The following is a 72,089-nucleotide window of genomic DNA, read 5'->3' on the forward strand; positions in this document are numbered from 1 at the left end:
ACATTTCATATGCATGCATTGTTAGATTAGAGCTTTCTACTGGGCTAGTGTAGCTCAAACCTTACATTAATTTTCAGGTACTAACCCAAGGCAGTAGCTTCATGTTTGGAGTGCTTGGATGTGGATATTCTTTTGAAAGTTAACTCGAAGAAGTTACTTAGTCATCTTTGTAAATCACTTTTTGGGAGATGTATTTGTAACTTCATTTGATATTACTTTTACTTAAGAATATCGTAAACGCCAACTCTTGAACAATTGATACTTTGTTGGTTTTGGGGCCGTTGAGCTGATGATGTATTATTTGGAAATCCTTTGGACTTGGAAGTAAAATTGTGGAAATGGAAATGTCGAACTATTTTGGGGTATTGTACGGACTAATGTGAGGTTTTGTTTATGGAAATTTATTTATTATTATGTTGAAAATCGAGAGCGTGACACCATTAATCTAGTTGTATCGCAATTTGAACCCTCGAAAGAGAAGAAGTAACCAATCTTAACCGTTAATTTAGCACGCCACAAAGCTCGGGCCTTGGACTTGCTGACAACTCTGACTATTTAGGATCCAACCACACCATTCATAGTCAGTCACACTTGAAGGAAACACAATCATCTTTTGGCTATATTTAATTGGATGTAAAATATTTTTGGTTTTTGAAAAATCCGGAAAATGAATATTTTGGGAAAATTCAAAAAAGTCTTCAAAAAAGGCGCAAGAGGCCTCAAACTCATCCAGAGTTGGTGAATAGGAAAAAAACTTTCTCAACAGGAATGCATCAAGAAAATTGCCCTTCCGTATAGATTGTCGTGGCATGAACTTTTTCAATAGATTCCTAGCTAACTCCTCTTCCTATTGATCTTTATAATTAGTTCCAGCTTAGTTTTGTTGAGAGTTCTCTTTCTGAACCAGATCCATTTTAAGACAGTCTCGTGAAATGCTCATCCTGCATGTGCTTTCGGGGCCCCTTTACCACTTTCTGTGTAAATGACCAACAGCCGTAAATCGTGTAAGTTATTTTACAAGCTCGTCTCTGTTGGACTGGTTTCTTGAATTCTCTTTGCTCTCGCGTGGCCACGTGAAAACATTTGCAACAAAACTATAAATAACCGTTCACACAATTGAAAACAAAAAAAAAAAAAAAAGAATGATATCAAACCATTAAAAGGTACTGATATAATTTTTAACAGTTCTAACCACGTTGAATTCCGAGTTTGGTAGTTTCTCTGGCAAGCCATGAGGTTGCAATTGGCCTACTTTGCTATTTGAAAGTTGTGCTCGGGGCGCGACATAATGCGCCTGAGCCGCATAACTGTTTTGAAGCCAGGGGTGCATTGTCCTGCGCCTAAGATGCATATGAGAATACTAAAATGCACATTACGCGTAAATTGCCCTCACTTTCTACCACAACCACCACTGCACCACCTCCACTACCGTCACCTAACAGACATTACCAGTGTAACCCTAACCCTCTCCAATGATCACTTCACTATATACGTAAGTCCAAATGTGAACACCCTCCCAGATACAAACTGAACAACCCAGATCTATTCTACATTGGAACTAGGTGCTAGTTCAACTGGTGTTTGCAGCGATGGTGCGGGATGTTGCGGCGATGGTGACGATTAGCTAGCAATGGTGCCGGTGTTCTTCCTCGGCGGTCTCTTGACCACCAGATCGTCTTCTTCATTCTCTCCAGAGGCGGCGTGGTCGGCATGGTCTCTTGGCGTCCAATCATGTCGATTGTTAGGGTATGATTTTGTTGGGGTTTGTTTTGTCCCTATGTTTCTCCCCTACGGGATTCTTCCTCACCCACCGTTTAGGGGTGTCATCGTTTTTTTTTGGTTTTGGTGTTGGTGTGTGTGAGTTGGGTTAGAGCATCAGCAGTGGAATAAGAAAATGTGAATAATCAAAACATGCCACATCAGATTTTGATTATCCATTTAGAGGTTGCTAAAGTTAACAACGAATCCCACATTGGTTATTTTTTGCCCAGAATCAAAACCAATGGGCCCTCCAAACTTTTTCCCTTCATTTCACGCATATTTTCTAAAAAAAAGGTTTTTGAAGGGAAAAAAAATAGTTTATGTTAGAAACAGTTCAAAAAAAAAAAATTTCGAAACAAAAAATAGTTTTTCAAAAAACACACACTTTGTTCACTTAAAAACTATAAATGCAATTTTGAGAAATTTCCAAAGAATTGTAATTACACAAATAATTTTGAAATTTTAAAAACTATAAATACAGTTTTTAAAAACAGATTTTGTGCAAAAAATAGTTTTCTATAAAAGAATTTTGAACACAATTTTTTGAAAAACACACTTTATTTACTTACAGTTTTTAAAATTTTTGAAAAAATATGGTCTCGGCATTCTGGCAAAGACCAAGTGTAGTATCTGTTCTTATTAGTTTAATATCTGATATGTGGGCCATCGGTTCACCCTTTATTAAATTAATAATTATTTGAGGAGAGGGCCCACTACTATAGCTTACTACTGGGATCTCTAACACGTTGCCTTGGTGTTGCACTATCGCCTTGGCTTGCCGCACCCCAACCAAACCAAGTTCAAATGTTTCTGCTACTTCGGGTCTAGAACCAAATTCGTTGGCTTGACATATGCAGATCTGTGTAATTGAGAAGTACTAGTATTTTGTCAACTAATTAATTACGGGGTTAGTCTCTTTCCCTATTAAGTGGATCATCAATCAGTTGATATAGTTTAAACTCCTTCAAATTAATGTCTTACGCTCCCGCTCTCAATTCTTATACTGTACTTCCGCACTCAATCCTCGCATTCTGATCAATTCATAATTTTAAAATCTACTATATGAGATCCTTGGTGAAGTAATTCGGTTGGAGATCGATCGAAGTTGTTCAATAAGTCCACATCTTCAGGGATGGAACTCTTGGAATACCTTCCTATACTGGCTTCTTGTGCCTCTCTTATGCTCGAACAACCCTTGGAGTCACTTCTTATGGGCTTCTCATGCCTCTCTTATGCTTTAAAAATCGTTATAATGTTTGACGGATTATCTTTTTTTAGTTTCGCTCCAATTCGGACTAGAAAACTCAATTAAAAAAACAAATTAAAAATATTTGCTGCATCACATTTATGTTGTGCCCAGGCGCATTCTATTTTCTCTCACTCTCTAGGGCGCCTCAAGCGAATTTCAACTGCACATTGGGAGCATTCAGTTTTTTTCTGTTGATGTAATTTCATTCCTGCATATAACATCCAGTGGCCCATAGATTTCCCGAATTTTACGGTGCGATTGATTTCAAGAAAAGAAATCCATGAATTGATCAATAGGCTTCAACGCTGCTCCACCTCGCCTACTCTCCGTACTTCTTCAACTTTATGCCACCTTTCAGCAACAGCTTGAACTTTACTAAGTGTTGTAGCTAGCCAGTATCTTTAGGTTCCAAATATAAGAGCCATTTTGATACATATTTCCCTCATTTTTTGGTTCCCCTGAACTCTACAGGCTGCCAATAGCGCTCCCAAAATCCTACCACATGGAAAAGTCACTATTTTCAGAATCATACCAAATGCCCATTCCATGACCGGCCCAACAAATCCTCATTGAGCTTCCCATTCTGAATATCCATTTCATGGCATAAACGACTATACAGCCTGCACCTAGATGGCCAGAGTGGCTACAAGCAAATAATAAGCTCAAGAAGGTCATACTATTTGGCTACATTCCTTCTTCCGCCATTTGACGACAAAATTACAAGGTTTCAAAACCTAGCCCATGGTCATATTATATCAGCTCTCCAGCAATAAGACCAGATATAATAGCACTCCAAGTAATGCGGTTCTCCATGTCCCCAAACTTTGCATAAAAATCCAACAATGAAGTTTGGAAAACACTGTGATGAAGTCCAATTTCAATAGCAAAATCAGACATTTTGCCTTGAAAAAGATTAACATTCTTCCCAGAAGCTGAGATACGCAAAGTCAATGTCAACTTCCACAATATACTGCCTTTAAATGTACCAAGAAATCAAGATATTGTCAACTTGCATTTTAATTGAATAGGCGTTTTAGTTAGTTAACTGATTTTCTTGTAACGAAAGCATAACCAACAAAGAATGCCGCCATTGATGAGAAATAATTTGATGATGAGTAATTTTACATTCCATATGAAATTCTCAGGGAAGTTATTTGATTGGAGATCGATTTAAGTTGTTCAATGAAATCTTCGTGGATGGAACTCTTGGAAACCCTTCACACTGGCTTCTTGTGCGTCTCTTTGGCTTGAAAAATCCTTACACTAATTAATGTTTAAAGGCTGGCCTTTTATAGTCTCCAGCCAACCCAGACTAAAACGAACCAGTCAAAAAAAATTTCCATCACATGCGCCTCGGGCATATTTGAATTGCGCCAAGGGCATGTATCTTAATTAATTTGCACTCTTTTCGTAAGGGACATTTAAGTCGAGCCCCGGCTGGGCTCACCCAGAATTTCATCTTAATTAATTTGCACTCTTTTCGTAAGGGACATTTAAGTCGAGCCCCGGCTGGGCTCACCCAGAATTTCTTCTTTTTTGTAATGTGTATCGGCGCAATTGAATTGCTCTCTGGGCACATCCTATTTTTTTTCCCTTTCTGTAATGCGCGTCAGGCGCATATGAACTGCGTCTTGGGAGCATTCAGTATATTTTTGTTTTTTGATGTACTCCAATGAACTACTGAAATAGACATTCAGTTTTTCATAAAACAGCCAAGAGGCATACCAATGCACCAACATTTCACATAGAAATCCGTCATTCTGATTCAAAACACATTTATAGTTGTTGCCAAACAATGTATCGTTCAGATTGATGCTTACAAAAAAAAAATACCAATTGCAAGCAAGAATATTGCTCGGTTCAATGTGGGGAAAGAGAAACTATATGTACAACTCCCAATTATGGTTGGATCCCGCCATCTTTTAGTACTTTAAAAACACTATTTATTGATATATAATGGGTCTTGATCCAATTTAAAATGAGAAACGTACACGTGTTTTACCGGAACGAATCATATTTTGACCCATCGAGGGTAAAATGGTCACTTCATTAGATATACAAATGATTTTTTATCCAAAATACTTGGGATAGAAAGTAAATTGGACAAGCTTTCTAATGGTTCAAACCTTGCAAAAATTGGAGTTTGGAAGTGTCCGGGGCAATTCCGCAAAGTTTAACATGTTATGCAGCATTACAATGCGCCTCTGGCGAAATCCTTCGCGACCAGGCGCAATACAATGCTCCCCGGGCGCATCATGAACATTGCAAACAAGTCCGACTTTGCGGACTTGCCCCAGACACTCCCGAACTCCAATTTTCTAGTGGATTGAACCGTTAGAAGGCTTGTCCAATCTAATTTCCTACCAAATTGGTTCCAATGAAATTTAATTTTTACATCAAAATACATGACCATTTTACCCTCAATAGGTCGAAAAAACAAATTCTTTCAATAAAACTCTTGTATCGTTTTTATTTTAAATCGGATTATGACCAATTGTGTAATGATAAATAAGGTTTTAACAGTATTAAAAGATGATGGAAAACACCAATTAAAATAACGAAATTATATTTTTCAAAAGTCGGTGGAAGGGAGACCGATTCAACGATCATTGGAGCGACAAAGGCTAAAGTTCGTTTTCATGCCCATTTACACATTCTGAGTTCCGTTTGACGCACACATCCCTAGTTCTATGGTACTCGTTCATTGGGCTCTCCACACTTCCTTAAATAATCAAAAACCATTTCATCATCACGATTCACCCAAGGCGAAATTTGTGGTTAGGGTAAGAAATAATCAAAGGGAGTCGAGCTCAAAGGAGTGCTCCTCTAGAGTGTCTTTTTTTTTTTTTTTTTGTAATGTTATTGCATTTGATCCAATAATAGTTAAGTTTTCTCTGAATTCGTGTGTGAGTGTTTGATTTTGATCCTGGACGTGCTACACAAGTCCACTCAATGATCTTTAGTACAAGTTTGTTTTGGTAAGTTACTTTTCATTGAGAAAAAAACAAACTGAATTACATGGACCAAGGGGATATTGGATACCCTTGAGAGTCCAACACAAAAACCTGCCATGTACTTGACAAGGCCCAATCCAAAATAGAAAGAAGAGAGGAATTATAGGGATTAAAAGCAGAACAAAGGGAACTCCAAGGGTAGCAAAGACATCCTGAAGCTAGAACTAACTCAATCACATTCTAAGCTATACAGAGCTGCATATTGAACTCATTATTGGGCAATTTAGAGGGCAAATTTAGATATCTAAAGGGCTAATTTAAGGGGGGGGGGGATTTTTATCCCAAGCAATCTGATACTCAATAGATTCTGCAATTACAATCTAATTGGTGGACACAAGGACTCACTAGGTGCTCAGAGGCTTCAAACAACCGAGTCAAACTAACGGCACAAATCAAGCAGAATATGTGTAAAAGCAGCAAAACCCAGTTTGTTACTTTGGGGTTTGTTTCCCACATCAACTAATTAGAAAAATGAGGAGAGAAAACTTGACTATAAAATAGGTAGCCCAAGAGAAGAGAAGACATACTTTTCTCGGCCTTCTGGCAAAAGATCAAGTGTAGTATCTATTATATGGGCCATCGGTTCCCTTTTGATTAAATTAATACTTTTTTGAGGGGAGGGTCCACTACGTACAGTAGCTTACTACTGGGGCCTCTAATGCATTGCCTTGGTGTTGCACTATTGCTTTGGCTTGGAGCACCCCAACCAAACCAAGTTCAAATGTTTCTGCTACTTCGGGCCTAGAACCAAATTAGTTGGCTAAACATATGCGGATCTGTATAATTGAGAAGTGCTAGTTTTTTGTCACTGTTTAATTACAGGGTTAGTCTCTTTACCTATTAAGCGGATCATCAATCAGCCGATCTAGTTTTAAATCCTTCAAATTAATGTCTTACACTCCCGCTCTCAAGTCTTACACTGTACTTGCACACTCAATCCTCACACTCTCAATTCGTAATTTTACAATCTACTATATGAGATTGTTGGTGAAGTAATTTGGATGGAGATAGATCCAAGCTATTCAATAAGTCCATATCTTCATGGATGGAACTCTTGGAATCCCTTCTTATACTGGCTTCTTGTGCCTCTCTTATGCTTGAACAACCCTTGGAGTCACTTCGTACAGGCTTCTTGTGCCTCTCTTATGCTTCAAAAATCGTTATAATGTTTGAAGGGTGCCTTTTTTTAGTCTCGCTCCATTTCAGGCAGAAAAACACAGTTAAAAAAATAAATTAAAAATATTTGCTGCATCACATGTGGCATTTAAGTTGCGCCCGAGCGCATTCACATTTTCTATCCTTTTGTAATGTGCCTCAGGCGCAATTGAATCACGCCCCGGGCGGATTCTATTTTCTCTCATTCTGTAGGGCGCCTCACGCCAATTTCAACTGCACGTTGGGAGCATTAAGTTTTTTTCTGTTGAAGCAATTTGACTCCTTCATATAACATCCAGTGGCTCATAGATTTCAAGAATTTGAAGGTGTGATTGATTTCCATAAACAAACCCATGGATTGTTCATTAGGCTTCAACGCAGCTCCACCTTGGCTACTCTCTGTACTTCTTCAACTCTATGCCACCTTTCAGCAACAGCTTGAACTTTACTAAGTGTCGTAGCTAGCCAGCATTTTTACGTTCCAAATATAAGAGCCATTTTGCAACATATTCCCCTCATTTTTTGGTTCCCATGAACTCTATAAGCTGCCAATAGCGCTCCCAAAATCCTACCACATGGAGAAGTCACTAGTTTTAGAATCATACCAAATGCCCATTCCATGACCGACCCAACAAATCCTCGTTGAGCTTCCCATTTTGAATCTCCATTTCATGGCATAAACGACTCTACAGCCTTCAAGCAAATAATAAGCTCAAGAAGGTCATACTATTCGTCTGCATTCTTTCTTCCGCCACTTGACAACAAAATTGCAGGGCTTCAAAACCTAGCCCATGGTCTTATTATATCAGCTCTCCATCAATAAGACCCGATATAATAGCACTCCAAGTAATGTTGTTCTCCATGTCCCCAAACTTTGCATAAAAATCCAACAATGAAGTTTGGAAAACACTGTGAGGAAGTCCATTTTCAATCGCAAAATCAGACATTTTGCCTTGAAAAAGATTAACATTCTTCCCAGAAGCTGGGATATTACACAAGGTCAATGTACTCCCAGTCCCACTGCTAGGCCTTACTTCACCTTACAGTTTGTTAAAATAATTGTTAACTTCCACAATATCATGTCTTGAATTGTACCAAGAAATCAAGATATTGTCAACTTGCATTTTAATTGAGAATAGGCCTTTTAGCTAGTTAGCTGATTTTCTTGTAAAGAAAGCATAACCAACAAAGAATGCCGCCATTGATGAGAAATAATTTGATGATGAGTAATTTTACATTCCATATAAAATTCTCAGTGAAGTGAGTCAATTGGAGATCGATTTAATTTGTTCAATGAAATCTTCATGGATGGAACTCTAGAAAACCCTTAGCACTGGCTTCTTGTGCGTCTCTTTTGCTTGAAAAATCCTTACACTAATTAATTTTTAAAGGCTGGACTTTTATTGTCACCAGCCAACCAAGACTGAAACGAGCCAATCAAATAAAATTTGCATCACATGCGCCTCGAGCGTATTTGAATTGCGCCAAGGGCATGCATCCTGATTAATTTGCACTCTTTTCGTAAGGCACATTTAAGTCGCGTCCCGGCTGGGCACACCCAGAATTTCTTCTATTTTGTAATGTGTCTCAGGCGCAATTGAATTGCTCCCTAGGCACATCCTATTTTTTCCCTTTCTGTAATGCAGGCGCATATGAATTGCGCCTTGGGAGCATTCAATACGTTTTTCTTTTTTGATGTACTCAATGAACTACTGAAATAGACGTTCAGTTTTTCATAAAACAGCCAAGAGGCATACCAATGCACCAACATTTCAAGTAGAAATCCATCATTCTGATTCAAGACACATTTATAGTTGTTGCCAAACAATGTATCATTCAGATTGATACTTCCCAAAAAAATACCAATTGCAAGCAAGAATATCGCTCGGTTAAATGTGGGGAAAGAGAAACTATCTGTTCAACTCCCATTTATTGTTGGATCACGCCATCTTTTAGTACTTTAAAAATACTACTTATTCATATATAATGGGTCTTGATCCAATTTAAAATGAGAAACATACACGCATTCTGCCGGAACGAATCATATTTTAACCCATCAAGGGTTAAATGGTCACTTCATTAGATATACAAATGATTTTTTTATCCAAACTACTTGGGATAAAAATTAAATTGGACAACCTTTCTAACGGTTCAAGCCACGAGAAAATTTGAGTTCGGAAGCATCCGGGATAAGTCCGCAAAGTTTAACATGTTATGTAGCATTACATTGCGCCTCAGGCGCACTCCTTTGCGCCCGGGCGCATTCTGAACATTGCAAACAAGTCCGACTCTGCGGACTTGCCCAAGACACTCCCGAGCTCCAATTTGCCCATGGATTGAACCATTAGAAGGCTTGTCCATTTTATTTTCCTACCAAATTGGTTCTAGTGAAAAATAATTTAAACATCAAAATACATGATCATTTTACCCTCAATTGGTCGAAAAACAAATTCTTTCAATAAAACGCTCGTATCGTTTTTATTTTAAATCTGATTAAGACCAATTATTTAATCATAAATAAAGTTTTAACTTTATTAAAAGATGATGGAAACGACCAATAAAAATAATGAAATTTTATTTATAAAAAGTTGGTCGAAGGGAGACCGATTCAAAGATCATTGTAACGACAAAGGCTAAAGTTCGTTTTCACGCCCATTTACACATTCCAAGTTATGTTTGACACACACATCCCTAGTTCTATGGTACTCGTTCATTCTCTAAGAGTGTCCACAAGGTTTATTGGGCTCTCCACACTTCATTAAATAATCAAAAACCGTTTCATCATCAGGATTCTCCCAAGGCGAGATTTGTGGTGAGGGTGAGAGATAACCAGAGGGAGTCGAGATCAAAGGAGTGCTCCTCTGGAGAGTCTTTTTTTTTGTTAAAGCATAAGAGAGACATAAGAAGCCCGTACAAAGTGATTCCAAGAGTTGTTCAAGCATAAGAGAGGCACGAGAAGCCAGTATCTATAGGAAGGGATTCAATCCAACAGATTCGTAGATTAAACTTCCATACCTTCACATAAAAAGAAAAGAAAAGAAAACACGTGGAGAAGGAATTTCACAATTCACACAACACAGTACTTCAAACCTTACAAGTGTGTGTGTGTGTGAGAGAGAGAGAGAGGGAGAGTTTTTTTTGAAAGGCAGAGAGGGAGAGAGTTTCAATTGAAAAAAGTTGGCCAGTTTGTGGCTGGGAGTTTTAGTACAAAAGCGTGACTGATGAACACGATTACAAAAAGGTTTGCGGCCACGAGTAATTCAACGTGGCCAAGTGTACTTCAACGCAACCAAAAAGCATGTAAAACAGAAGAAAATGTAATTCGACGTGGCCAAGTGCAATTCGACGCGTCCACGAGTGACTCGAAGCGGCCAAATGTAATTCAACGCGTCCAAGAAGCATGTAAAACACAAGAGAATGTAATTTGACGCGGCCAAGCATAATTAGAAGCAGTCATGAGTAATTCAAAGCGGCCAAGAAGCATGTAAAACACAAGAGAATGTATTTCGACACGGCCAATTGTAATTCAACACGGCCATGGTAATTCGAAGCGGCCAAGTGTAATTCAACGTGGCTAAGAAGCATGTAAAACACAAGAGAATCATGCGTAGTAATCATGTTTTCAATAACATGCGGCCACGAGTAATTAGATGCAGCCAAGAGTAATTGTTTTCGGCCAAGTGTAATTCTCTGCGGTCAAGGAGCATGTAAAACACAATAGAATTGTGTGTAGTAATCACACATTCAATAATTTGAGGCCATAAGTAATTGTTTGTGGCCAAGTGTAATTCTTTCATCTTCTTCTTCTTCCCTAGATGACCAAAACCAGAAAGAATCAACGCAACGAAGAAAGATTATTGCAGCTGCAAAAAATTTTGCAGGAAGAAAATTGTCGTTCAGTTCTGGGCAAAACCCAACTTCTTCTTTCAAAATCACACGACGTAAGCTCTCCTTCTTTATTGCACTTAACATTATTATTATTATATATCACATCGATTAAAGTTCTCTTCTTCCCTTGTTTTTAATTCATTTGGACAATGCAAGAAAACAAGACAAGTTTGAATCTTTCTGTTTGCATACGGGTACCAGCAAGGACAGAATCATGATTTCGTAAACGCAGGGGCCGAAATAGGAACAACAAGAAAGATGCCACCGTCTAGTTCGTGGGCAAATATCTAACACCATAAGTCTATGTTCTGGCAGTAGCTAGACACTCTCCAGGGATAATCTTGCAATCTTCGCATTTCAAATGTTGAGTGTCTCTAACAAAAAGTAATCTATCTAACTTCTTCTAGACCTGCTCTTAACGATAATTACTAGGTGTTCCTCTCTCTTCTTAGAAAAAGCGTTCACAACTATAAGATCAAAAGCACTGTGATCCAAAATACTTCTACTAGATTCATTTTGGTCACCAAACCCAAAACCACCATAGACTTTCTCATACTCTTGCCTATTAACTCCTACAGGACCATTGGAATCGCCACGTATGAACAACTTCTCTCCCATAGCTAGGTACCCCTTGCGCCATGTGAATTATTAATACTATTAAAATTTGTATGTGTGTGTATGTGGGGGGCAACCTTTGATTCCGTTTCTGGGTAACAGGATATGAATATTGCATTGTTGGTTTCGCTTCCTTTGTTTGGTATTTGGATTAACAGCTTGGTGGATCTTTGATTTAGTGAACAAAATAGAGGGAAATATCTGCTGGGTGTCTGGATCAGGGTGGTGTTGATCATAAAAGTGATACAGAGCTAAAAGAACTAAAGATGTACCATTTCCTTATTCCACATTGTGTTTTTGCTTGACAGGCACAAATTTTATATATGTATTGAAGAAAGTACAATAATGTGAGAAAGGATATGGGATTAGAGTGGATGCGTAGACCGAATTAAAGACAACATTGAGAGAGAAAGTGCAACGACTTCAGATAAGCTAGAGGAACCTCAGGCTGAGAAGGTATGCCCTCTCGATCAACTTTGTTGTAAACCCTCACAGTTCATCCAGAATTTTGTTCTTTGCACTTGAAGCAATGCCTTCGGCAAATTGCCATACCTATCCTACTGGAAATTGGATGGAGGAGAAAATTTAATAGCTTTTGATGTTCTAGGAGGATGGAGAATTTGTCTACTTCGCCTTTGGGTTTTATTTTGCTGCAGATCTCATTGGTTAGGAAGGTGAGGTGGGCTACTTTGATCATCTCGGAGACGTCTATGACTCTATCCTATTCAGACCAGCCTTTCTTTTGTCTTCTGCTGCTTCCCATACCAGAGCACACGCTGATTCTTTGTGACTCACACAAATTTTGCTTATTGGAGCAGATAAAGAGAGAACATCCCAAAGAATTGAATCCATATTTGAAGAATAATGGATCTGGTTATCCAGAAGTCAAAGACGGGAAAAAGGCTGGGGGTGACCAACATATGTCTTCTTCTGTTGTTGGAGACGGGGGTGCCGGCTGGAGATTAAAAGCCCTATATCATGCTCAAGAGCAGGCGGCCCGAGAAGGATGGAATTTTAAGGAGGTAAGATCTTGTATATTTTGGACTTAAATATCTAAGCATTTACCAATTTTATGCCATCCATTTAAATTGTATAGGTTGTGGAAGAGCGGTGGGGATCAATGGGTCAACTAACGGTTTCTGTGGCATCTCGTACAACTGCTTCATCTCGTGCTCACCTCCATGCCATAAACAATAGAAAGAGGGGCTTAACGGGGGAACACCAAACAATTGTGGAGAATCACAATGAAAAGATACCTGGCAAGGTACTTAGATCTTAATGAAGTTATGCTGCTAAAAACTTTTACATATACATTGGCCAAGTGTGTCTCATTTTGTTTAGCATAGTCATCTAATCTTGGTTCTTTTTTCAAGTAAGTTGATATTCTTTGTTTTACTTTTTGGGGATACAAGGATATTGTCTTCTTTTTAACTTGCATATTGTAATTTATATCTAGAATACTGGTGTAGATAACCTGCGGGATGTATCTTGTTGTCGTTCAGAGATGAAAGTGCCTAAACTTCATGATTCTTTATCTTGGGGCAAGCAGAAGGATTTCGGCCTTATCTCTAGTGCATTGTCAAGCTTAAATGAGTTTGCAAATGATGGAAGCTCTATGAATGAAGTTACTCGTCAGAAGGATGATGAACCTGAAGGTTCTGTTGTCTCTCCAAACAGAGAGAAAAAAGTAGAGTCAGAGTCAATACCTAGTGCATCTTTTACGGTTGTTAACGAGGGATATTTTTTTTTTTTTTTGGATCAACTTTAACGAGGGATTGAGTGTAGGCATGTCAATGGACCGGATCCGATCCGGATCCGATCTGAAAAATCCGATCCGATCCGGATCCGAATCCGATAATGTCAATCCGAAATCCGATAATCCGAATCCGGTAATTCAAATACAGATCGGATCGGATCGAATTAAATCCGTTATCAATCCGAATCCGAACTTTATTTTTTTTAATTTTTAAAATTTAAAAAAAAAACAGTAAATTTTTAATTTTGAAAAAAAAATGTTTAAGAAGTTGTATTTTTATTTTTACTTTTTATTTTAATTTTTTTCGGAAAATATTTTTTTTTGAAAAAAAATTTTTTTTTTTTTTGCTAAAATTTTGAAGTAAAAAAAGTTTTCGGATCGGATTCGGATCGGATCCTAAGTTTTCGGATCCGGATTACCACTATCGGATTCGAGTCTTATCGGATCCGGATCGGATTTTGGATCTTTTCGGATCCGGATCAGATTCGGATCTGTCGGATCCGGATTCGGATCTGTCGGATCCGGATTCGGATCTGTCGGATCCGGATTGGATCCGGCCCATTAATAGGCCTTTGAGTGCAAACCAATTGGCTGCAAAAGCTTGCAACTTCAATTGAATGGAAAGCATGAAGAAGCTGAAAAACTTATGGTGAGACAAAATAGTTCTTTTACCTTTTTCAGTAGTTATTTCTAGTACCCGGTATCCGGCCCCAATGAACTGACTAATGTGGGGAATCAATCCCACCATCCACTCGCGGTGACCCAATTAAAGCAAGGGCAAAGCTCCGTATGTTCGGGCCCAACACAGCAATTGATAGCATGCATTAACATTTTTTCAATTCCACAGTCTCTTTCTGTGCGTGTATGTGCGTCTATGTTTTTCTTCTACTTGTCTTTTTCTTTTCCCTTTAGGGGATAGTGGAATTAGGCTTATAATATGCTATGGGCTTTGACTTTTGAGTGTTGTAGGGGAGCCATGTTGCTTTATTTTCGGGTGTTATAGAGTCGATATTAGGTTTTTATCTCTTTTCAAGTTTGCACATGTTAACAGCCCTTTATCAAGTTTTAAACACTAGAAGAGACTAAAGTATATGATTCAAGAGCTGACTTTCTTGCTCTTCACAACTGCTAACTGGTGCATTACTGCTCGCATTGGGAGTGTTTTACTCGATCGTTGAGCTGCATCGATTGTTTTAGGTGTGAATTTGTGAGGCAGTATTGTTGTAGTAGCTATCCCAGCAAAAGAACTGCTGCTTGAAATCCAGACTGTGTCCAATGGAATCAAACTTACGTTAATTATGTTCTAGCAATGAAGCACAGACTCTTCTCTGCCGTTGTTACAGTTTCTGACGTGTGTTATAGACTAGCTAGTAAATACTTATTATATCATAGAAGGGAATTTATAAAGTTAAACGGTAACGAGCTTCATTTTCTTAAGTCACACAAAACCTCCGCCCCAACCACTCTAGGTCCTACTTTGTTTGGCCATGATTCCCAAATGAGAGTTCCTTTGCACTTCCCTCGGACATGATGATAAAAATCAAAGTAGATGCACAACTAATCATCCGCCTCATCAAGAATTCGTATTGTCATTTTCATCGTGTCTCATGTGTATGTGTATCCCAAAACTGTAATCAACCCTGAGTTACAAAGTGGAATGGCCGGGTAAACATAAAAGTCTCCCAAACAATGTATCATTCAGATTGATGCTTCCAAAAAATTACCAATCGCAAGCAAGAATATCGCTTGGTTCAATGTGGGAAAAGAGAAACTATATGTTCAACAACCATTTATGGTTGGATCCTGCCATCTTTTAGTACTTTGAAAATACTATTTATTGATATATAATGGGTCTTGATCCAATTTAAAATGAGAAACATACACGCATTTTGCAGGAACGAATCATATTTTGACCCATCGAGGATAAAATGGTCACTTCATTAGATATACAAATTATTTTTTATCCAAACTACTTGGGATAGAAAGGAAATTGGACAAGTTTTCTAACGGTTCAAACCACGAGAAAATTGGAGTTCGGGAGTGTCCGGGGCAGGTCCGCAAAGTTTAACATGTTATGCAGCATTACAATGCGCCTCAGGCGCACTCCTTTGCGCCCAGGCGCATTACTTTGTGGCTCGACACGGACACGCCCGGAATCTGATTCGAGCGTGGTTAGAACCGTTGGAAACCTTGTTAAATCTTATTTCTTACCGAAGTTTTTATCGAAAATCATTTCTACATCAAAGGATATTTACCATTTTACCCTTAGTGGGTCGAAAAACAAATTAGTTCGGTAAAAAGCTCGAATCATAATCATTTGAAATCGGATCAAGATCAATTATGAACGAATAGATAGGGTTTTCAAACTACTAAAATATGATGAAAAGGAAAATTAGAGTTAAAGAAGTATGATTTTATGGAAAGTTGGTTAAAAGAAGACCGATTCAAATATCATTAGACCACTAAAGCTAAACATGTTTGCGCGAGCTCTACACATTCTAAGTTTCATTACTAACACACATTCCGAATTCTAGAATATTCCTTCATTCTGTAAGAGTTAATAAATCTTATAGGGCTTTCCACACACTCTCGAATTAGCAAAATTCAATTGTCTACACCACCAACACAATTAATCGACTACTATGACAACCACACCGCTACCACTACCACCACTGCCATTTGACTACCCTCACTAAAACTTGTGATTATTGATCATTGGAGAGAGGCAGGGTTACGCTGGTAGTGTATGTTAGGTGACAGTGGTGGAGGTGGTGCAGTGGCGGTAGCGGTAGTAATTGTTCAGTTACGCGGCTAAGGCGCATTGTGTCGCGCCCCGGGCGCAACTTTCAAATAGCAAAGTAAGTCCCGTACTCCACGGTTTGCTATACTAACTCCCGAACTTTGATTTGACCGTGGTTAGAACCATTTAAAAGTTTGTTGAGTCTACTTTCTAACTCAAGTAGTTATGATTCAAAATTATTTACACATTTAAGCATACAATGATTTTACCTTCAAGGAGTTCAAGAAATTAAATACTTTTTAGAAATTCTAATCATTGAAGGGCAAAAAGATGGAAAGAAGACAAGAGAGGAACGAAAGGGAGAATTATCACAAGCACGAACAGAGCAATGGAGCGATCAATGCATGGAAATGGCCCGATAAGTCCGGGAGAAATGTCAGAGAGCATGACAGAACTTAGAAGCACTGGTTTCAAAGGATTCCCAACAGCCCGAAGGCTATGAAGCTCAAGCTGAATCATCTCCAACTTGGTGGTGAGATGACGACGACGGAGGTGGTAGGGGTGTGGTGGTGGTAGAGTAGTGATTGTTGGTGGTGGCAGTGATAAGAGGGTGGAGGTTGACAGGTTAAAATTGTGGTCGTGGGTGTTGTTGAAGGAGTACTTTTTGTGTCATATGCGCCTGAGGCGCCATTTTTTTGCGCCCCACTCGGATATGGGAATCACTCATCAAAGGCGCATCAGGCGCAATCATGGTGCGCCCTGGGCGCATTAGTGTGTTTTTAACCGTCTGAATGCGCCTACATGCAAATAGGCTGCGCTCCGGGCGCGCATAGTTTGATTGCTAATTAGATCATTTTTCGTGTGCATTTAGCATTTCTTGAGACTTCTAATGCTCCAAAAAAATGTCAAAATTTGTGCAATCGACTTGGCAACTTGCAATCATGAGAACCACTTGAGATATTACTTGTAGCAATAGACATCAAAATACTGGAAAGAGACGCAACAAATGTATGTTGGATTGCCTAAATGTGTATGTTTTCGCTCTATACATTTGGATTGACTACATCTGTACATTTTTACTCTTATTAAGAACAACCGCACTTCTCATATATTCCACCAATGCACCAAGGACGACATATTAAATGGTTTTGAGTACCAAATGTGGTCAGTTGCACTATTAATTGCTCAAACAATTCTCTATCCATGAGGCTCCTTTCAGGGTGAATCAACTATGTTACTGCACAAGTCTTTCGATTTGATGATTCAACTCAACAATGACGCACCATGTCCACAAGCCTTAGCAGTGTGCCAAATAATTTGATGGAATTGGAAAATGGATTTTGATTTTGGCTCTCCACTTTTGTACGCAGACGCTTCCTTTTTAACGTGAACTTACTAGTAGCTTCATCAACAAAGTGAAGCGTCTGCATACTAAAGTGGAGTGCCAAAATCAATTTCCTTGAAAAACTGACATAGCCCATCTTAATTTACCATACTGGATCGTTTTGGATGTAATCAAAGCACAATACCTCTTTTCTAGGCGTAGTCTATTTTACTTTTCCATTGCAATCACAACTATGTTTTAGATAGGGTCTAACTATTTGCAACTGTGAATTTACTGTATGTAACCTGTTTTAAAATAAATCACTTTCAGACAAAAATGCTCTTAAAAATGGATAAAAATACCCTTAAGATTACTAAGCACAACCCACCCATCTTCCTCCCTCCCTCTCACGTTTCCACCATAACCACCATCGGTTCCTCCCTCCCTCCCAGTTTCCACCATAACCACCGGTTCCAAGCTCCACATCCCATCTAAACTTGGCCACACTATATCAAACCTAGTTCAAGAGAGGGAGATGGAGACGGAGACGGAGAGAGAATGGGTTGTTCGACATCGTCTGCGTTTATTTGGAACTACAATGAGAAGGGGTTGTTCGACGTCCACCATTGACAGCTCCTGTCACCTCCAACTTAGAACTGAAATGAAGATCAATTTCCCTCAATTTCTGATAGCGCCTGTGTTCAATTGAACCAAAAGGTTAAAGATCCAACAAAACTAAAACAAAGAACATTGAAATTTTTTTGAACATCAATTTCTAATATTGATTATAGTTTCGGATTCAAAAATTTGAAACCCATAAGCTTTTTTAGGTTTTAAAACTCGAACGTGACATTTTTTGAATTTTCAAGTATGAATTGTTCATCGCACATGCAAAAAATGCGTTTTTACAAAAAAAGAAAAAAATATATAACGCATCTTGAAGATGCGTTATAAAGGTTTCAAGTTTTAAAACTCGAAAGTGTCATATATTCTCGGATTTTAAAGTATGAAATCATTTCTGAACCCATTCAGATATCAAAACCCGAATATGTCTAAGATTTTCAGGTATTAGAATCCGAATTTTGTAAATATTTTCGAGTTTTAAAACTTGAAATTTTCTAAATTTTTCGGCTTTCTGTATCTGAACATGTCAAGATTTTTTTTGAAGGAGGTGGTGTTGGTGATGGTGGGACGCAATTGATGGTGGTGGTGCGGCATTTATGAAGGTGGTGGTGGTGACATGGTGCGGTGGTGGTGACATGGTGCGGTGGTGGTATTGGCCCGTTGGTGGTGTGGTTGTACCGGTGGTAGTGAACGTAGAAGAATGGGGAAGAAGAAAGTTAGGGAAAATTATTAGGTTTTGGTGTTGTGTGGTGTGGTGGTGGTGGTGGTGGTGGTGGTGGTGGTGAGAGGTGGTGGAGAAGAGAGAACGGTGAGACAGAGAAGGGGGAAGGGGAGGAGATGGCTGGTGGGGAGGGAAGGGGAATTTGGGGAGTTCATGGATATTTGTTAGGTTGTATATAGTAAATTGTTATAAGATTTATGGGTTTGGTTTAGCACAGCCTACATACAGTAAATTCGCAGTTCAAAAGCTCAAGTGAACTGAAAATTGTCTCAACACGCACTCTCTCTCTGCACTTTTTTTTCTTTCTAAATTTCCTACTCAACCATAATTTCTTCAATTGAGATTGATTGCAGCGAAGACTTGTTGGTACAAGTTCGCCATATATAGCAGATGAAAGAGGATAAATAGAGATGCTTCAAGTCACGTTACATTGTCGCTATCCCTAAGACGATATTCGTCCACCGGGTTACGCACTAGTCTCAAACTGTTGTCTAACTACGTTATGCACTAACGAAGAAAGACTCAAATACCTTCGAATTTTGCGAGCCCACCAAGAATAAATGTAAGAGATAATTCAAGAGAGAAATAAACATCAGAATTGTTCTTATCAACAAGTTTAGAAATGTGTAGACACCTTATTTTGGGACCCAGATAAATTCGCTAAACCGGTGTTCCAAATGTCTCACCGATGATGAAAGCAAGCCTTAAGCAAGCAAAATGAAGTACTTGTTGTAGCAGGCCGAACATGAGTTCGCTACTTAACGACCGAGCCCGTGCCTTGCCGAGCACGCATCTTCAGCACGGCTCCCGTCCCTGTTCTGCGTCAGCCATTTCCTTGACCACGGACTCGTCGTCGGATCGTCTCGTTGACGGCCACCTTCCACGGCAAGTCACCTGTGACTGTCCTCTCCTGTCGATCTGACGCCCGATCGACGAAGGCGTGTTCGGCCACCCGCAGGACGAGGCCACTGCCGACCACGGCTTGCCGCTGGTTTTGCATATTTTTCCACGTGTAAAGACGGTTATAACAAGCAATGATCATGAGCGCACATGGGTGTGCCAGCTCAGCCCTAAAAACAATTACCAGATCTATTTGGTGACGTCATGATGACACTGCCTGACCTGTGCAAGGCACGTGTTAGTGCTTGGAGAGCAAGTGAAGAGATTCTATAAATACCTAGCAGTGAAAACCCTAGAGAGGTACATGCTACTACATACTCTCTGATAATCTTCTGCCTACTCTCTCTACACATTACTCATCCTCACGCCGGAGGGCCTTGCCGGGACAACCCCCGGCCTGGTCTTTAGTCGTGCGCTCATCGTGCAGGCTGCGTGGAGAAGGCTAGGAGACCACTGAACCAACGAAAGAAGGACTCGAGCCGGAAGAGAGGGGCCACACAATTGGTGAACCCGACGTGAATCCTTCTCAGCCTCTGATCCAAACGGCTTAAACTCTTTTCCAAACCACATTCCTCTTAAAAAGACGGTCAAAAACTCAAACAGCGATGGGCGGAGATCCACAAAACGTTTCCGTTTCGGGGGCCAAAGACACCAGTGGAAATGCAATCCTCCCACCGTTTTCAGAAAGGCACATGTCCATCTCACTCCCCCCAGATTCTGGGCTTTCTCCGGCCGCAGACGACGTAACAACGGCCTACATCCGCCTTCTGCAACGACGAGACGACGAAAGGGACAACGAACTTGCAGCGCTAAGAGCGAAAGTGGCCCAGATGAAGCAACATATGCAGGACGCAACCCCAGCCGCCTCCAGATCTACCGGAGGCGGACGACGGAAGCAAAGAAATTCTCCTCCTCCTCCTCCTCTTCCGCCGCCCCGAGACCACCCCAACGAAGCGGGCCACCGCGTCTCTGTCAAAGACCGCCTTGGGTTTACGCCAGAAAAAGGGGACGCCAGAGAAATCATCCTCTACAAACGACCTACAACGTCTGGTACACACCACTCGAGATCCCACCACGAGCGAACCCGCACAAGGGACACCGAATCATTCACGAGCACGTACTCGACTGGTCGCGCGGAGTTCTCTCGCACAACGGCCTCACGCCGAAGCCGAGACTCCGTCGAAACCAGGCGCCACGTCTCTGAACGCCTCGGTGGGATACCACCAGAAAACTTGGATAATGAGAACGATGTTCGGTGTAATGGCAAAGGCTTACGGATCGAAGGGGCGGAGAATGGGAACAGAACCTATTGCAACAAAGAGAAGTCCGTCGACCGCCCCCGAAGGGAAACAACGGATCTGCGGGACAAGCTTCGCAACCGAGTACACGAGAAAACATCAGAAAGAGAGAAGCACCCAAAGAGGCCACGCACGGACGAGCTAGGCAAACCACCGCGTCCTAGATTTAAACGGCAACTAAAGGACCTTGGTATCTCACCATTCAGCTCCCAAATCATCCACACCATCGCCGAACCCAATTTCCACCTACCAAAATTCACGAAGTTTGACCCAAGCAGCTGCGAAGCTTACACTCACCTCATTCACTTTCGCCAAACCATCGAGCTGTGCACTACGAAGGATGAAATCAAATGCAAAGCATTCCCATCCAGCCTTGGCTCTCTTGGACTCCAGTGGTTCAATAAATTGCCCGCTGGATCCATACGGAACCTGGCTGACCTCGAACGCGCCTTCAACACCCGCTTTATCACAAGTAACAGGACAGCCAAGGAGCCTGAATCCTTATCCCAGATGAGGAAGCTCCCAAATGAAACACTAAGACAATACGCCGAGCGTTATTGGCAGCTGTTCAACGAAATTCCAGGAATCGATGAATATTGGGCTGCGCGTACTTTCAAAAACGGTCTCGAAACCGGCAGCAAGATCCTAGACGAACTCGCCATCCGCCCACCACACGGCATGGGAGAATTAATGCGCGTCGTGGAGAGATTCTGTGCTCTTGAAGAGTTTTATGCGGACCGTGCGGCCCAGGGCATCCCAAGCTTGACAGCATCCTTCACCTCGGCCACAGCCCAACCGCCGGCACCAGCAATCATCCAGCACCCCCAAGCCAAGAAGCAGGTGCACAACATCAAAGAAGGGAAAAAACGCCAGCCAAAAGAGCATGACTACGTGGCCGAAACCACCCACTTCAAGGAACCCATTTGGTCTTTTCTGAAAGAGATAATGAGGCAACCATGGTTCGAGTGGCCGACGGGCAAGCTCGGCACAGACAATGGCCAAGCTGATCAGAACCCAAGAAAGAAGTGCTCGTATCACAATGAGCTCGGCCACTACACGACGGCATGCGCCCCCTACAAGGCACTGTTGGAACGTTTGGTGACTCAAGGCCATCTCGATCAATACATTGACCGCTCAAAAACGCCCACCCGGCAGACAAATCCCAACCCCAATGAACAGCGCCCACTAATACACGTTATCCACGGTCCAGTGTCAAAGGAATTTGAATCAACTCTTCAGGCCGACCTTAGCCGCGCATCAACTTCCAAGCAGGTACTCGCAGTAGGACCTGGATCCAAACGTCCACGAACAGAAGAGTTGCCCAAATGGACGATTACTTTTACCGAGCGCGATCTTGAACGTGTGCAAACACCACACTCCGACGCTCTCGTCGTAACCGTCCAAATTGGAGTGCATGACGTCAAACGCATTCTTGTCGATCAAGGAAGTTCAGCAGAGGTCATGTACTACGACCTTTTCAAAAAGCTGGACCTACCTGAGTCTGCCCTACAACCTACCGACGTACCCCTCATCGGCTTCAACGGTGCACCCGTCTGGCCGCTGGGCCGAATCTTCCTCCCAGTCGTCGTCGGCTCAAAAACTCTGACCGTCGAATTCATCGTCGTCAACGCACCAAGCCCATACAACGCCATCCTTGGCCGAACCTGGCTCCACGGAATGCAAGCCATTGCTTCTACCTACCACCAGGTCGTCCGCTTCATCGGCGCCACAGGACGATAGGAAGATTTGCGAGGCGACCAAGTGGCGTCCAAAAAGTGCTATGTCTCTGCCGTCCACAACTCCGCCAAAGCCAAACAAGTACAATGGGTTGAAGTCCCCGACATGGCAGTAACCGACGACGTCGGCCAAAAAGCAGAAGACAAAGCAGAGGAAGACCTCGTCCAGATGCCGATCAACAAGGATGGCTCCCGATTCTTCCTCATCAGCTCTTCCATCAGCGAGGCTGACCGCGAAGAAATGTTTCAATACCTCAAGAAAAATATCGAAGTTTTAGCTTGGACCCCCAACGAAATGCCGGGGGTCGACCCGAAATTCATCAGTCACTCCCTCAACATCAAGAAGGACGCTAAACCTGTCATCCAGAAGGCACGGCGATCTGCAGCCGAACACGCCGACGCCGTCGTCGAAGAAGTCAAACGTCTGCTGGAGGCCAACGCCATCCAAGAAGTACAATACCCGACATGGCTGTCCAACACTGTGGTTGTCAAAAAGAAAAACGGCAAATGGCGAGTTTGTGTGGATTATACCAATCTCAACGACGCTTGTCCAAAGGATTGGTTCCCACTACCAAAAATTGATCAACTTGTGGATGCAACGGCAGGACATGCTCGGCTTAGCTTTCTGGACGCCTACCGTGGCTACCACCAAATTGCCATGGACCCCGACGATATGGAGAAAACTACTTTCATCACGCCGTATGGAATCTTTTGCTACCGCGTCATGCCCTTTGGACTCAAGAATTCCGGGGCAACATTCAACAGAGCAATATTCAAGATGTTGGAAGAACAAATCGGCCACACTGTGGAGGCTTACATTGACGACCTAGTCATCAAAAGCAAGAAGGAATCCAACCACCTGCGAGACTTGGCCGAAGTTTTTGACATCCTCAAGCTACACAAGCTACGGCTAAATCCTGAGAAGTGCGCGTTCGGGGTAAGCGCTGGGAAATTTCTCGGACACCTGGTCACTCGAAGAGGTATCGAGGCCGATCCCAACCAAATCAAAGCTGTTCAAAATTTGTGCCCACCCAGAACGATCAAGGAAGTTCAAAGGCTCACTGGGATGGCAGCGGCTCTCAACCGATTCATCAGCAAATCCTCAGACAAATGCCACGCATTCTTCCACGCCCTGAAGGGCAAAAGCCGACGCAGCTTTGAATGGACCCCGGACTGTGACTCAGCCTTTGCCGAACTTAAAGACTACTTGAAATCGGCCCCGCTGTTGGTAAAACCCAAAGAGTTCGAAACCCTTTATCTCTATCTCGCCGTGTCCGCCCACGCAACCAGCTCTGCACTTGTACGGCGGGAAGGCGCCGATGACAAGCCCATCTATTTCACAAGCAAGACGCTCCTTCCAGCTCAAACCCGTTACCTACCGCTTGAAAAGTTAGCCCTTGCTCTCGTCTCAGCGGCCAGGAAGCTCCTGCCCTACTTCCAATCACACTCAATCGTCGTCCTAACAGAACACCCCCTCAAAGCTCTCTTTCGAAAAGCGGATCTGTCTAACAGGGTTTCCAAGTGGGCAGTTGAGTTAGCAAACTTTGATATCCGTTTTGAACCACGAACGGCAATCAAAGGACAGGTTCTTGCAGATTTCATTGCTGAGCTTACTCCAGCAGACACTGAACTCCTCAATATACCCATCCCAACACAAAGCATCGCCGAGCATCAATTGTCACCAGCTCCTTGGCACCCTTTCCAAGGCAACATATGGCGTCTGCATGTCGACGGAGCGTCAAACAGCAACGGAGCAGGGGCTGGGGTCGTCCTAGTCTCCCCCTGTGGAACACTACACGAAAGTGCCATCAGCATCGACTTCCCCGCCACCAATAACGAAGCCGAATATGAAGCGCTCCTAGCTGGCCTACGCTCTGCCATTGCCATGGATGTCTCCAACCTTGTCGTTTTCTGTGACTCCCAACTCATAGTTAACCAAGTACTTGGTGACTATGAGGCTCGGGATCCGCGGATGTCAAAATACCAGGCAACCGTAGCCGAACTAACCACCAACTTCCCCAATTTCAAAATTGAGCAGATCAATCACGAGCACAACGCCCACGCGGACGCGCTTGCTGGCCTCGCTTTGGCATCCACTGCCTCAGAATTCAGAACCATCAACTTCAGCAGCATTGGCCGTCCGTCTTTCGAGCCCACTCCAGAGGTACTCAACGTTGAGCTCGGTCCCAGCTGGATGGATGAGATCGTTGCGTTTCTAAAGCACGACACCCTCCCAACAGACAAGAAGGAGGCTTACCGTGTGAGAAACAAGGCCGCTTACTACTGGCTTTCTGAAAGCGGCCAATTATACAGGAAATCCATCTCCGGACCGTATCTTCTCGTTGTCCACCCAACCCAAGTGCCCGACATTCTGACAGAACTTCATTCAGGCAGCTGCGGATGTCACTCAGGCGGCCGCTCCCTCTGCCAACGTGCCATGAGCCAAGGTTACTTCTGGAAAAACATGAAGAAAGACTGCGAAGAAGTTGTTCGCGAATGCCGACCTTGCCAACTATTTTCACCTATACCAAAGCAACCCGCCAAGAACCTCTCCCCTATTACCAGCCCTTAGCCTTTTGCACAATGGGGGCTCGACATTGTCGGAAAACTACCAACAGCTCCAGGAGGATTCAAGTTCTTAATCACCGCAACGGACTACTTCTCCAAATGGGTAGAGGCCGAACCCCTTGTGACAATTACAGAAGCTGACGTTCGCAGATTCGTCTGGCGAAACATTGTTACAAGATTCGGAGTTCCATACGCCATTGTATCAGACAATGGAAGCCAATTTGTCGGAAAGGACCTGACCAGCCTCTGTGAAGAATTTGGGATACGCTTCTTCAACTCCACACCAGCATACCCACAAGGAAATGGACAAGCCGAGGCCACAAACAAGACCGTCTGCGCTGGGATAAAGCGACGACTGAACTCCAAGAGAGGAAAATGGGCCGAAGAATTACCACGTGTCCTCTGGGCTTACCGTTCAACACCTCGGCGCTCAACCGGCCAAACTCCCTTTTCAATGGCATTTGGCATGGAGGCAGTAATCCCACTGGAGTCCAAGTTCCCCACTCTAAGGACTGCGAAATTTGATCCAAAGGCCAATGAAGATGCAGTGGAACAAGAATTGATTTTGACAGAAGAAAAACGTGACGACGCTAAGCTAAAGCTCGCCGAATACCAACAACAAGTTGCAAGAGGCTACAACAGAAGTGTTCGAACCAAAACCTTCAAACCAGACGACATGGTTTGGCGAAAGGTGGTGCAAGCTAGCAAGAAGCAGAAGTTCAAACCCAACTGGGAGGGTCCCTTTCGTATTGTCAGGATCGCTGGTGAAGGTGCCTACGTGCTTGAGGACATGAATGGGAAAGTTCTCAGTAACCCATGGAATGCACAGAACCTCAAGAATGCATACATGTAACCAAAACCCCAACAAGTGTGCCACATGTTCGGACACTACCTATCCTATTTCTCTTTCGGCTTCGGCCATGTCTTTACAATTTCAACATGTACTTCATGATTGAAGAATCAAAGAAATTTTATCTGACAAGCTTTCATTTTGCAATTCAGAGTTATTTTGTTAATATATACTATCTTGGCTAATTTGGCCGACCACAAACGTTGACCTCGGTCACACCCACAAACGGCTCATATGCCTCTGCTTCGGCCACTATTACTGCCCAAAGAAGCAAAACAGACATCAGGTCCATCGAGCCCAGATACACACAATATGGCTGGAATTTGGGCTCGGAATTGGCTTAGCAAGACGATATGGTCGGCTACAGCCCGGTTACACTCACGTCTTGGTGAGCAAACCACCCACAAACATTCAATACTTTACATCCAGACTAAGACCAGACAAATCTACCGAGCCCCAAACTAAGGTTATGTCCACAACTTTGGCGAAAAATCTCACTAACTATATTAGCAACTAGCCGAGACCAAAACACGCGCTCGGCAAGCTCTCTTTATACCTTTTTTACTTTGGTTCAAGCTCGGCAACACCTACAGTTTGTAACTTAAGCAATCAGACAAGAATTCCTGCCATAAGGCCGAACCCAAACCAAAGTGGGGGCTACAGGGTAACTACTACTCCATAAACCAAGGCCCGACAAACTTTCACATTAACACAAATCTAATGTGGCAAAGGCTCGGCATCTAACAAAAATAATGCATTGATCCAAGCTCGGCCAACAAACCATGATCTCAAACAAATCTCAAATAAAGCAAGACAGATTCAAGAAAGCATTGCAAAAAGAAGTCATTTCATTCAAAAGATCAAGTATTCAACCTCGGTGAAAAGTTCCAGCTTTCAATACACCTGGCTCGGCAAAATCCAAACACGGATCCGTCCAGTCCAACAAAAGTACAAATTGAAGGAAAACAGCAAATTGACAAGTAAAAGCAAATTCAGCCTCGGCTCCGACTTCATCAGCCTCAACCTTGGGCAGTATCCTCGGCAATAGCTCCGGTCGCAGCTGCGTCCACTCCGACCGCCGCACCACTACCGCCAGCACCACCTTCAGAATGGACATCCCTATCAACATGCAATGGTTCGTGCTCGGCATCCCCAACGACCATTCCAGCATCTTCAACAATTTTTTCACCAACAGCAGCTTTAGTGGCGGCCCCCACCTCACCACCATCACCAGAAACCTCCTCGACCTCATCATCACTGTCAGGAAACTGCTCGGGAGGGAGGGGTGCACACTCGTCTTCGGTGTACGGCAATACAAGCTCAGGAGTGACTGGGGCTGGAATAGACTTGGTCAAATTCATGTCAGCCTCCAGCTGCATGACTCCACAAGCTGCACTCACCCCATCCTTGTACCCTGTTCGGTAGGCGATGGGGATCCTCATGCGGATGGCGTCGTTGACCATGGACCGAGCCTCCCGCATATACTCGGCACCGGCTCGGTCAAAGCCAGCTTGGTACGCCGCCCCATCCACCTCCTTCATCTTCCTCTTCTCCCTCCTCAGAACTTTGGCCACTTCACCTTCGGCCTTTTTCATTCTCTCCTCCATCTCATCTCTCTCCTTCTCGAGCTCGGCCACCTGTGCTTTCACAGTCTTTAGGCTTCCCTTGTAGCTCCTCACCTTTTCTCGCTCGACCTTCAAGTCATCATGAAATCGAGCACGCTCGGCGACCACAAGTTCGGCGTCCTTTGATGAGCGCAACAAAGCCTGTCCAGCCTGATAAACAAAAAAGCGTCGGCATATAAATACTCAAGGATGGAAAGTGAAATAAAATAACCAAGGTCGGATGATACCTGAACAAGATAAGCACCAGCATTAACCAAACTCGGCTGGAGACCCTGAGGGATTTTTTGCATATCCTTCGGCAATGCCAGACCTTGAAGAATGGCAGTGGCTAAACCGGGTTCGGCTTTCACAGAATCCTCCACAGTCACGACTCTGCCATCGGCCAAGGCGTATGACGGAGAGAACTCCTGACCAACGACTGTGCTGGCCGAACCCAAAGGCCGTTCGGCTGTCTTTGAGCCACCAGCCGCTGACGACTCTGCCCTCTCCCTCTCGCTCGGATTTGAACTCGGTGGCTTGGTCGGGAAGAAGTCATGGGTGACTTTTTGCCTCTTCTCCGCAGGCTCGGCAAATCCAGATTCCTGTCGAACCGCTTTGCCATCTCGTATGTTGACACGGACAACGTTCCGACGGCCCATGTCACTGGCAAGATCGGGCACGAGAGTTCTTAATGGAACGTTAACTCCTGGATGTTCGGCTTGTTCTTCTCCAAACCAAAACTCTGCCGGTTTCCTGAACGTCGGCAATTTCACCCTCGGCTGCTTACTGCCTCCTGTCTGCCTCGTCTTCTTTCCTCGGCCCTGACCTTCTGTGCTGGGCACCGCCTCCCTTCCTCTCCTCCTTAGCTTGCCCTTGTATGACGGCTCGTATCCAAGAAGCGTCGGCGCATCCCTGCAAGCTTGAGATAGGAGGATGTCAACGTGCGCCTCAACAGACAAAGATTGCTGAGTCTTTGTTATGGCTCGGTGATCTGCAAAAGCAATCAAATGTTAGGAAAATCACATGCATCAAAGGAAAAGTTAACGTCGGCTGAGCAGAAGAAACATGGTTACCTCGAAAGTCTTTTGTCTTCGGCACTGTATACTTACGTACGGTCTGGTCGCCGAACTCAAAGTTGCCCCTCACTTCGACATAAAAGTTTGCCCATTTGTCAGTGTCGGGCAAACCATCTACCAATGGTTGTTTCTTGCCACGTGTGGACAAGTATCGACGCTCGGTTTGGCCGTGCCTAGACATAATATAAGTATGGAAAAGGTCGGCTACGGTAAACTCAAGGTTGTGAAGCTCCTTCAGCTTAATCACCGACATTACTATTCGGTAGCTATTGATCGCGAAATAATGTGGAACGATGCTGAACCGAGCAAGAAGTTCCCTCAAGAAAGGATGAAGAGGGAACCTCAAACCAGCCTCGCATATCGCCATCAACGGGACTGTGATATGCTCGGGATGGTCCCCTCTCGTATCCGTGATTCTGTTGCTCGCCACTTGGTTGAGTATTAAGTCATTTGGGATGTTGTACTCTCGGCAAAAGTCTTGGTACTCCCTGGCACTTCCAGTGAAGAAATGGGCATAGGGGCAAACTTGGCCCCTCTCATAAAGATCGTCTAGACCCCTACCCTCGGATTGGGACTCACTATACCCTGAAAGGATAGGGGTTGGGGCGTCGGCCTGTGGGACGAATCTAGACTCGGCCTCCGGTCCCAGTTGAGGCTCGGCATCGGAATGAGTAGATGGTGTGAACGATATTTCAGGATCGGTTACAAACTCGTCGGCGCCGTATTCAAAGACGCGTTCGGCATTCGAGTCACATGAGTCGGATGACATATTTGAGGCGATGGATGATATTTGGTGTTGGCGTCTGTGTCTTTCCAACCACTCGCAGAAAAACGAGTCCCCAGAATCTTCCCCTGAGCTTTCAGAGTCGGAAGAGATGACAATGGGTGGGTGAGCCAGACCTAACAAAGACAAGAAAACAATGAGAGACCTCGTCGTCGGCTAGAAGGCAAGGGATCTCTATGCTCGGCTACCCTATTGACTCACCCGATTCGTCTCTTCAAGATTCAAGTTCGGGAAATACTAGGACTCCAAATGGGGCTCGGCCTGCCCGCGTACAAATGGGGCTCGGCCTGCCCGCGTTCAAAAATTGGGCTCGGAAAATCCCAACATGGCCGAGTACGAGCGTCGTTGCAAGACTCGTGCTCGGAAGAACAGATCGAAGACGAAGATGAACAGTCGTCCAATCTCCAGACCTCTTACTGTTCACTCAGAACAAAAAACTCCCAAAAACCTAAGGAAGCAGAAAGGAAAGCATGGAAAAACGACACAAATCACAAGAGGAAGAAAGATCGAACACTTACCTGTTAGATTCAACGAGATTTGATGAAAAACTGCTGAGAATCAAGGCTGGAACGCGAACGGGCAAGAAACGGAGCTCTGGCAATGGAGGTCTAGAGAGAGAAAGCAATGGTGGCTTCTCTCTCTAACTGCAGCTCTTTATAAAGACGTGGGGGTTTGAGATTCGAGTTTCCCGCCCATGTCACTGTACCGCCGAACCTGCAGCCAATAATCATCTGACGCGTGGCCTGATGAGACGGGTTGGCAGAGCTCCACGCGTGTCCACCGTCTCCCTGTCAGCCGTACCCAACAAGAAATCAACACCTGGCGAACCCCCATTGGTCCCCGTCGTTGGCCGTTTTGTTGAAAAAGGTTTTAGGCTCGGCTCAATTCGGTCCAGTAACCGAGTTCCATGCTCGGCCAAAGTTAACATCAATCCCAACCGTGCACTTGGCAACGACTGAGATTGAGGGGCTATTGTAGCAGGCCGAACATGAGTTCGCTACTTAACGACCGAGCCCGTGCCTTGCCGAGCACGCATCTTCAGCACGGCTCCCGTCCCTGTTCTGCGTCAGCCATTTCCTTGACCACGGACTCGTCGTCGGATCGTCTCGTTGACGGCCACCTTCCACGGCAAGTCACCTGTGACTGTCCTCTCCTGTCGATCTGACGCCCGATCGACGAAGGCGTGTTCGGCCACCCGCAGGGCGAGGCCACTGCCGACCACGGCTAGCCGCTGGTTTTGCATATTTTTCCACGTGTAAAGACGGTTATAACAAGCAATGATCATGAGCGCACATGGGTGTGCCAGCTCAGCCCTAAAAACGGTTACCAGATCTATTTGGTGACGTCATGATGACACTGCCTGACCTGTGCAAGGCACGTGTTAGTGCTTGGAGAGCAAGTGAAGAGATTCTATAAATACCTAGCAGTGAAAACCCTAGAGAGGTACATGCTACTACATACTCTCTGATAATCTTCTGCCTACTCTCTCTACACATTACTCATCCTCACGCCGGAGGGCCTTGCCGGGACAACCCCCGGCCTGGTCTTTAGTCGTGCGCTCATCGTGCAGGCTGCGTGGAGAAGGCTAGGAGACCACTGAACCAACGAAAGAAGGACTCGAGCCGGAAGAGAGGGGCCACACACTTGTAATCCTTCCGGAGCCTGAAAGAACCAAATGCATTAGGTCTAGAGACATTTGAGCAGAGTTAGCCGAATTTAAGATTTGGGAGAGAGTGACGTGCGCCACATTGGAAGGTGATGTGCACTACTTTTGGTTTCCCTGGGGATGTACGTTGATTTGACAGGGCCTGTCACGTCATGGCAGGTAGCGCAGGCAAAGCTGCGTGCACTAGTTTGAAGTACTGCGCGCCAGTTAGAAAGTGGTGAGCGCCATTTATAGGTAGGACCTGATGGTTTGCGTAGAGCCTGTTCGCCTATAAAACACAACAAAAAAAAAGCCTGAAAACAGGTTGGTCAGTTGGAAATACTGAGCAAGTCAGAGAGAAGAGTCCAAAACCTACCTTTGCAAAGGGGTATGGTAGAAAGGAAAGAGGTGTACACGTGAATAGTACCTTTAGTGTGCTAAGTAGTGTCTATGGAGATAAAGCCTCTATTAATGGTGAGGTTTGGGTAGGTAGTGAGTGAGTGAAGCGTGCCCACACACCTCTACACATTCCTACACACTTCCACGTACAAGGAGGTTGTTCTTGAAGGCGCAAGGAAGGAAAACAAGGCTTTGCATAGCCCGTCAAGAGGTATGATCTACCTCATATTCTCGATGTAGCACCATGGGGAGCCGTTTGGGCCAGGACTGCAACCAAAACCCATGATAATCAGTCCGACTGATAGTTGAAGCTGTAACCCAGGATGTGGCACACAATACTTTGTTATTAGCATGCGCTACATACTTCTTGCGTGCGCCAGTTTGCTTGGCGTGCGCCCAGATCTACTGCAAGTGCAGAATATGTGTTTATAATGTGTTTTGTCCCCCTTTTGTGGCTTCGTGTAAGCTGACTGGTGTCAAACCAAGTTGTACCTTGACTTGAGAGGGATTCCAGCGCCAATCTGTTAAACATGGCACACACTACCTTCTGTTAGGCGCACACCATTTCGTACGGCCGTGGCCATTTTGTTTCCAGAAGACAGAAAACCTCCCCGGCGTAGCTTACAGGAAGTCACGTTGTTTAGCACATGTACATGCTTTACTGCTCGTTTTATCACGAAAATGGCCAACATATAATCATCACTGAACGTTCTAAAGTAGCCATCAAGCTTTCATCTTATTATTAGTACTATTATCCAAAAAAAAGATGCTTATGTCTTCATTACTATTGTACGATTGAAACATAGAAATCATCTAACCATTACAGATCTTCCCCCACTATCATAACACTACAACCAAGTCAGCATAAGGTTTTACCCCCATTACACGCTTCCTGCTGAAGAATACCCATTTCAAAACCCAGAAAAAACTTGAGCTCGGTTTGGATGGACGCCTCCTTTAGAGTTTTCCTCACTGGTAATTTCGTTTTAGGATAAAATACGTCATTTTGGGGGCGCAACCTTCACGTCAGTTAGACCAAAGTGATTTGCCATATCCCTGAAGCACAACCATACTAAGTGCAAAGTTATGGCACATTAGCAATGTAGAGGGCAAAAAAAAAATTCACATGCAATTCCAAAATATATTTACGGCATGTGACTTCGTTTTTCCTCTACACAATTTCTTCAGGCATATGCGTACAATTTAAAGAATTCATGACGTTTTTGTTTACCGCATAGGTCATGTTTAGAACAGGAAGTTTAAGGTAATCTGTGATGATCCGAATTTTTATGTTGCCTCCAAATAAATACATCTCCAATAATTACAAGTCCTCTAGATAAAGTATACATGGTGGGCTAAAAACCACCAAAATCATACAGATTTCTAAATAATCTCTAAAACTAAATCTTTCAATACTTCAACTTGGGTCCCCATTAACTTGTTCTGTACTTGAAAAATATAAAACGCTCGGGTAGTACATGCAATACGAGGACAATAAGAGCATCTCCACTCCTTACTCAAATCTTGACTCAAACTCAAATTTGAGTAAAAATCACCCATAACCCTCCTCCACTCCTCACCCAAACCTATACCAAATTTGAGTTAGACTCAAATTTGGTTAAGACTCAAACCCTTACTCAAATTTTTTAAGGCAAAATTTCACAACTTCAAATTTACAACTCTGCCATTAATGAAGTTTCTGCTCAAATGTGTGCATATTTGTACTTGGGTTTGATTTTACCGATTGGAGCACACAACACCAAATAAAGTTTTTACTCAGATTTTTACTCAAATTTGAGTGAAAATTTGAGTAAGTGGTGGAGATGCTCTAAACCTGGCTGGCAAATAAGAATATGCTCAATAAACGAGGATAACAAATCAATTAGGATCATTCTGAAATGATTTTCATTTGTAGCCTAACACCCGGCTCATCCCGGTAACATGTCAAGCACCACCTAGGTCAAAACTCTATATTGGGCACTTGGTCCCAATAAACATTCTGGACTCCCCATAGGGCAGTCAATCATACATTTCTCATACTTCTCTGGTTTGGTGGGCTTGCATATGTACCAATCTATTCCATGGCTTTCAACCAAATATTTTATGTGTCACGATACAAAAAGTGACAATAATCAAGTCAATAAGCATAGAGATCAAATGAGTACAAATATGAGAGAATCAAAGAATACTCTTTGCAAAGAGATTAGGCAAGAATGTATTGCACATTACCCGGTACCTTAAGTTATGCCTGAATATCACCTCGCCATGGAATTTCTCACAAAAGCTACTATGAAGAACTTGCCATGCTACAAAACCTACTGCCCCTCACGTTTTCCCTACTTCTCCAAAGCATTATGGATTATCCTTACAAATAACCCTATTTAAACCAAAGTCTAGTGAACTAGTCTCTTTAGAATACCATGTGTACAACCATAAGATGACTAGGTTCACATTTTGCTTATCAAACCCATTCTAGCCTACACATTGCAGCACACATGCACTACTGGTTTTCAATTTTAACTCTATCTTCTCTCACCTAAAATATCTATATAATTATCTTACTCCAATAAAAATAGTGTACTTTTAGGGTTGTTACATAATCGTCATCCCCAAAGTGTGAATGTCAAGTCCAATTCCCTTCTGTTTACGGCGTATGACGGAAGTTGTAAATCTTCGAAAATGAAAGGATGTAAAATCCAAAAGCATTGAGATTGGGAACTAAACCTGCATGTTAAACATGTCCATCTGAGCTCCTTGCATCCCCACCAAGTTGATGGAATATAAATCGATATAAGTACCCAAACGCGATGAATTGGGTGACATAAAAGTACCCAAACGCTAACCCTTATGGTCATTCGAAACTCTCTCTCTCTCTGGTTTACACAAATTAGGATTTTGACTTGTGGAGGTGTGCACCCATGGCTACGGGCGGTCCTAGCTCCACCATTGGTGGAGGAGAAGGAGGAGATGAGGTCCTAGAGGTTGCTAGTTTGGAGGGGCTCTCTCAGTTGCCGGATCGAGTGGACTACTTCACTAGTGCGGGACAGAGGCGGTCGTTGACATTCCTAAGCACGTGGAACACACTCTTCCTCTTGGTGTCCAGCACGTCGGGTTTCTACTTTCCTTTATTTGATTTCAGTCTTCATTTCATTTGCCATTTTTTGTGGAATATTTTATGGGTCTCATCATCTTTAGGTGTCCCAGGAGTACATTGAGGAGTGTTTTCGTTGTTTAGCAGGGCCACAGAGTCCTTATCAGACAGCTTATGGTTTTTTGCCCAACAGCCATTTTGAGTCTCCTTTTTAATTGAATTCCCTTATTCGTATTTCTAATGTGCAACGTCCTCTCTTGCAGATGGGAAGCAGGAGGGTAGCATCAGCCCCTACAACCATTAGAGCGTCTACAATGGGGCGTGGTGCCCGTGTTAATTCTGCTCCGGCTCTGTCTGGTGGAGGTAGTGGTAACAATGTCAGAGACTAGGAGAAGTCAGAATCAGATAGTATAGCCTTCGGGGCCTTCAGCCAAGAAGCCCCGTCGTGAGATTTAGTGTTTCTTTCTCCTTTTCTTTTTGCTTGTAGCTAGTATTAGGGAATATCAAATGTATGAAAGAGTTCAGAGTTGTTTATATCCTGCTGTTTGTGTGGATAGATAGGTGGACCTGTGGATTCACACCTGAGATCTTTCTACAGATATTGTTCTCTGTCCTTTTTTTACGAAAGGATGACGAAAGGCTTTTTTTTTATGAAAGGATGAAAGACCATGACTGTTTGAACACCATGTATTTCGTGCTATTTGAAAGGAATGCCAAAAACACTTGTTAGCGCCAACTCGATCTATTTTACATTGGCCAATGTAAAACAGATCGAGTTGGAAAGATGTAAAATAGATCGAGTTAGAAAGGAGAGGCCAATGTAAAATAGATCGAGTTCGCGCTAACAAGTATTTTTGGCATTCCTTACAAATAGCACGAAATACATGGTGTTCAAACAGTCATGGTCTTTCATCCTATCGCCAAAAAAGGACAGAAAAAAAAATCCGTATAAAGATCTCAAGTGTGAATCCACAGGTCCACCTATCTATCCACACAAACAGCAGGATATAAACAACTCTGAACTCTGTCATACATTTGACATACCCTAATACTAGCTACAAGCAAAAAGAAAATGAGAAAGAAACACTAAATCTCACGACGGGGCTTCTTGGCTAAAGGCCCCGAAGCCAAAGCCTCTATACTATCAAATTCTGACTTCTCCTAGTCTCCACCATTGTTGCCACTTCTCCCACCAGATGGAGCCGGAGTAGAACTAACACGAGCACTACACCCCATTGCTGACACTTTAACGGCAGGGGCCGACGCTACCCTCCTGCTTCCCATCTGCAAGAGAGGACGCCGCACATTAGAAATATGAAAAAGGGAATTGAATTAGAAAACAGAATCAAAATGGCTGTTGGGCAAAAAACCATCATTTGTCTAATAAGGACTCTGTGGCCAGCTAAAAAACACTCCTCCATGTACTCCCGAGACACCTAAAGATGCTGAGACCCATAAAATATTCCATAAAAAATGGCAAATGAAATGAAGACTGAAATCAAATAAAGAAAAGTAGAAACCCGACATGCTGGACATCAGCAGGAAGAGCATGCTCCACGTGCTCTGGAATAGGACGGACCACCTCTGTCCCGCACTAGTGAAGTAGTCCACTCGGTCTGGCAACTGAAAGAGCTCCTCCAAAGTAGCAACCGCTGGGACCTCATCTCCTCCCTCTCCTCCACCAATGGTGGAGCTAGGACTGCCTATAGCCATGGCTGTATACCTCCACAAGTCAAAACCCTAATTTGTGTAAACCAGAGAGAGAGAGAGAGTTTCGAATGAACATAAAGGTTAGCATTTGGGTACTTATATGCCAGTTTACTCTCAATATATTTCTCTGCGTAAAAACAGAGAGAAATCAGATTGGTTGTTGTAATCAGTGCCCATATTTATCAAGATTATCAACTCCTAAACAAACAATACTGAAATTCGAGCGGAAGAAAGAGGCTTCAATGTATCATTTCGAGCCAAAGAAAAAGGAGACAAGCCTTAGTTGTGTACATCTGACCACAATAAGGATATGTTCATGGTGTAACTCTCGCAAAACTATGTCAGTGCTTGGCAAAATTTTGCATTCTATGAAAGCACATTAAGATTAGTTGGCTGGAGCAGTAAAAGAGTTTCTCCTTTAGTGCGTAGATTAACCAAATAAAAATAACACAAATAAGATGTATCGAGCATAGATTAACCAAAATAAAAGGAACGCAATAAGATGTAATCAGTGGCCAAATTTATAAGATACTCAAATCCTAAACAAACTGTACTTAATGTGAGAGGGTTAGCTATAAGCCTACAAGCCTATATGTTCCTTACATACCAAAATCCAAAACGCCGCCTATTTCAAATCACGCCTAGCAAATAGTAATTCCAAATCCATGATAATAAAAGCTCAGGAAGCCTAGCAAATAGTAATTCCAAATTCATGATAATAAAAGCTCATGAACTCAGTCTCGAAATCCAAATTATCAAATCCAAATTTGAGCTACTCTCGTTGAATTATATGTCAAACCTCTTGATCTGAAATCTACATCCATCCAGACGGATCCTTATTTTCCTATCTTCCATTGATTGAACAAACCAACACACCTTTCAATATCAAAGAAACAAAGAACAGAAACAAATAAACTTTTCCCATGATCAAAAACTTTTACTTTCACACAAATCCTTTGGCTAGAAGTATGAAGAATACTAGAATAGTCATCCTGAGAACGTGAGGATCCCAACCATTAATGATCCTAGCGGACCTAGCCACATCCACTGAAGCCAAATCGTCAACAGCTACCCAACCCTGTGGAAAGCAATGACTAGTGATATCACCCATATCTTCCCTAAGCACCTTAGCTTCAAGAACTCCACAAAACCAAAGCTTATTTTCCATAAACAAAGCTTTAACATCCTTCTGCTCCAAGGGGTCATTCAAACCCTAATATTCCACTTACCAATCCTGAAATTAAAGAGGCAATTACTTCCTTCCAGAGGGACCCTTACCTTTACCTCTTCCCCTCCCTTTCTTACCCGGAGGAAAGCCCATTCCCACACTAGCAGAAGGATATGCAATACCTTCCAAGCTATGAGATTGACACTCATCCTGCAATCTAATTAACCAAACTATCCCTTTTACTGGAGGGACCCATTTCTATTATTTGTCTGTACTTATCCCCTTCAAATAATAAGAAGAAGAAACCAGGATCATTCGGAAGAACTGCCTTGATACCAAATCTAGCCCATATTTTCAGCGCAATACTCCTTACCGCAGCAAAAGCCGATTTCTAATCACCTATCGATGAAGTAGACAACAATACGATTTTACCATTTAGAGCATCCCCATTCCTCCATCTCTGGAGGAGGAGAGACAAGAATTCTGTCATGAGTAAAGATAGGGGGTATAAAACCCAGCTTCACTCGATGAGACTTATTCCCACCCTCACCCTGTGTCAGAATATCCTTCCAAGAAGTAGGTTTACCAGCAACATCATCAGCAGAAACTAGGGTTTTGTTAGCATCGCTAAGAATTTTCTGAAACCTCGGATTTTCAGCAGTCAACTGCTTAATCTGCCTTACAGTAGGAGTATCATCTACAGCAATTTGTAAATGGTCCCTATTCTCAACAGTTGCTTAATCAAGAATATCGAAGAAGTTAATACATGAGACTCCTTCGAAATCAGTTGAGTATGAGAAATAACAGCATTATTAGCCCAATTGCCCACAATACCCAAATTACCCTAAGAATTAACCACACTATTCGAAAGAGCATCAATACAACTACTCAGATTGGCCCTAATATCATTCGTAGCCCTATTTAATCGTGCGAGCTTTCTCAGAAGAACTACTAGCCAGAATATTGATCGCAATAGAACCAACAGTCATCCAACAGTCAAAGAGAAAGAGAAAACAAATCACTTACCAGAATGAGCAAATAATGGCCGCAAAATAGTTAAGACAGCAAATGGCAGCCTAAGAATGATTGGATACCAGTATGCTGCCAAGAGTGCTGACAGTGGATGAACAGCTCATTTTCCTAGTGCTTCGCATAAAAGATAGCACAAGGAAATAGTACCCTTTTCCTGGACTCATTCCTTTTGCACTCCAGCTCCAGCTCCATGGTCTCCATGCTCATGATCTTACAGCCATCTCCTACCCTCCATCCAACACTCTTAAGAAGCAGATCACGACTCTGAAGGATACTCCTCCAGCCCCAAGAGCAACCAGAGGAAGCTCTGCATTTCAGAAACTATTGCCTCCAACAATATCTGCGAAATAAAACCTCTCGATCAAAGAATCTGGGTAATAAACCAACCTCCAAGCTTGCTGGAAAGCAAAGCTTGTTTAAAACAATTCAAATCTCTTAGCCCAAGATCACATAGTCCCATCGGCTTATGCAAATCCCTCCACTTCTTCCAGCAAACACCGTTGTCTTCACCCTTTCCCAATTAGAACTTTATGATAATTCTTCTAACCTCTCGCACCAAGTACTCCAGAACCTGAAAGACTTAGAACAAATAAGTGGGAATGGCCGAAAGAGAGTGCTTGACTAAAATCAATCTCCCTGGAAATGATAAAAAAGACAACTTCCAACTAGCCAAATGGCTTCTAAATCGATCAACAGTATGATAGAATAAAACACCTTTCTCACATGAGAAGTCCGAAGTGGAACCCAGATTTACCCCAAGGCTTGAACACAATTCCAATCCCCAAAACCAGCCTCGAAAGAGCTTTATGACCCTTCCTCATATTAGGACTCACAAACATCTCTGATTTATGCACATTACCACTTTTCCTGACAGTGGACTGACCCCTCATTTTCATAATTTTTCCATAAAGAAAGACAAGGAAATAATACCTTTTTTCCTGAAACTCATTGCTTTCAAAGCTCCATGCTCTCCACAAGCAACGTTCAACTGAGAAATCAAAATATAAAAAAAATTGGCAGAGCACACAAGCAAAAAAAAAACCACGGCACTTTCAAGATCAGCGAGCATGGAAAATGTGACATGACAGGATCCAGCTACTTCTTTGGGAGATGATTTATACATTTTTTTTTTTTTTTGCAACAGAGATGATTTATACATGGAAACAATCAATCAAAGATTCCAGCAACATAAAAGCATTAAAAACAATCACATGATAAGGGTTCGACTGGAGGGAAAACCTAAGTATGAGGCATTATTGGGAAGGGCATGAAGAAGATTCTAGCAGTATTGGTCCAGTTATACATGGTTCACTCCATTCATGTGGGCACATGCCACAACCGATCAGCATTTTTTAGAAAGTATTTTAGTTCTCTCGGAACAACCTTCTTTAAACTAAATTTCTTTAAGGATTGGGGATTGTAAAATGATTAGCTGGATGTGATATTGGATTATGCAACAAAAGCCCTAACCACATACACCATAATGCAAAGACAAGTAAATTTAGCAAGTATACCAACAACTTTCTGCTGTACTTTGCACCCAGTGAAATAAGGGGACCACATTGGCTCTCTGTCCTATTCCAAACAGTTACATCACATCTATAAACATCAATAACAACAGAACCCATTTAGTCCCCAATCATTGGGATATGGGTGGGGAGGATTTGAGACAAACTTAACCTTTGGCAATATGCACAAAGTGGCAGCTCATAGAATACCACTGAAACAGTGGCTCCCTTATATCTGTTTTGCTGCGGAACCATGCCTCTAAATCAAAGCCAAATGAAATCAGAGAAGGCATGCCTGGAGACCCAAATCAATTTATATGCACATTACCATGCTTCCTTCGTTAATAGTCCAAAACATCGGTATACACACAAGATCACATCTACAAACATGCCAATCCATAATTCCCAGACCTAGAAATCCAACATGTGCTGGCATTTCGAAGAAGATGACAGGCGGTGAGTGAAGTTGGGCTTGAGGAACCTTATCACCATGGATTTCCCCTTCGCCAGCGGAGTATGTAGTGTGTGGTGTCGAAAATGCCTTCACATAAACATGCCAAATTATAGCTGAAGCTCGACGAAGGAGGAGGGTTTTTATTTGCCAAACAAATGGAAGGAGCTCCTGAAGTTGAGATTTGATGCAAGTCTTTTTCTAAGTAACAATTACTCCCTCCGTCCCTTTTTAAGTGTTCCACTTCGTAACTTCAATTTATTAAGAAAACATCGTCATTATACATTTCACATCAACTTTTACCTTCACTTTTTCTACTTATCCTCTATGGAGAAATCATCATTATATTTTTACTCACTAACTTTTCAAAATAGAGTCTACTTTTAGGGCAAAAATGGAAAATGTACTAACTTTTATCCACTAACTTTACAAAATTGACACTTATTAAGGAATAATCCAAAATAGAATACTGGATTTTAAAAAGAAGACGGATGGAGTATCTTGTTTGGATGGAGATTTGAAAATTTTTGGGTTTGATTTTTGGAGTAATGAGTGAAGAAAAAAAATAGGCTAATAATTGAAGATAAAGGTAATGAGTGGAGAGAGATAGGAAGAGAAATGAGAATAATGATTGAAAATAGAAATAATAAATAGAGAGAGAAATTAGAGTAATGATTGAAAGTATGGGTAATAGTGTTTCTGAAGTTGGAAATTTTTTTCCAAAAAACCATCCAAACAAGTCAAATACTGAGTCTGAATCGGCCTTTTATTTGGTAGGTAACATCGATAAAGCTACCACGAAAGCTATGAATTTAGAAATGGAGATGGAGAGCAATTCGAAGAAATGACCTTAAATCTTTGTGTACTGACCCATAATCGAATTGGTTTGTATCATTTCTAATGATGCGGAACCTTTCTTAGCTCATCCAAAAAAAAAAAAAGGTAATGATAAGGGATCTTTTACCGAACCAAACCAAACCGAGCATTACGTTCCAATCACTTGAGGTCGGCTACATGAATCCGTTTCTTCCATTGAACTCTGTCAAGAGCCACTTGTTCACACAGACCCATTATACTCATATCTTTACACACTACAGCATCTAATGTCAATTTAGGTCTACCCCTGCCCGTAACATTGCTACCTAGAGCTATCGTATTCGCTCTCTTAACTTCTGCATTTTCTGGTCTACGTTTGATATGCCCAAACCACCTTAGCCTATTTTCCCTCAACTTCTCCTCTATAGGTGCTACATCTACCATCTCACGAACTTTTTCATTTCTAATCTTATCTTGTCTAGTCTTACCACACATTCACCTCAACATTCTCATTTCTGCTACACTCATTTTGCTCACATGTTGTTTCTTAGGCCGAAAAACCACTTGCTTTCATAAACCAAATGTCAAACACATGGGAGGCAATATACCTTGCATCAATTTCTAATACAGTAAGCCATATAAATCAAAACCCGAAAAGCTATTAGATTGCACGCCAACAGAAATTGAATTAGTAGATGCAAAAACCACCCATTGTATCTGAGATTGTTCCATATGTGGGTCTCCCTACCAAGACATGGCTTTGTTCGTTTTGATACTTAACTTTGTTTAAACTTTGTTTTTTAATCATTATCTTATACTTTTCTTCAATCATTATACTATTTTTTCAATTATTACTTTCATTTCTCTCTCTATCTCTCTCTACTCATTACATCTCTCTCCAATCATTACCTTATTTCTCTCTCTACCCACCACCAAAATTAAAATATTGAAAACTCGCAAATGAACAAGGCGAATGGGTTTGGCCGTGTGGATGAGTTTACCAGTTCCGATCGCCTGAGTCGCGGATTAGCATTGCAACGGTTGACTCAGTGATCGGAACTCCGATCGGCGGATCGGCGGCGGTGTTGCCTCTGTTATGACGTAATACGAGTCTACGACCAAAAGGGAAAAAAGTCTTTGAGGTTGTAATCAAGTGTGCTCAGCTTTCTTTTTTCATTTTTTTCTGAGATATATCTTCTCTGATTAATACTTCTCTGATTAATACCAGTAGGTACTCGATCGACTTAATAATTAACGAAATTATTCTAACTAACAAGATCTACAATTTGGACGAATCGATCATCAAATTGATTTCGAACTACGGCCTGTTTGGCAGCCGGATTTGGCCCCCAAATTTGTACGTGCCCGGATTTGGAGCCCTGGCCCCTGTTAAATTAGGTGTTTGAGAAGGAAAAAAAGCAGTTGGATTTGTGGGGGGATTTGGCTCGCCTAGATTGCAAATCCACCCCCAACCGGATTTGTGACCGACAGGGTTACCCTTAGCGTTGGTGAAGTAGGGTTGGTCAACAACTGTCTTGCCCTTGAGAGAGAGAGAGAGTACCTGGCTTGTCTCAATCGACTGCTGCTGCTGCTCTACGGCTCCTTTGGATGGAGGGGTGAGAAAGGAGAAGAAAGGGGAGTCTTCTCCGTTAATGGTGGGAAAGGAGAAGAGAGGGGAGTGATTTCTCACTGTGCAACCCAAACAACCGTGAGAAATCAAACCCTCTCCGGCGAGAAACTCTCTCCGGCGACCAAGATCTGTAAACTCCGGCGACCAAGATCTGTAAACTCCGGCGACGATCTCCCAACTCCGGCCACGAGCGAGCAACTCCGGCGTAGCCCGCATGCGCGCCTTCCTTTCCTTTCTCACAGAATCACGCCACATCCGGCGCGATTCAGAAATGGGGTCTTGAGAGGAAACGGTTTCTCTCCTTCCCCACCCCTTTCTCACCTGATGGCTCTCCCAAACGTGGGAGAGAGTCGGATTCCTCACCCTCTCCTTTCTTCTCGCTCGAAATCACTCGTTCCAAACGAGCTGCTAGGGTTTTAACGAGAAGGAGAAGAAAGACCTTTTTAGGCTCTAGAAACCATAGAAAGGAAAGGAAAAGAAAGTGAAAATTAAAAAAATCTCTTATAGAAAATAGTAAAAAATTTCAAATATAATAAATAGTAAAATAATTTCTCTCATTTTTCTTTCTTTTCCTTTCCTTTCCATGGTTCCAAGCCGAGGGTTAATTTGGGAGCGACTATTCCCAGCCCCATATTTTCTCCCATAACCCGTTAAAAATTTTCAATTATACTCGATAATTAGTTACCGAAATTGAGATACATTTTTAGCATACAATTACCGAAATATAATATTTTTTTCAACAACTATTTACCGAAAATGTATATTCGGCAGTTGTTTACCGAAGGTTGAACATATTTTCAACATGTAGTTACCGAAATATAATCTTGTTTTCAACAGCTACTTACCGAAATGTTACGTACGTATGATTTTCAACAACTATTTACCGAAATGTAGTGGGCTAAGGGAGAAAATACGAAACTGCAAATAGTCGTCCCCGTTAATTTTTATGTTCACCTGCCATTACGCCCTTTTATGTTTTTATAGAATAATTACGCTTTGCACCTTGGAGTATTTTATTTATTTCTTTGATAATTACGCTTTGCACCCTGTAAGATAGGGGTGAGCATGATTTGAATTGGTTCGGTTTTATAGTAAATCAAGAACCAAACCAATATTTACGGATTATGAATTTGGAGAACCAAACCAATCCACAAAAGCCATAGAACCAAACCAATTCAAACCATTAAAATTCTGTTCGGTTTCGGTTTTAAACCACGATTTGCAAGTACATAAAATTATGAACATAAATTAAAGGCAGAATACCAACAATTGTCTCAAGTCTTAAACTAAGAAAATGAATTACTAGTAAGTCATTAAAATGAACCAACTAAGAATACCAACTGCTAACATCTTGGCAAGAAAGAAAAACTAAATATTGCGGTGGATTGAATAGGATCAAAAAATTACTAGGAAAGTATTTGACTAAGGCTCCCATATTTATTTGGTGATTTCATTATTATATATATATATATATATATATATATATATATATATATATATAATGTATTATACGGTGGGGATCGGTTTGGAACCATGACCATAAATGTGAATCCACAAATTAAATCATATAACGCGGTTTTTAATTTTTTTAAACCATGACCAAACTATACTGCTAAAAACCCGAACCAAACCTTTCGATTTGGATTGATTTGGACTGGACTAGATTTGCGGTTTGACGGATTTTTTGCTTGCCCCTACTGAAAGTTTGCCCTTGAAATCCTTACAAGTAACGATCATCGGACCGGCCAGGCCCGGCCCAACCTGCCAAGTCACTACCCAAGCCCGCCCGCGGGCTAGGCCTAGCGGCTTTTTTGTCTTTTTACGGGCCAGGCTGTGTTTCTTAAGTTGAAGCCCAAGCCCGCCCATGGGTTAGCCCAATTGCCGGGCTAGCTGGCCAAAGTTCAGGCAGGCTCACGGGCCGGGCAGCACAAATTTTGAAAAAAAGGGTGGAAAAAAGGAAACTTAAAAAGTTTGCGTGAAAAAACTACACCCCGAATTTTTTTTGGTAAATACTACACCCCTAAATTGTTGTCCCCGAGCGGAAAAGTACAATGATTAAATAATAAATAAAAAACATTCAAACATTCTTCTTCTTTTATTTTCTTTTTTTTTTTGCCTTGGAACATTTGGATAGGAATGACATGCAGTAAAGTTGCATATGCTTAGTCTTCAACAGCATAAGGAAGGAATGAGTATACACCCAAGGCCACCGATTTTTGGGCTATCGGACGGGTCTCACGGATGGGTTGAGTAAAAATTCATAGGCCCAAGTCCGACCCATGAAAACTTCGGGCTGGGCTAGCCCGCCCATTTGCTGGGATTGGGCCGGGCAATAGCCCGATGGGCGAGGCGGGTTGCGGGCCTTCAGGCTATACTTTTTATAAATAAAAAAAATACACTTTTCAATTACGTTATTCTAAATTTTTTTCAAAAAATAATAGTATTCTTTTTAAAAAATAATTTGTTTGAAACATTTGTAAGATTTTATCTCTCAAATAATGACAAAAATCTATTTATTCTAATTATAATAAAATTAACCTAAATTATTTATTAAATTAATAAACCGGGGGCAATTCAATTATTCGACATCTAATCCCAACATATCCACCTTTCATTTCCTCCTCAAAAAATCATCCAAACACCTCATTATACATCCATTATTCTTATAATATCACCCCTCATTACATATTATATTCACCATCATTCTATATCCATCCAAAACAAATCCTCCATCCAAACGGGCAAGGTCGAAAATTGCTATAAACGGCGGAGAAACCTCCTAAGCTACAATCAAGTGTGCCTAGCTCAATTTTTTTCATTTTTTTTAAACATTTCTTCTCTGATTAAATATCATTAGGTGTCCTATCAAATTGATATTTCATATCATATGATTAATAAAATTGACAATTTCTACCATCTGCACAAATCGGATGATCAAAGTAATTCCAAAATAAGTTTGAAAATTGCAAAAAAGGAGAGAAGCCTTCTTCTATGTACTTCGCATGTTGAAGGTGCGAAGTGTGGTCAATACATTCGGAGGTTTTCTTGTTCTTGCTAAAGGCGCTTTTCCCGACCACAATTTCGTTAAGATACGCATCGCCGTTCGAGATGGGAGGTTAGAGCATCTCCAGCCTTCACCTATATTTTTCCTCAAATTTGAGTCAAATTTTGGGTAAAAATCCATTTTGGGTAGACACATCTCCAACCATCAAACCCAAATTTTACACATCTCCCTCTTTCTCTATCTCTAACTAGCCGTTAGAAAAATGGGTCAAAGCAAAAGTTGTCTCAGATTTGGGCAAAAAAATGGGTAAAACCCAAAATGGGGAAGGGTTTGGGTCAAAGATTGGAGAGAGATTTTTGTGATTTTTGCCCCATTTTTAAATTTGAGTCTTAAAATGGGTCAAGGCTGGAGATGCTCTTACGCCGATACAAAGCTCGCGTTCATGGCACACGGTTTTCTTAGAACAGACGTATAAATACTCGATAGTTTTTTTTTGTATGTTTCAAGATTTACTCGCTCTGCGTCAATCCCTCCTCCTCATCCTCGATTCACTCCCTGATCTATTCTTTTTCAGAACTCATTAATTTCATACAACTGATACAAGTCCTCAGTTTATTTTCACAGTGGTCAAGGCATGCTCTGCTCTATCCAACTTCAGAGCTGGACGACACGTTCATGGCACTGCGTCGGTATCTGGGCTCGATTCAGACCCCTTTGTTCAGTCGTCCTTAGTTCTTATGTATGTCAAATCAAATGCAATCAATAAAGATGCCCATAAACGACTCGATGCAATGTCTGAACAAGACGTGGTTTCTTGGATTGCTTTCATTTTTGGGGTATGCTTGACTAGGACATGGAAGTGAGGCATGAGAGGTCTTTGAGGACATGGAGAATAAAGGGATCGAACCAAATTTGGTATCTTGTAATGGGATGAGGGCAGGGGTCAATGAGAGCTGATTTTATTCGGAATCAGTGTTGATGTCTCAAAAGATGCATTCGCAAAGTTTAAAGCCTAATTATATCAAGTGTTCTTCCAGCGGTGGGGGATTTGGAGGATTTGATTGTGGGTAGTCAAATTCAATGGTATGTGATCAAGAGGGGAATGGAATTGGACAAATGCACTGTTGCTTAGCGCCCTTACCAATTTGTATGGGAAGTATGGTTGTAGTTCACAGATGTCACAAGTGTTCGATGAAATGGACGCATTTGCTAGAGGCGCTTGCATTGCACTGGTTAGTGGGCTTTTGAGATATGGTTTTGTGGATGAGACACTAATGGTATTTAGGCAATTCAAAGACAAAGGGATATAAACTTGAAGGTCGTGTCTTGGATGTCTGTGATCGATGCTTGTTCTCAAAATGGCAAAGACATGAAAGCTTTCAACCTATTCAAAGAGATGCAGACTTTTGGGGTGAAGCAAAATTCAACAACAATCCCTACCAGCTTGTGGAAACACTGCAACATTTATGCATGGGAAGGCAGCTAATGGTTTTCCTATCAGAAGTGGGTTTTCTCATTTTCTGGTGATGTGTACGTCGGCAGTCATTAATAGAAATGTACCCTTATTGCGGAAGGATCAAAACATCTCGTCCTTGTTTCAAGAGGACGCCTACTAGAATTGGTTAATTGAGGGAATGCAGTATTGGGCACGTATGCAATGCATGGAAAAGCTAACAAGCTATTGACATCTTTGATTTGATGCAAAGGAGTGGGCAGAAGCCCGACTTGGTGTGGTTGGGGGTATGTGTGAGTGTGTGTTTGTGTGTGGCTATGTAAGTGTGTGGGTGTGGTGGGGAAGTGGATTGAGAGGGTTTATGTGATTTTTTGAATGAATATGGGGTATAAACCGTATAATTGGGTGTGCTGTAATGTTATGTGTGGGTGTGTAATGGTATTTTGGGATGTCTGAGGGAATATATGGTGTGTTATAGTGTGGGTGAGGTTGTGTCTGGTGTATTTGTGAGTGTCAATCTGTGTTGAAGAGATGTGGGAGTTGTTTTGCTGCTAGTGCTGTAATGTTGTGTGTGGGTGTGTAATGTTGTTTGCTGCTAGCACTATCTTAGAGATATCAAAGTTATTACTTTGGTGCTGCCTTGTTGGAGTAGATTCATGTGGGCACACGCCCCATTAATTCTATTTTTGTCTTGAAAATCGGGTGCGCTCTTTTCGGGAAGCACGGCAAAACACTTACAATTCAGAGTTGCCACTCGGGTTTTAGAGGTGAAACACCCAAAGAACCGAACTTGAAACGCTTGCCACGTTGTTTGATTTTGAAAAGGCGTAGACCGGTCCGTCGTCACCTTCGATATCTGAGGTTCGGGAGCCAGGTTACGAGAGGGGAAGGGTTTTATGGCACCCCTCTCGCCCAATCCGGAGATCGGTCTCTACTCGGGTATTTTGCAAAATATTTGCATTTTTCTCTTATTAATCATTTTTTAGCCAATTAGGGCGGGGGAACAGTTAAAGGAGATTAAAACTGTAACAAGTTGTGTTTATGTGACAAAATGTGGTGTATGATTTACTTGAGACAGATGATAATAGATTGAGAACAAGCACCTGTGAGTATTTTAAACAAACTGGAGCACGCTGTCCCAGAATGAAGCACGCAAAGGGAGGCTATATGCACTGGCCAAGCCACTGCATATAGGGGCTACTTGTGTGCGCCACCGGTATATTGGCGTGCACCGGTAAATCTAAACTCACAGCTCCTTTTTCTCAACCCTCTGGGCTCTGGAAGAACCAGTGCACACCCAGGACAAACCACGCAGTTAATATAGCAGAATAAATGCAGTTACAGGCATCAAAGATGGCTTGTAGAGCAATAAAATGAACAGAACGCCCCATAAAACAGTGTGGGGAACATAAACAGAGGCCAAGGCTCAACTGCCATGCAAAGGCCAGCCACTGGACCCATTGAAACTGTCGTACACCAGTCCAAAGACCCCGTACGCCAGTTACACTATTTGGTCAGTGCTTGGCTTTGCATGATCTGGGCTCTGGAACACGACCAGAAGGATCCCAGAGGCCTTCTAAAATAGAAATAATCAGATGATAACTACACAGCTTTTAAAATACAGAAAGCAGTAAACTGGTTCTTATCATGCTGAGAGGTGAGGAAGTGAAAAGAAAATAGAAAAATGGGGGGTCAATGATCCCCACGCCAGTGCTGCACATATCACCACAACTGGCGTACGGCTTATTGTTATTGGCGTGCGCCATTGATTACCATGTATGATCCTTGAAATGCTGCCAGCTTTAGGGTCAGGACTGGTATTGATTACCAGCCTTGACCCTGTTGGCACCCCTCAGGGGTCAGAATAGGTTGCAGAATAAAAGGTGGTATACCTTTTACATTGGCCTTTGATGGAAGGTTTGAGCTTTGAACTTGAAGTTTTAAGGGATGGATGATGAGTGTAAGGGTGTCGTGAGTGTATGGAGGAGGTTTGGCTTCCTCTTCCAACTGATGGGAGAAGTGAGGAAACAAGAAGAAAGAGAGAGAGGGCTTGAATGCTCTTTAAGAGTCTTAACCTTGTGAACCCCTTGCATATAAATGCAAGGGGGTATTTATAAGCCAAGAATGGACTGAGGAGGGGGCTGATCAGTTGGGTTAAGGGCTGGTTAGGTTGAGAAGAGAGCCTCCCATGCATTAAATGCATGAGACTTGGGTTGAAAGGTGGTGTAGGAGAGAGGGGGAGCCGGCTGCACAATGGTAATCATCAGGGGACTGTAGACTACGTCAGGGTGGCCACAAAAGTCTCGAGCACGTGGTTGAATAGTGATATTTGACTGACTTTTGACTGGCGTACGCCGACATTATACCTGCGTGCGCCGGTGGCAACTGAGTCAATGGTCGATGACTGACACGTGGCAGTTAACCGGCGCACGCCAGCAAGGTACTGGCGTAAGCAAGTATGGTTTTGCTGAGGCCATTTGGTTCTGGCATGAAGGGTCTGGGCAGGGCTAGACAAAGGTTTGAATGAGATTCAGGACACTCAAAGCTCAAACACACCATTAGCTCGGAGTGTTCTTGACCGTGATCATCATTGGGGAACCGAAATCCGTAAGTAAACTGGTCTGGACAGTCCAAAATAGGGTGTCTACAATTCAGAATAAAGATGGATGCTGGAACAAGTTCAGAGTACAGTTAGCTGCAATAAAGATAAAGAGTTTGTACTATATTTGTGGCTGTATGAGTAAGATGGATGCATGTAGAAGTGGACTGCTGAAACCAATTGCCACCTGCAACATCTTACGAGGTTCACTACTGCTTCTAGTGGAATCTATGTTCAAGAGTTTGGAGCTGCTGCAAATGTTTCACCTTGGTAACTTTTCTATTGGTTCCATTGCTTAATAAAATCTTTCTTTGTTTAGCAAAACCAAAAAACAAAAACTCACGAAATTTTGTTTTCCTAGGCAAGTAAATGGAGCACAAGATTCATCTCTCCTAAAAGAAAGACCACATGTATATAATATTACAACACATGTTACATGCGTTATTTGCTTTGCAAGGGAAAATCTTACAAAATTGTTGACTCTATTTGATCTTTAAAGAATAACAAATAAGTTAAAAGGAAACAGAACTAGCCAATTCACCTACGACACAAATCTTGAAAGAAGTAGAACTGTGCTTCATAGCCAGGTTCTTATGTAATTGTGCTTCATTGTGAATTTCCGCTTAAGGTTGTGAATATAGGTACTCTCACTATGTAGAATTTCTGGATCCGCCACTGCCTCATTTATATGGCTTTTCACATAACCTTAATTCCTGGGGCTGGCCGCAGCAGAGCAGCGGGATGCTTAGGGTCCTTGCTAGTTAGTGCCCCTGAAATTATTTATCAGCACTGATATGTTCCTTACCTATCTACATTTGGAGGGATGTACAATCATTTCAAGACTTCTTAGCCACTACAAAGGGACACTAACTAACAGTTTTGCCTTTTCGTAACACATGTAATAGCAGAGAAGTAGAAGAAATGAAAGGAAGAAGATTAGGAAAGATGTTATGATCTTTATGAAAATGGAATTCAATATCAAATGGAGTACATAGCTGTTTTACAATAAGAACAATGATTATTTTATTTTTTTGGTAAATTTCATTATGAAACACACACACACACAGACAAAAGGGACAGGCAAGGGGATGGCCTTGAACTCCAAAGAATACATGAACTCCAACCAAAAGAAAACACATGCTATACACCACTACTACATGTACAGACAGCAAAAAAAATTCCAAAACGCGATATCTCTTCTGATACAATTTAGTACAGCAGCTCTTCAAAAAAATAATAATAATTTAGTACAACAGCTCTATCTTGCCTCCTAGCTTCAAAAATTCTGGCATTTCTTTTCCACCCAAATGTAGTAAACAGTTGCAGAAAAGGCCAACTTAATGAAGGAATACAACACAGAAACATGGCAAACCCTCTGGATCATCAATTCCAACTCCTGTTCAAACCCCATAGAAGAGCCTATACCGTGTACCCTCTGGATTGCTCGAACCTTCTCTCTTTTTTATCTTGATTGCTTCTAATTGCTTGTACCTTGTACATGTCCTTGGGACAAGAGGAGTCTATACCTTTAAGAGGAACTTGCTAAGTAAAAGCCCAACCCAAAAATGAGCCAAAAGATGATTGTGTTTTCTTCAAGTGTGACTGACTGTGAGTGGTGTGGTTGGATCCAAAATCAGTCAGAGTTGTCGGCAAGTAGAACGGGTGATTGGTATTCATTGCCATATAATTATGTGGATGTGTGTCAGGCAATATCATCACACCTGGCTAATGACACTTTATTGAATGCCAATTTCTTCGAGTCGTGCCTTTGGGCACAAGCTTGCATTAATTTATATAATAAGGAAGTAGTGCTATTGAAAATGTACACAAGTCCAAGGACCGGCGTGCTAAATTAATGGTTAAGATTGGTTTACTTCTTTTTAGAGGATTCAGATTGCGATACAACTAGATCAATGGTCACGCTTGTTGGTGTGTGCCTAAATTTTCCCACCCGTTACATAAGTAGTGTTACGGTGGTAGTGTATGAGCGGCGATGGTTGTGGTGGTGGAGGTTGTGCGGTTGTGGTACGTAGCAGTGGTGGTAGGGTAGAAAGATGAGGACAATTTACATTTAATGTGCACCTAAGTATTCTTTTATGCACCTCAGGCACTGTTCAATGCGCCTCGGGCGCTAGAAATTGTTGGGTAATAAGGCTCAGGCGCATTGAGTCGCGCCCCAGGCGCAGTTTCCAAACTGCAAAGTCGGCCAAACTTCTCGGCTTGCCGCAGACACTTTTGAACTCTTATATGCACGTTGATAGAACCTTTAAATGGCTCGTTGAATCTACTTTCTAACTCGAGTAATTTTGATTCAAATTTATTTCCACGTTAAAGCAAACAATGATTTTACCTTTAAGGAGTTGGGAAAACATTATTTTTGAGAGAGTTATCTCAGTACCTTTTAATGGTTTGACATCATCCTTTTTCTCTTTTCGATTGTGCGAACTGGTAGTGTATGTTAGGTGACGGGGGTGGAGGTGGTGTAGTGGTGTAGCAGTAGAAATTGTGGGCAAAAAGTTCAGCGGTAGAAAATATTCTCTTATATATGCGCCTCAAACGCAGGACAATGCCCCTCAGGGGCCAGAATGTGGAGACCCGTAAATTATTATAATTTTGAAAATCGTTTAATGCGTGAAAGAATTGTATTATTAATAAAGTTGTACGTTTGTTTATGTGAGTGTACGGATATACGTCTACAGTTGTGTATCGAACATTTGGAGAATAGTTGGATTTTGAGTTTCGCTGTTGAAATGATGTGTGGAAGTGTTGGTAGCAATCGGGGTTTGATTTGATGAACGTTGGTAAAAAATTTCGAATCTGCCTTTAATGTACAGGTATAGCTTTTTTCAGTACAGGTACATCGCGACCAGAAACTGTGAAATGCTGAAATTTCTGGGTACCTGTACCGGTACTATCATTCCACGGTACCGGTACATCGTGCAAAATTTGCTAATTTTTCAGCACGCATGATAGCTCACTATAAATAGGATCCCTTTACCATTTTTCACACCCAAAACCCTAGACCTGGAAACACCCCCTCTCACCTGCCCAACTCCAATCTCACTCAAAACTCTTGATTTCAACATCAAATCTTCAAAATCCAAAGGGTTTTCTTCCTCAAAATCACAAGATTCTTGCATTTGGTAAACTAAGGGTGAGTTTTGTGTTCTTATTCTCACACCTTGAAGCTCTATCACGTTTTTTTTTTCTCTCTCTCTCCTCTCGATTATTTGTTAATCTTTGCTTGTGATTCATGTTTTTGGGCTTTATTTGCTCTAGATCTTGTATCTAAGCTTGGGTGAAGCTTGTCTTTGAAGGATCCAAGCTTATTGCTCTTGGTAGACCTAGGGTTTTGCTTAAAACCTATCTAGGTAGGGATTTCTCTCTTCCTTTACATGTTTTGTGGTGACTATGTGTGATTTAGGTGTTTATTTGCTATATATGGTCAAACAGAATGTTTTATGGCTTGAGGATTGCATTTTCTTTGATAGAGGTATTGTGGTAACGAGTGCCATGGTCCATGAGCTATATGTGTCGTCTTAGATAATGTCGGTGTGTGTTGAATGAGTTTATGGCATTGGTATCAATTGTGACAATAGTATGGTTGTTGTTGTTGTGAAGTGAATGGGAGATTTAGTGTGACACAAGGGGTGGAAACACACAGTTCGCAAGGGGTGGAGTCTATTGTGACTCAAGGGGTGGAAACACAATCTCGCAAGGGGTGGAATTTTGTTGGAAGAAGTGTGTGCGCATGTGTGTACGTATGGGTTTGTGATTGGGAATTGTTATGACATTTGCAAAGGGGTGTTGATGTGCATTATTTGGATTTGTCGTTTAATTTGATTCGTTTATGCTATTCATCTCATTGCATGTAGATTTTGTAGAGAATTTCCTACTGCGCTAGTGTAGCTCAGCAAAATCCTTCTTTTAAGGTTCGAACGCAGGGCAATAGGTTGCATAACATGGTGTATTTGGAAACGAAGACTTTTGGAAGCTAACATGACTTAGTTACTCATTCATCTTTGTATTAGTCTACTTTTGGATAGAGATGGTATTGTAACTAATTTACTTTGTTTGATCTTTTGACATAAGATTGTAATATTCTAAATACTTTGCACATGTATTTAACTTAATTTGGGCCATGGTGCGAAGGATGTACTTTTTTTAAACTTGGGGACTTCATTTGTAATTAAACAAGTGGGAAACCATTTTGGGTATTATTTGTCCTATGCGAGGATCTTTTATCAAAATGATTTATCTATTTATGTTGAAAATCGAGGCCGTGACACAGACATTGTTGGGTTTGCGCCTTAGGAACATTGCGTAACTTATTAGCTATAACAAACACAGAGAGAAACTCTCTTTATAGGAATGGGAGGGGCTGTAGTGCACCTGCCGCACTACACCGTATAGTGCGGCCGATCCGATCGTCCATCTCGGTGCGGATGGCTTGGATTTAATCCGAACTCCTACAAATTCTAGCCGTCCATTGTTCAGATGAAAATCCGAGCCATCCATTGCCGAAATGAATGGCCGGATTGGCTGCACTACACGTGTAGTGCGGGGGTGCACTACAGCACCCCCGGGTCCCTGTTTATAGATCATAAGTTACTTTTGGAATATTTTGGAGAACCACACAAACAACGAATAATTACCTAAGAACTAGGGATTTGAGCACCGAATGTTGGAAACAATGTGTTTTAGCCTTAAAGGCTCTGAAGATTTTTTCTAATAGTCTCTTTTTACGCACTTTTCATGAACTAGATCTAATTGTTTTGATGGTTGCATTCCACCATCTTTTAGAACTTTATAAACCCTATTTATCGATATATATATATAGTTGGTCTTGATCTAATTTAAAATGAGAAAGTTGCGAGCGTTTTATCGAAGTGAATTGTCTTTTGACCCACTGAAGGAAAATGGTCACACATTCATATGTGTAAATTATTTAAGATCCAAATTGCTTGGGATAGAAAGTAAATTGAACAAGCTTTGTAACGGTTCAAACCACACGAAAATCTGAATTTCGGAGTATCCGGGGCAAGCCCTCAAAGTTTGGTCTGTTAGCTAGCTTTAGTGCGCCCCAGGCCAATTTTGATACGCCTCAGGCGCATTCCCTTGCTCCCCGGGCGCAATAGTAACACTTGAAAACATGCTAAACTTTGTGGGCTCGACATGGACACACCCGAAATCCAATTCTATCGTGATTTGAACCGTTGGAAAGCTTGTTAAGTCTTCTTTCTTACCGAAGTTGTTTTGATCAAAAATCATTTCTACATCAAAGGAAATTACTATTTTACCCTTAGTGGGTCGAAAAACGAATTAGTTCGGTAAAAAGCTCGAATCACAGTCATTTTTAATCGGATCAAGACAAATTATGAATGGATAGATAGGGTTTCCAAACTTCTAAAATATGATGAAAAGGAAAAACAGAATTAAAGAAGTATAATTTTATGGAAAATTGGTTAAAAGAAGACCGATTGGACCACTAAAGCTAAACGAGTTTGGGCGTCCACACATTCTAAGTTTCATTCCGAACACACACTCCTAATTCAAGGATGTTCCTTCAATCCTTGCCTGGTGCCATTCCCGGACCTAGCTAGCAGCAGACTGGCTGACCGTGCCTGAATTTAAACTTTTTCAATTTCACCTTTGAAGTTCACCCATTTTCCATCTGCTTTGTGTACAAAGCAGCGCTCTTTCCCGTGACATATCTTTTGGAGATATGGGAAAAGAAGAGAAGAAGCTCACAACTCCATTTACTGTTAGGCGCTTTATGGCGCATATCTTTGACGACCTCTTGCATTAGCAAGTCGAGTGCAAAGGAATGAAGTGCGGGCGGAAGCTTTGTTTTCTCTTGTACGTTTGCGAAGCAAAATTTGATTGTCTACACCACCACACCACCAACACAATTAACCGACCACTATGACTTCCACTACCACCACAGCCAGCTACCCTCACTTGAACGTTTGCGCCTTTGGAACATTTCGCAACTTAATAGCTATAACACACTCAGAGAAAAACTCTGTTTTTAGATCACAGGTTACTAATGAAATTTTTTGTAGAACCACTTAAACGATGAATAATTACCTAAGAACTAGGGATTTGAGCACCGAATGAAGGACAAAACGTATTTTAGCCTTAAAGGCTTCGAAGATTTTTCTTATAGTCTCCTTTTTACTCACTTTTCATGAACTAGATCTAAATATTTCGAAGATTTCATCCCACCATCTTAAAGCCCGCAAAGTTTGGTTTGTTAGCAAGCTTTACTCGTTATGCGCCTCAGGCGCACTCCATTGCGCCCCGGGCACATCCTTAATACTTAAAAACATGCTAAACTTTGCTGGCTCGACGTGGACACATACGAAATCTGATTTGAACTTGGTTTGAACCGTTGAAAAGTTTGTTAAATATAATATTTTACTGAAGTTATTTTGATCCAAAATCATTTGTACATCAAAGTAAATTACCATTTTACCCTTAGTGGGTCGAAAATAAATTATTTTGGTAAAAAGCTCGTATCACCATCATTTTAAATCGGATCAAGACCAATTATGAATCTTTAGATAGGGTTTCCAAACTAATAAAATAGGATGAAAAGGAAAAAAAGAATTAAATTAAGAAGTACAATTTATGAAAAGTTGGTTAAAAAGAAGACCGATTCAAAGATTATCGGACCACTAAAGCTTAACACGATTGCATTCTCTCTACACATTCTAAGCTCCATTAGCTGCACATGACTTTCTATTTTTTGATGTGAAAATGCACATAACTATAGCATATAAATAGATATAAGAATGATATCCATTTAAAATTTCTAATGTAAGATATTCATATGACTACTTACACTTGAACATTTGCGCCTTTGGAATATTTCGTACTCCCTCCGTCTCAATTTGTTTGTCCAATCTCAGATTTTTAATTTATTAAGGAAACCAAATTAGATCCATGGTTAGAGAAGCAAGGGGTGGATGGCAGAAGCCGTGTGGAGGATTTCTCAAAATTAATGTGGATGGAGCATGGAAATGGAAGACTAGATTGGTGTTCAAGCCCCATGGTTGCAGAGGCATTAGCTGTTCGAATGGGGTCGAACTAGGCCAAAATCTGGGATTGAGGAATGTGCTTATAGAAGGTGACTCACAAGCGGTTATCAATATGATTAACGGTCTGGCAGTGGTGAACCAAGAAGTGAAGATTATTATTGACGGTATCAAGGTTTTGAGTAGATATTTTGCTTCTTGTATTTTCTCTTATAGACATAGATCCTCCAATTCAGTTGTGCATTTGTTGGCTAGTAAGGGTTTAATTGGGTTGGGGTATAGTCGTTGGACTGAGTCGCCTCCAATTTGGCTTCTTGATCCCATGTCTAGGGATGAAGTTTCTTCTTGATGTATTGGTTTTGAAGTAATAATATCACTAGCTATTATTTTGACAAAAAAAAAAAATTTCTGATCCATTGATTGAAAATTTACATAATTTGATCCATTGATTTTGAAATTGGACAGTCAATTTGGGACAAACAAATCAGGACAAAGGGAGTAACTTAATAGATCTTTTGAGAGGGGTAGGGTTACACTCGTAATGTCTGTTAGGTGACGATGGTGGAGGTGGTGCAGTGGCGGTAGCAGAAGAAAGCGAGGGCAAATTACGCATAATGTGCATCTAATTATTCTCTTTTGCACCTCCGACACAAGACAATGCGCCCCGGGCACCAGAAATTGTTTAGTTATGCGACTCAGGCGCCTTGTGTCATGGCCCAGGTGTAGCTTTCAAATAGTGAAGTAGGCCAATTGCAACTTCGCGGCTTGCCATTGAAACTGCCGGACTGATCCAATTTTAACGTGGTTAGAGTCTACTTTTTCACTCAAGTTATTATGATTCAGAATTATTTACACATTAAAGCATACAATTAATGATCTTACCTTTGAAGTAAAAAAAATATATCATTTTTTGAAATTCTAATCATCGAAGGACAAAGAGATTAAAAAAAAGAAGATAAGAAAGGAACAAAAGGGGGAAATATCTCAGTACGTACCTTTTAATTGTTTGATCTCATCCTTTTTCTTTTCGTTTTCCATTGTGTGAACGCTTATTTAGTTTAGTTGCAAATATGTGATTCTTTACATTCACTTTTTGTGCACTACTCTAAATCTCTTGCGCCCTGGGCGTAGCTTCCAATCTACAAACTAGGCCAAACTTCCGGCTTGCCACAGATATTCTTGAACCCTTGAAAAGCTCATTGCGATATAATTATATGGTTTTGTCAAGCAATATCCTCATACCTCGCTAAGGACACTTTATTGAAAGCCAATTTCTTCGAGCCACACGCGTTAGTCTATACAATAAGGATGTAGTGTTTTGAAAATGTACACTAGTCCAAGGACCGATCATTTTGGCATGCTAAATTAATTAATGGTTAAGATTGGTTACGTCTTCTTTCTGAGGGTTCAAATTGCGATACAGCTAGATCAATGGTCACGTTTGTTTGTGTGTGTCTAAATTTTCCCACCCATTAAATTAGTAAATTCTGTGCTTAATTTCCTCTTTCCATGCAATGCGTCTTTTTTCCTTCGAAGACCAAAACTTAAATTATCCAGTAAACCTGATGTAACTTCAAACCCATTACGCTTCTATCCCTCTCCTCCCTGCCCCTTTCATAGATTACACGGAATGGAGCGATCAACGGAAATGACCCCATGAGTACTCCTGGAGAATCGTCAGAGAGTATGACAGAAGCAGTGATTTCAAAGGATTCCCAAAGGCCCGAAGGCTATGAAGCTCAAGCTGAATCACGTCCAACTTGGTGGCGAGATGACAACGATGGAGGTGTGGTATGGGTGTGGTGGTGGTAATGTAGTGATTGGTGGTGGTGGAAGTGATAAAAGGGTGGTGGTAGACGGGTTAGAATTGTGGTCGCGGATGTTGTTGCAGGAGTACTTATTTTTGAGGCACCTTATTTTTGCGTCAGGCGCGATCATGGTGCGCCCCGGGCGCATCAGTGTATTTAACTGTCTGAATGCGCCTAGGCGCGAATAGGCCACGCTCCGGGCGCACTTATTTGGATTGCTAATTAGATCATTTTTCGTGTGCATTTATCATTTTTTGAGACTTCTAAGGCTCCAAAATAATGTCAAAATTTGTGCAATCGACTTGGCGACCTGCTATCACGGGAACCACTTGAGATATTACAGGTAGCAATAGACATCGAAACATTGGAAAGAGACACAACAACAAATGTATGTTGGACTACCCAAATATGTACGTTTTCGCTCTATACATTTGGATTGACTACACCTGTACATTGTCGCTCTTATTAAGAACAACCGCACTTCGCATAGATTCCACGAATGCACCAATGACATATTACATGGTTTTGAGTACCGAATGTGGTTAGTTGCACTATTAATTGCTAAAGCAACTCTCTATCAATGAGGCTCTTATCAGGGTGAATCAACTATGGTATTGCACAAGTCTTGTGATTTGATGATTCGACTCAACAATGATGCCCCATGGCCACAAGCCTTAGCTGTGCCAAATAATTTGATGGAATTGAAAAAATGGGTTTTGATTTTGGTGCTCTATTTTTGTACGCAGACACTCTCCTTTTAACGTGAACTTACTTGTAACAATTTTTTTTGATCCGCAACTTACTTGTAACTTCATGTACAAAGTGCAACGCCTGCTTACAAAAGTGGAGTGCCAAAATCAATTTCCTTGAAAATTTGACATCGCGAATCTTAAACTGCCGGGAATGACTTCAGTGTCCCCGGTCATTTTGGGGACACCATAACTTTTGACATAACAAAACCATTATGAGCATAACCAAAACCTATTATAAGCATAACAGAACCATAGCAAGGCATAACTTATGCCTTGGTTGGGTTTGGTTATGTTTTGGTTGGTTTTTGGATATTCATTGGTTGTACCTTGTTTGGGTTCTGTTATGCTTGTAATGAGTTTTAGTTATGCTCATAATGGTAAAATTATGCCAAAAACTACGGTGTCCCCAAAATGACCGGGGACACCATAACATCATCCTAAATTGCCATATTAGATCGTTTTGGATGTAACCAAAGCCCAATACCTCTTTTCTAAGCGTAGTATATTTCACTTTTCGATGGATTGCAATCACAAATAAAGTTATTATACAACTATGACTTTGAATAGCACTGAAACCAATCACATATGCTAGATAAGAAAAATTAACCATGCATTTGATGAATATCAAAAGCGTCAAACATCAAAAAATAGTTCAATCATTCAATACTAGTACTTCTTATACAATATACGAAAGCCGAAGTAAGTTGCAAGGATTTTGTCTAAAGCTTGAGGAGGAAGATTAGCCGCTCATGCTTGAGATACATCCAAAGTTTTCAATGAAATCTTCAAGCATGGAACTCCTGGAATCTCTTCATCTTGCAATGTGGTGGTAATAGTGGTGAAGTGATGGTGGTAGTTATGTTGTGATAGCAGTCGTGAACCAAAATAAAATAAAATCGTGAGATTGAATATTAGTCCCTGTGGTGAGGTACTGTTAGTGCTAGTGGTGGTGGTGGTGGAGGAGGAGGAGGAGGAGAGGGGAATATGAGAGGAGGCATGGTTGGGGCGGAGGGAGGAAGAGATGGCAATGTCTCAAGATTTTTCATATATTTTTCTTGCATAACACGAGAAATCTAGATAAATGGGGGAGAGTTGTAAATTAATGATCTTAGGATTTTAGGAACTATAACAATAATGGCGATTCTTACACATACAAGTGGTCACTGATGCGTCTCCACCACTGTTTATTGCTCCCCGGGCGCGAGAAATAGTTTTCATATGCGTCTCAGGAGCATTCTTATGCGTCCCGGGCGCATCTTCCAAAAAACTGCAAAGTAAGCCAAACTTCGCGAGCTTGTCACGAACACTCTCGAAGTTTGATTTGTGCGTCGTAAGAACCATTGAAAATATTGTTGAGTCTAATTTTAAACCCAAGGGTAGTCAAAATGGCTGCAGCTCATGGCCACTTGCGCAGAACATGGCAGGCGTCTTCCATAGTAGGAGTAAAATACGCCTAGCTTGGAAATAGATTATCACGCGTGGGGAGGCGTTTTTGTGCCAAAAGCCAGAAGAAATGTTGGATGCGAGGGTCGTTACATTGCAGTTTCCAATTAATTGAGAGGCTCAGAGGTTTGGGATCAAAGACGTCCCTCTCCTACCCAATTGGTCATCCAAAAAGATGAAGAGGATCCATTTCCTATGAGTGTTCTGGATCCTTGCATAATGCGCCGGAGCCGCGCATAACAGAACAATATTGGGCGCCAGGGACGCATTTTCATGCGCCTGAGGCGCATAAGATAATAATTACAAGCACATTACGTGTAAAATGCACCAATGGTCATGCTTGAAAATGTACACGAGTCCAAGGCCCGAGCTTTGTGGCGTGCTAAATTAACAGTTAAGATTCATTACTTCTTCTTTTTCGGGGGTTCGGATTGCGATACAACTAGATCACTGGTCATGCTTGTTTGTGTGTGCGCGCCTAAATTTTCCCACCCATTACTTAAAGTAGTGTTACTGTTGTAGTTTATGTGTGGTGATGGTGGCGGAGGTTGTGCGATTATGGTACGTAGTAGTGATGGTAGGGTAGAAAGATGACGGCAATGTACGAGTAATGTGCACCTAATTATTCTCTTTTGCACCTCATGAGGCGCAGTTCAATGCACCTCGGGCGTCAAAATTGTTGGGTTATAAGGCTCAGGCGTATTGAGTCGCGCCCCGGGCGTAGTATCCAACTGCAAAGTTGGCCAAACTTCTTGGCTTGCCACTAACGCTTCCGTACTCCGATTTGCACGTGGATAGAATCATTAAAAATTAAAGTTCGTTGAATCTACTTTCTAACTCAAGTAATTTTGATTCAAATTTATTTACACGTTAAAGCAAACAATGATTTTACCTTTAAGGAGTCGGAAAAAAATCATTTTTAAAAATTATAATCATAGAAGGACAAAAAGATAGAAAGAAGACAAGAAAGGAACAAAACAGAGAATTATCTCAGTACCTGGTAGTGTAAGTTAGGTGACAGTGGTGTGGAGACGGTATAGAGTGGTGGTAGCGGTAGAAAGTGAGGGCAATTTACGCGTAATGTGCATTTTAGTATTCTCTTATGCGCCTCAAGCCTAGGACAATGTGCCCCGGCTCCAAAAGCCGCAAAGTTTGGCCTACTTTGCTATTTGAAAGCTGCGCCCAGGGCGCGACAGTCGCGCCTGAGCTGCATAATTCAACAATGTCTGGAGCCCAGGCGCATAAGAGAATACATAGATGCACATTACCCGTAAATTGCCCTGTCTTTTTTGGTCGAAGCACACTTTTTTGGTCGATTTTGAAAGAAGCGTGCTTTTTGCACCTTGACTGCGGCTTGTTCAAGTTGCCTCGTCTAACGGTAGCTAGTTAGAAAGCGAGGGCAATTTACACATAATGTGCATCAAATTATTCTCTTTTGCGCCTCAAGCACAAGTCAAAGCGCCCCGGGCGCCAAAAATTGTTTAGTTATGCAGCTCAAGTGCATTGTGTCGCGGCCCGGGTGCAACTTTCAAATAGCGATGTAGGCCAATTGCAATTGTGCGTCTTGCCATTGAAACTACCGAACTCTGATTTCAACATGGTTAGAACCGTTGAAAAGCAATGTTGAGTCTACTTTCTCACTCAACTTATTATGATTCATAATTATTACACATTAAGGCATACAATGATCTTACCTTCGAGGAGTCCAAAAAAAAAAACATTTTTTGAAATTCTAATTATCGAAGGACAAAGAGATAAAAAAGAAAACAAGAAAGGACAATTATTCTCTTATGCGCCTCAGGCGCATTATGTCGCGCCCTAGGTGTAGCTTCTAATTTGTAAACTAGGCCAAACTTCAAGCGTGTCACAGACACTCTCGAACTCCGTTTTGTACGTGGTTAGAACTGTTGAAAAGCTCATTGCGACTTTCTTGCGTTATGTTAGGTATCGAGGAAAAGCCATTTTGACTTCAAAAGGGACGTCTCTTTTTGATTAATAAATGGAAATATTACCTTGTCAATTTCTGGCAATATATGTTATTTTTACATGTGGTCTTAACCAAGAAGGATCCATATAAACCAATTATCCAATCACACTTTATTGTAAGCCCATTTCTTCGAGCCGACCCTAGTTAGGCACGTGCATGCGTTAGTCTATACAATAAGGATGTAGTGTTTTTGAAAATGTACACTAATCCAAGGACCGAGCTTTGTGGCGTGCTAAATTAATGGTTAATTATGATTGGTTACTTCTTCTTTTTCGAGGACTCAAATTGCGATACAGCTAGATCAATGGTCACGTTTATTTGTGAGTGTCTAAATTAAATTAGTAAATTCTGTGCTTTCCTCTTTTCTTGCAATGCATCTTTCCCTTCTAATATCCAGTAAATCTCAACCTGATGTAACTTTAAGGGAAAATGACGATCAAGGACGTGTTTTGATAATTAATATCCGTCAAGGACATTTTAAGCATTAACAAATGTTCTTAGCATGTCCTGGGCGGATATTAATTATCAAAACATGTCCTGGGTCGTCATCAATGCTAATCTTGTTGATGGCAGGATTGGTGATGATTGGGGGGTGGACGGTAGTTGTGGTAGAGAAGTGATGGTGGTTTATGTGATGATCGAGGATGTGGTGCAGGAAGTGAAGTGTTGGTTGTAGAGTGATAGTTTTACGGTGGTAGTGTATTTGCGGTGATAGTGGTGGAGGTTGTGCGGTTGTGGTATGTAGCTGATAGGTGCATAAATACGCCTATTTACGCTCCCTAATTTAGGCTTGTTATGTTCTTTTACGGCGCTACTTGGAGTTTCATACTTGTTAATTGCTTTTCAAGATTCTCGGAACCGATGGTTAACATTTGGAGCTAAAAGCACGAAATCATATTTAACGTAAAGCCGATCCTGATCCAATTGATCCAGAGATGACCAAATTATATTGGATAACGAGAAGTACCCAATCAAATTCCTAGCTACCTTATGAAAATTTGAAGCATAAAGTTGTATAGCCTCTGCACGTGATTTGTGGGTGGGAATTGGGCCATATATTTGCCATGATTTGTAACAGAATGGGAGAGTTTGGAAAAGGTGGGCCCATTAATTATAATTACTGAAAAAATACAATTCTCGGCAACTATATATGGGAGAAAAGGGTTTTGTTTAGGGCATATCTTTCCCACGCAGAAACGGGATAACAGAGAACAAAGTGGGGCTGCGATCAGGACCTTCTACTCACGCAAAAATATAGAGAAGCGGCTGGGCACTTCTCCCATTACAGAAAAGAGAGAACGAGAACCACGGCGGCACAGCACTTTGGCGGCAGAGGACTGGGTTTTATTCTCTTATTCTTTGCGGAGCTTTTAGTTTATTGTTCAATGGAGTTTATTTGTTTCACGATTATTTGTTCTCACTCCATGAGCGGCTAAACTATTCGGCTAGGGTGACGAGGTGGTCTCTCCAAGTAGCGTAATTGTTAGATTTCTAGGGTTTTATATTCAACTTGATTGTGTGACTTGATCAATTCATAACTTTTTATGAAGTTTTGTATTTTTCCAATATTCGAATGTGTTTGTATCTATGGTTTCAAACACTGTCATACAATGGTTTCTAATATTTCAGGATAGGCTTTGAGATAAACTATACGACGTGAGACGGATCGTGCCGTTGGTTAAATCCAGTGAGACGATCCGTGCCGTGTTAAGATAGCCTATACGGAGTGCGAATCTTGATTATCTTTATGGGAATTATCATTAGGAATTGCTACCCTACGTTGATCTGGTTGAATGTTGAATATGAACCCTAGGTTTCGAAACAATTGCGTTACAGAGGGAGACTGAATCGGAAACCATAGTCCCTTCTCTCTTCAATTTATAACTCCTTTAATTTGCATTCTAGTTTAATTTTAGTTTAATCAAATCCAAATCCAAATCCAACTTCCTTTTAGTTTCAGAATTCAATTAGAAATTAATTGAAAGTACCGTAACTTAGCTGTTTACTCTCCGTAGAGAATCTCGGACTTGACCGCTATTCTTCGGAATATTAGTTAATTCCCTATTTTATAAATTATATTTTTGGTACAGAAACGACAGACCAGTAGCAATGGTGGTAGGCGCCGTAGAAAGATGAGGGCAATTTACATGTAATGTCCGCCTAACTATTCTCTCATGCGCCTCGGGCGCCAGAAATTGTTGGGTTTCATGGCTCAGGCGCATTCTGTCGCGCCCCAGGCGCATTCTGTCGCGCCCCAGGCACAGTATCCAAATTGCAAAGTTGGCAAAACTTCTTGGCTTGCCACAGACACTTCCAAACTTCGATTTGCACGTTGATAGAACCATTAAAAAGCTCATTGAATCTACTTTCTAACTCAAAAAAATTTGATTCGATTTTATTTACACATTAAGGAAAACAACGATTTTACCTTCAAGGAGTCTGGAAAAAATCATTTTTGAAAATTCAAATCATAGAAGGAAAAAAAGATAGAAAGAAGACCAGAAAGGAACAAAACTGAGAATTGCTGTATCTCAGTACTTTTAATTGTTTGATATCATCCTTTTTTTTGTTTTTCGATTGTGTGAACTGTTTATTTATAGTTTAGTTGCAAAATGTGTGATTATTGATCATTGGAGAGGGCTAGGGTTATGCTGGTAGTGTATGTTAGGTGACAGTGGTGGAGGTGGTGCAGTGGTGGTAGCGGTAGGAAGTGAGGGTACTTTACTCGTAATATTTTGCATCTAATTATTCTCTTATGCCCCTCAGGTGCTAGTAATTTTTCAGTTACGCGGCTAAGGCGCAATGTGTCGCGCCCCGGGCGCAACTTTCAAATAGCGAAGTAACTCCTGCACTCCTCGGTTTGCCACGGTAACTCTTGAACTCCGATTTGAACGTGGTTAGAACCGTTGAAAAGTTTGTTGAGTCTATTTTCTAACTCAAATAGTTATAATTCAAAATTATTTACACATTTAAGTATTCAATGATTTTACCTTCAAGGAGTTTAAAATTTTAAATTCTTTTTAGAAATTCTAAAATTGTGGTGGCAGGGGTGGTAGGAGTTAGAACGGTTGACGACGATGGAGGTGGGGTAGGGGTTTGGTGGTGGTAGACAGGTTAAAATTGCGGTCGTGGGTCTTGTTGAAGGAGTACTTTTTGCGTCACATGCGCCTGAGGCGCCATTTTGTTGCGCCCCACTCGTATCTGGCAATCATGGTGCGCCCCGGGCGCATCAGTGTCTTTTTGATCATTTTTCGTGTGCATTTATCATTTCTTGAGACTTCTAAGGCTCCAAAATAACATTAAATTTGTGCAATCAACCTGGCAACTTGAAATTCAAAAAGAAAAACTTAGCAACTTGCAAACACAAGAACCACTTGAGATATTACTTGTAGTAATAGTCATCGAAACATTGGAAAGAGACGCAACAACGAATGTATGTTGCATTGCCTAAATGTGTACGTTTTCGCCCTATACATTTGGATTGACTACAAGTGTACATTTTCACTCTTATTAAGAACAACACTTCTCATATATTCCACCAATGCATCAAGGGCATATTACATGGTTTTTGAGTACCGAATATGGTCAGTTGCACTATTAATTGCTCAAACAATTCTCTATCCATGAGGCTCTTATCAGGGTGAGTCAACTATGGTACTGCGCAAGTCTTGTGGTTAGATAAATGGAGGAGAGCTGTAAATGATCTCAGGAGTATTGATTTAGGTATAACAATAAGGGCGATTTTTATGCATGCATACAAGTGGTCACTGATGCGTCTCAAGCGCAGTTTATTGCTCCCCGGGCACGAGAAATAGTTTCCGTATGAGGCTCAGGCGCATGTTTGTGCGCCCCGGGCGCATCTTCCAAAAAACTGCAAAGTAAGCCATACTTTGCGACCTTGCCATAGACACTTCCGAAGTTTGACTCGTGCATTGTAAGAATCATTGAAAATATTGTTCAGTCTAATTTTGAAGTTAAGAAGTTCAGATTTTAAAAATGTTACATGTTATGGGAAATTTACGTGCGGGCACAGAAAATCCAAAGTACGTAATTCCCCCCGGCTCAGGCCCATATCAGGAAATACACCCCTGAAGTTGCGAAAATCGTTGAAAGACCATTCCACGGATTTGGCTAAAATGGTTCTCGCTACATGAGTTGGCTACTTTGAACTCGAGTTGGGTTAATGTGTCTCAAAGAGATTGCTATTCTAGTTGCACCAAATATGCTAAGTGAAGAAAAAGATGAGACTCCAACGGACTACAGAAAGATGGTATCCGGAAATGTGAAGGTTTTTTTAACCGAATCATGAAAAGGATCATTGAAGTGTGTAGAGGTAAACCCAAGGGTAGTCAAAATGGCTACAGCTCGTGGGCACTTGCGCAGAACATGGCAGGTGTCTTCCTAATTAGTAGGAGCACACCAAACGCAGTAGTGGGAAGGAGTATTATGCCTAGGGAATAGATTATGTCGTGCCCCGGGTGCAACTTTCAATTGCAATTCCGCGGCTTGTCACAGAAATTGCCTAACTCGGATTTCAACGTGGTTAGAATCGTTGAAAAGTTTATTGAGTCTACTTTCTTATCCTAGTTATTATGATACATAATTATTAATTTCTTAAACCATACAATGATTTTACCTTTAGGGAGTTTAAAAAAAAATATCATATTTGAAAATTCTTATCATCGAAGGACAAAAGATACTGTAGAAAAAAGACAAGAACGGAACAAAAGAGGGAAATATCCCAGTACCTTTTAATGGTTTGACCTCATCCTTTTTTTCTTTCTCGCTTTCGATTATTTAGTTTAGTTGCTAAATCTGAAGTCATTGTAGAGGGGTGTTACTGTAGTAAACGGTGGTGGAGGGGGCGTGGTGGTGGTAGCAGTAGAAAGATGAGGCCAATTTATGCGTAATGTCCATCTAATTATTTTTTTATGCGCCAGATTGGAGTGTCTACAATTTATTTCCACGTTAAAGCAAACAATGATTATTTTACCTTTAAGGAGTCGGGAAAAAATCTTTTTTGAGAGAGTTATCTCAGTACCTTTTAATGGTTTGACATCATCCTTTTTCTCTTTTCGATTGTGTGAACTAGTAGTGTATGTTAGGTGACGGGGGTGGAGGTGGTGTAGTGGTGGTAGTGGTAGAAATTGAGGGCAAAAAGTTTAGTGGTAGAAAGTATTCTCTTATGCGCCTCAAGTACAGGACAATGTCCCTCAAGGGCCAGACATTGTTGGGTTTGCGCGGGTTTGCGCCTTAGGAACATTGCGTAACTTATTAGCTATGACAAAGAGAAAGAGAAACTCTGTTTATAGATCATATGTTACTTACGGAATATTTGGAGAACCACACAAACCACGAATAATTACCTAAGAACTAGGGATTTGAGCACTGAATGAAGGAAACAATGTGTCTTTAGCCATAAAGGCTCGGAAGATTTTTTCTAATAGTCTCTTTTTACGCACTTTTCATGAACGAGATCAAATTGTTTTGATGGTTGGATTCTACCATCTTTTAGAACTTCAAAAACCCTATTTATCGATATATAGTTGGTCTTGATCCAATTTAAAATGAGAAAGTTGCGAATGAAGGACAAAATGTGTAAATAACGCAGAGGTTTGGGATCAAAGAGGTCCCTTTCCTATGAATGTTATGGATCCTTGCATAATGCGCCGGAGCCGCATAACTGAACAATATTGGGCGCCAGGGACGCATTTTCCTGCGCCTGAGGCGCATAAGATAATATTTTGAAGCACATTACGTGTAAAATGCACCAATGGTCATGCCTGAAAATGTACACGAGTCCAAGGCCCAAGCTTTGTGGCGTGCTAAATTAACAGTTAAGATTCATTACTTCTTCTTTTTTGAGGGTTCAGATTGCGATACAACTAGATCAATGGTCTCGCTTGTTCGTGTGTGCGCGCCTAAATTTTCCCACCCGTTACTTTAGTAGTGTTACAGTTTTAGTGTATGTGCGGTGATGGTGGCGGAGGTTGTGCGATTATGGTACATAGCAGTGATGGTAGGTGTCACGGGGCTATTTTTCGCCTAGAAATCTGCCCGTGATGGCACCAAGTTTGCCAACCCCTTGGTCTCAGCCAACTAGTGTTTACACACACACCCGATATGTTTGAACGTCTAGGAACACACTCAAGAGTTACGGGAACCGTCCCAACCTTTATTAAGCACCAACTTACAAAGGATTACACTCAAGAACCTAGACAGAACAACCCTCTGCCTTAGGCTACGAAAATGCCTGCCTAAATAGGCTTACAATCATAAAAACGTGGCCACTAAGTACATGAGATCATGGGGCCAACCCATGATCTTGCAGTTGACACCCCCAACTGCCCTAGGGCTGTGCTGGCACTGCCAGAATCTGCCAGCACATTGAAACATGAAACTGCCTGGAAATTAACTGCCGATAACTGCCCGTTTCTGCCTTGGACACCTGTCCCATGCTGCCAGCAACACATGCAGCCCGTTTCTGCCTTGGACACCTGTCCCACGTTCCCAGCAACATGTACAGAAATGCTGTTAACCGTCAATAACCGTTTTGCCCGAGCCAACTCAAGCCTGCCTCTGTTTTGCCCGAGCAAACTCAAGGCTGCCTGGCCAATTTCGTGATCCAACCCCAGCTCCCAATACTTAGCCGTTTTCCTCGATTGCCTTGTCCCACAAGCCTGCTTCCCGTTTAGCATCCCTGCCTCGATATCATCGGGCCATCATGTGCATCACGACTGCCACTTGCCTTAGGGACCAGTGTCGACACCAACCGACACCGTCGGGTCACCTTGTAAAGACATGCCTGCCTCATGCCTTCGTTTCCACCGGTTGGCTAGGGTGCAAGGTGCCACCGCTAGCCAAGCTTAGCAAGCCTTGGAACTCAAGGTGCTAACAAACCACCCCCACCAGAGGAAGCCGACGTCCTCGTCGGTAAGGCCCGTAAGTACTCCAGCACTTGCTTCTCAGACTGCCACAAAGTCCCATCCGTTTCCCATGTAGCCTCCGAGTCTTGCCTATTTTCACACTTCGCCAAACAGGAGGTTCTCCCATTTGCCTCGCTCTGCCCTTTCGCCTTATCATCCAGAATCCCATACATCTGAACTGCGAGAGAAGCCCGTTGAGCTTGTTTTCTTCCAGCAACCACCAAGTCTGGAAAATTCTGCACTTGAATTGCCGATAGCCATCCACCCGTTCCTTCCCTTGCCCGCTTTCCCTTCTCTGCCTTGGAACACCGCGGTACGAAGCAGGGCCGTTTCTCATCAGCAATCAAAATCCCACCAAGATGTGGCATCACAGCCACTTTTGCAGCCACAAAGAACTCATTACCCAGTATAAGTTCGAAGTCATCAAGCGGATACACCATCAAATCCACTTGCCCGTTCCAGTCCCCAATCCTCAAAGCGACATTGCCCGTCATTCCATGCCCCACCTGTGCATTGGAATTTACTGTCTTGATTCGACTGAAACTTTCAACGACTTTTAAACCAAGCGACTGCACCACCCGTTCTGAAACAAAGTTGTGTGTGGCCCCCGTGTCCACCATGGCCAACACTTCCATTCCACAAAGCAACACTTTGACATACATCAAACCCGATCTTTGCGAGGTTACTGCCTTGTCTGCATGAATCACGTTGAGCAATTGCATGGGGTTGACCCGGACATGCACTTCCGAGTCTGAATCACCATCTTTCCCTTCATCCACGCAAATAGCATTCAGCTTTTCACGCTTTGGGCAATCCTTTGCCCGATGAGGCCCATCGCAAATGAAACAACCCTTGCTGAAATTCCCTTTGCCTTGCCGTTTGTCCTCTGCAACCGATTCAGATTTCTGACCCTTGTCTTTCTGACTCTTATCCCATTTCTTTGAACCAGATTTTGACGTGCTGGATTCAAAAGAATTGGATTCGCCCGTCAGTTTGAAATCTGCCAACCCGTCGGCAGCAGCAACAGCCGATGGCAAGTCCTTAATTCCCAGCCTTCGTAGTTCCAACTGTGCCCAATTCTGCAAACCCGACATAAAATTGAAAACCTTGTCCTCCTCCGACATGTTCTTGATATCCAGCATCAAAGAACTGAATTCCTTCACATAATCTCGCACTGAACCCGTGTGCTTCAATTGTTTCAGCGACTCCCTTGCAAGCCACGAAGAATTGCAAGGCAGGAATTGATCCTTCAATTCCTTCTTCAGTGTCTCCCACTGCTCGATCTTTGGACGCCCGCTGTCCTCACATCGAGTTCTCCACCAGAGTTTCGCATCGCCCATGAGAAACATCGTGGTGATTGTCACACGATCTGCCTCCGGAACGCGAGCAGCAGAGAAGTACTGCTCCATATCCCACAGAAAGTTCTCCAACTCCTTGGCATTTCGGGCACCACCGAAAGCCTTCGGTTCAGGGACCTTTACACGAGTCTCGAATCCGTCTGAGCGACCCAAGAAGGCCCTCTTCACAACCAGCAATTCTGACTCCAAGTTAGAAACCCGCTCCTTCATGACATCTGAGAGTTTGTTGAAATCCGCCAGCATCTCAGTAAACTTGGTTTCCGTCTGACCGACATGTGTTTCGTGAGCCTTTTTCTGTGACTCGACCGAAGCCAACACGACGTCCAGGCGTTCAACCAAGGTAACGCCCTCATCAGAATCATCATCACCAACGAGCTTTTCCAACTGTGTAACTCTGACCCGTACCGCCTCGAGTGCAGCATTTGCAGCCATAACTCCAACCCGAAGTTCTGCAACTTTTGCTCGCAACCTGAGCTGCTCTGATACCAACTGTCACGGGGCTATTTTTCGCCTAGAAATCTGCCCGTGATGGCACCAAGTTTGCCAACCCCTTGGTCTCAGCCAACTAGTGTTTACACACACACCCGATATGTTTGAACGTCTAGG

At 42.0% G+C, this 72,089-nt stretch overlaps 2 protein-coding genes, 2 non-coding genes and 1 pseudogene across 4 annotated transcripts; 4 read left to right on the forward strand and 1 right to left on the reverse strand.

The window, feature by feature from the left end:
• Window positions 1–2,352: 2,352 nt before the first annotated feature.
• Window positions 2,353–2,550, forward strand: LOC131312211 (U2 spliceosomal RNA). The gene has a single exon (XR_009195782.1). It is a non-coding gene; the product is annotated as a U2 spliceosomal RNA (small nuclear RNA).
• A 3,997-nt stretch (window positions 2,551–6,547) lies between these two features.
• Window positions 6,548–6,730, forward strand: LOC131312213 (U2 spliceosomal RNA; annotated as a pseudogene).
• Window positions 6,731–10,400: 3,670 nt separating this feature from the next.
• LOC131311556 (uncharacterized) lies at window positions 10,401–13,458 on the forward strand. The gene is made up of 5 exons (XM_058339051.1): window positions 10,401–10,598; window positions 12,052–12,138; window positions 12,501–12,704; window positions 12,779–12,946; window positions 13,139–13,458. The coding sequence occupies exons 1-5, from the start codon at window positions 10,401–10,403 to the stop codon at window positions 13,448–13,450; spliced, it is 969 nt and encodes a 322-aa protein (XP_058195034.1). The 3' UTR covers window positions 13,451–13,458.
• A 26,994-nt stretch (window positions 13,459–40,452) lies between these two features.
• LOC131312172 (small nucleolar RNA snoR100) lies at window positions 40,453–40,560 on the reverse strand. The gene has a single exon (XR_009195749.1). It is a non-coding gene; the product is annotated as a small nucleolar RNA snoR100 (small nucleolar RNA).
• A 16,557-nt stretch (window positions 40,561–57,117) lies between these two features.
• LOC131311559 (uncharacterized) lies at window positions 57,118–57,558 on the forward strand. Its single transcript, XM_058339053.1, has one exon. The coding sequence runs from the start codon at window positions 57,118–57,120 to the stop codon at window positions 57,556–57,558; it is 441 nt and encodes a 146-aa protein (XP_058195036.1).
• Window positions 57,559–72,089: the final 14,531 nt, after the last annotated feature.

Source organism: Rhododendron vialii, chromosome 12a (genome assembly GCF_030253575.1).
Source record: "Rhododendron vialii isolate Sample 1 chromosome 12a, ASM3025357v1".
Taxonomy (NCBI): Eukaryota; Viridiplantae; Streptophyta; class Magnoliopsida; order Ericales; family Ericaceae; genus Rhododendron; species Rhododendron vialii.

What these genes read in the sequence shown, in the direction of transcription:
- LOC131311556 (XM_058339051.1), top strand. Translation starts at nt 10,401, where the DNA reads ATGAACACGATTACAAAAAGGTTTGCGGCCACGAGTAATTCAACGTGG. An exon ending in CATGTAAAACACAAGAGAAT is followed by an intron (nt 10,599 to 12,051) that starts GTAATTTGACGC and finishes ATATGGGATTAG; the next exon opens with AGTGGATGCGTAGACCGAAT. An exon ending in ATGAAAAGATACCTGGCAAG is followed by an intron (nt 12,947 to 13,138) that starts GTACTTAGATCT and finishes ATTTATATCTAG; the next exon opens with AATACTGGTGTAGATAACCT.
- LOC131311559 (XM_058339053.1), top strand. Translation starts at nt 57,118, where the DNA reads ATGGTTAGAGAAGCAAGGGGTGGATGGCAGAAGCCGTGTGGAGGATTT.